The following is a 54885-nucleotide window of genomic DNA, read 5'->3' as shown; positions in this document are numbered from 1 at the left end:
GGCAGACGCGGGTCCCTCTGTAATCTGTCCACCATCACTTACATGAGCACCAAAACCAAACAGAATAGGAATACATCAAAGTAAAGTCCAAAAACGAACCATAATTGTGTACATATATTGCCAGAATTAACAAAATTATCTATTATTGGCAGATTCAGTCACTTATTGATATTCCCTATAGTTATATTGCATTCCTTGACAAAGAAACTGTATATATTGACACCAAGTTTGACCTTTTAGGTGGCTTAGAAGCTGAGATAGCTGCACTTACATGGCGGCCATCTTTGAACGCCAAGATGGCCGCCTTCTGACATCTTGATGACGTGGCTCCCCTTCCAAAATGAAACGTATGGTTATGGAGAACATGTGGAAAAAATGTGGCGCTTTTGTCAGCCGTGTCCACATTTCTCTAAAATATGGCCCTAAGCTACCGTACTAATTGGGAAGGAAGGTAAATTGGAGAGCTTGTAGACAAACCTCAGGTTTGATTGATTGATTTAAATATGTATTACAGTTAACAGTTTGCAGAATTACAGTACATTTCAAGCACAAACTCAATACAAAGACTGTTAACTGTGAGTGGACGACCCAATTAAGCATCACACTTGTTTACAAGAGGGTCCACCATGTTCAATTCATCAGAACATTTAGAGACATACAAATAGACACTTCTATATAGTCAAAGAACAGAACAGGAGGTCAAACAGTTCAAGGGTTCCCAAACTTTTCAGGCCCCAAAATAATCATATTTGAACTGGGGACCCCGCACCCTGACAAGCACGACTTGTAGTCGTAGAGTTGAGGCATTACATTTAGTTCGACTCAGTTCCACGGATAAATACTAATACTAAATACTAGCTGAACTACGTATACAAGCTCACAACTGCCACTACAAGGTGTTGTGACTTGTAGATATTTTCACAATGACTGCCTAATACTTTTTGACATTTGGTGGTCCCTCGACCCCCAGTTTGGTCCTCCCCAGGACCCCAAACGTAATGTATTTGGCCTGCAAGGATTTTGTGCCATCAACCCACGATAGAGCTTGATGGGTGCCACTTTCCATTGAACTCGATGGATGAGGCCACCCTAGTATTCGGTCAACCACTTTGAATGTTGTGCAACAAAATGTGTGTTTCAAGACTTTTTCAACACGTTTGATACTTTTATTGATTGAAATTGAAATATTTATAACAGTTTGCAGAATTACAGTACATTTCAAGCACAACATGTCTCCCCCCTGCTCCGCTCCCTCCACTGGCTCCCGGTCGCTGCCCGCACAGAATACAAAACTCTGATGCTGGCATTCAAAGCAACCAAAGGTATGGCTCCCCCATATCTTGCAAGTTTGATTGAACTCTACAAACCCTCCCGCGCACTCAGATCAGCCAACGCAGGGAAGCTGGAAGTACCCTCACTAAAAATGCCGGGACAACGCTCCACACGTCCCAAACTCTTCTCCCTTCTGGCTCCAAAACTGTGGAATGCACTTCCCATTGCAGTCAGAACTGCAGCATCACTCCCAATCTTCCACCGTAGTCTGAAAACCCACCTTTTCAGACTCCATCATGGCCCATAGCACTTACCCTACCCCCTTAGATAGCATTTCTGTAGACTTAGATAGCATCTGATACAGACTTATAGCATGTTATGTAGACAGCACTATAATTGCATTGTATATAGTCATAGCACGCCATAGTACATAATGTATAGCATAGTAGTATATATATATATAGTTTATATGTATAGTCTCATAATATAGATATTCCACTGTTACTTTCTTAGCTTACGCATGTTTTATGATAAATGCTTTTTTGTGATGTATTCCCATGCTTTTTGTTCTTGCTAAATGCCTAAATTGTAAATTGTAAATTGTAAATTGTACAACTCAATACAAAGACTGTTAACTGTGAGTGGACGACCTAATAAAGCATTACACTTGTTTACAAGAGGGTCCACATTGTTCAATTCATCAAATAATTTAGCGACGTACAAATATACACTTCTATATAGCCAAGGAACAGAACAGGAATTCATCATAAAGGAGGTAAAAATGGAAAAGAAGCATATAGGCCTACAGTGTGACCTATAGGGCTCAAGTGTTTGAAATAATTCAGCTGGGGACCCCCTGCAAACCTAAGGACCCTGCCCTGGGGAATACAAAGTAAGCTTTTAACCTTTTAGCATCCTTTTGTATAAATACCACGTGCTGGACCATTTTGGCCAACTGTTAATACAGTGGCCTGTTAATCAAACAGACCCCGGGCCCCACTTTGAGAATCACTGAGTTAGAGGAGGGGCCCACTTGCCTACTTCCTGTTGTTTATTATTACATCATGCAATTAATGAACACAATATACTCACTGTAGACTGTAGTATCAGTAGGCCTAGTCGTTTTGTTTTCTTTCATTGCTTTCATCACCACACTCCAATCCAGTAGGCGGGGGTAATGCCCCTGCTGCCTCTACACACCAAAGAAGAAGAAGAATAACTTCCTGTTGTTGTTTCAATAAAGTTTATTTTATGCGCTTTGCTTTGCAGACAAAACATGGGAGCTGTGACAGACGGTGAGACATTATGGTGGATTTATTATAGTTTATTCGTTAACTGTCTGTAGAGGAAAGTGGCGAGTGTAATGTCAATCACATTGTTGACGATGAATGAACGAAGCAGAGAAACGTTATTACGAACGTTTAGCTGCTAAAATGACCATGCTAGGTGGCTAACGTTAGCCTCGCAGGGGTAGGAGTGGGTACCTAACATTGTAGGCAACTCAATGTTAAATTGGCTATTTTATTTTAAAAAATCTAAATAATAATAGAAATGGCTATTCATTGGCTACTAACCCTGTGGATAGCCAGTCGTTATGGGCATAAACAAGAAGTTGAAGGGTACAGATCTGATCATGATTTTACTTAGCCCTTTTCGGGACCCTACAAGTAGCATTGGGTTCTGCTTGGAGGGCTAGATTTTACTGCACATCATGTTCAATTTTAGGTTGATATCATTTAACAGTGAGTGTCATTTAGTATAATTGCATAAATCATGTAGATATTTCAATTTGTGCTCTCATAATGGTCTATAGGGCCTAGACTGTAGGCTAGGGACACATAATTTAAGTTATTTCAGAAGTACCCATGAATTATGTTTAAGTGCCCTCACTGCCCTGTGTCCATCCGTACCTGCTGGCATTTGATTTGTTTTGTTCACCTTCTGTCGGAAGTGTACTGCCCTATAAAGCCAAAGTGCAGTAATTTGTTTTACTGATAATAAATGGGTTTAAATGTCCTCAGCCAAATGCGATATCAGCATAAACAAGTGATATCTAACTATACATGCACCACGTCTCTGTGTACGGTTGTGATCCACGTAACTCGAGAACCGTTTGTCCCACCGACTTCAAATTTGACACACGCGTTCCACACCACCACCGGGAGTGCAGTGCCTGAAACACCTTGTCTCTTGTCAGGCTCTGCCAGTGGACCTAATGTAGAATTCCCAGCCTCCACTTGAAATGTACTGTAATTCTGCAAACTGTTAATAAATCAATCAATCAAGGCCTCAGCCAATCGATTGCTTACATTCCACTTTTCAGTCAGTTTGCTTGCACTAACATTATTCATTGTTCTCCTCCTCCTTGTGTAGATGAAGTGATCAGAAAGCGTCTCCTTATTGACGGCGATGGAGCCGGAGATGACCGCCGTATCAACGTCCTCCTGAAGAGCTTCACCAAATGGTGCAACTCACCCGCTGGGACACCGGAAGAAGGGTAAACTTCAATTCAATTCAATTGTATTAAAGTGTGTCAAATCACAAGTTGTCTCAAGCAGTCCATGGTTGTGCTCTGTAAAGGAACTCTGGAAACCCTTAGTTTGAATACTTTGGTTTTCTCACGGACATACAAAGCGAGCAATATTATTAGATGACAGAACCACCAGTATTGGAAAAAGTACCTGCGTTCTTTATACTTTGATACTTTATACTTTTACACTCGTCAAAGTATCACTACTGCAATGTAGAAATACTCTGTTCTGTTACAAGTAGATGTCCGGAATTCAAAATTCACTTGGGTAAAAGTACAAAACTATTGGTATGATCTCTAAATGTACTTGAAGTACCAAAAGTAGGTATTATGCAGAATGCCCTGTTTTCACATGTTTTCAAATGTATAAATATTTTGGAAATAGCAGATCTACAAGCTCACAATGAGCTTATTGATCAGCTATTTCAAATGGCCAAAATATATATTGGGCTTAAGCTTAATCAAAATCTACAAGTAACTACTAACAAAATTTGTCAAATAATTAGTACAGTACTTGAGTAAATGTACTTAATTACTTTCCACCACTGAGAACCACTTAGAGCTAGCCCCATTTAGACCTGAAACCGATTCTGCATTTGTCTTCTAAATCATGACGGCTTTTTGTAAAACCTATGTTTCTATGTCGGTGGTGGTTCTCAAACTATTTAATGTCAAGGACCCCAGAAATCATATAAAATTGGCCACCGACCCCCATCTGAAAATGTGTAGTTCCAGGGACCCCCCACCTCCGGAAGCAAAGATTTGAGTTAAAAAACGTTCGCTCTGAAGGAATACAAGCTCGAGCTTGTAGATCTGTTATTTTCAATAGCTAAAGTATAACATAATGCTTAAAACACAGGGTTTCCCGTCCTGAATGGATGAATGTGCTATAGTGTCTAATGTTCTACAATACAATACATAGTGTGTTTCGTTGCTGTCGGACAGAAACCTTTTTGTTTGTTTTCTGTAAAAGCTTGTAGATCGGCTATTTGTGTACTTCTGTGGTGTTTCTACTGAATGTACCTTTTAGAATTGAAAGGAAACCCCTTAAGATGTATATCATGTCATTTCCTAGGGGTTCCTTGTCACAAATATACAAAGAGTACAGAACAACACAATACAATACATCCATGCATGTGCAGATGCAAAATGCACAACAGCTCTTCTGTAACTATCGGCTCCAACTCCACATAATCGCCCACAAAATGAGAAACTTCATGCATACACTTACATTACAAGCACATGCAGCAAGTAACATGCAATGACATTGGTTTCCAACCAGCAAAGCTATCCAGCGTGGTTGAACTGCTTTCAGAAAGTCTTGAAACTGAAAGCTGTACGGCTCCTTTAATATGTCGCCACCCCGAAATGATTTCTTGTTTGGCAAGAATGTGGCGCACACATGATGGGAGGCTGTATTGGTGGAATTAACTTTACCACCAGCTTTGTGAAAACAGACCGTGCAGTTACAGAAAATATATAATATACTACCCGATCTCTTTCTCAAAACATGTCTTGTCTCATTAGGGGTGGTTTAAAAAGTAGCCTAGTAGGCTACAGTACTTCCAGTTTATGATACACACTGGGCCATTTGATATGCAACATGCAGTCAGGGCCATTCCTATCTTAATTTGTGCTATGGCATTCACTCCATTCAGAAGCTTTTATCAGAGGGTGTACTGTAAATAGTTATGTTTGACTCTAAACTCGGACATAAGGGGGTGCTGTTCTACACATTTGGTCAAGAATATTATATACAGTCAGTGCAGACTGGGGAAAGCTGTAAATCTGGGTGGGCCTGCGTCCAGTCCACCGAGGCCCACCTATAAATGTATATGAACACTGATTTGTTTCATGCGTTTGTGTGTGTGCAGGTTCACAACATACCAGAGGATGCTTGGTACGTTAGCCCAATGTGAATTCTCCATGGGGAAGACGTTGATGGTTTATGACATGAACCTTCGCGAAATGGAGAATTACGAGAAAATCTACACAAATATAGGTGGGTCAACAGCTTGGTTGTAGAGAGTTTGACTTGTTACACTACACACACACACACACACACACACACAGTACACACTAATTTAGAACTCAATTTAAATGTGTACATGAATGAATTGTAATTATCCCCGAGGCCACCTGTGTCAATGTCTGAATGTGAAGAAGTTGATGTTTGCTTCAACTGTAACGTTCTTACCGCCTTCTGTTTAAACGCTTTAGAGGAAAACATCACATCTGCACACGACAAGATATCAGAATGCAAGAAGGAGATTCAGAGGGCAAAGAGAATACGAAAGAATCGACAAGGTGAGACAAGCATGGCAGCTTTACAACAACCTCTATTGATGTTGTGGGGATGTCTACACAAAAGTGTAATAATATCCAGCAGTAGTGCCTATATAATAGGTGGTAAAGGCAAATAATACAACAATAGAATAAGTTAACAAAATTACATGCATTACTTACAGTAACACAGCCTTGAAAACCAGGAAAAGACAACATTTATGCCATGTCATAATCAATAATTATTTTTAATTGATATGTTTAATATGTTTATTTATTTGGGCACATCAATTTACAGTATACACACACATGACATGTGCTTGTATCATTACATTGTAGCGTCCCTGTGTTTTTCTTTTCTCCTTTTTTTAAGACAGACAAATTGTAAACCACCTACATTCAATTCAGTTTTATTAAAGTGTCAAATCACAACAAGTTGTCTCAAGACACTTTACAACCAACATTCAATACATCAACGATAAAGCAAGTACTAAACAGGCTAACAAAAGCAGACAAGCAATAGACATAGACAAAAAAAGTAAATAAAACTAACAAAATAAGAAAAGAAAATGGATCATTGGTTATTTTTGCATTAGTTCATCAGAGCAGTTGATCAGCTATAGCAAGACGCATCAAGCATTAGAGACAATTAACCAGCTATATACCGAGACACATCCAGCATTCCCTTGCATTGGTTCAGAGCAATAAACAGCTTTACATAGACCCGTCAAGCCTTCCCTTGCATTGGTTAAAAACAATTTAGCAGCTATTCAGAGACATATTAGCTAAGGGCAACCGATGGTAGGTGGTCGAGTAGAAGTTACCATATTTTGGTAAAATTGTCTTCACTGGCTTTAGACCTAGCACTCATACTCTCCATGGGTAGAATTTTATATATGTCCCGGTACCACTGTGTAACTGTTGGTGGTTTGTCCAATTGAAATGACACATTTTCTGGCGAGAACTGGCAATTATTGAAGAAGCATATATTGAAGGGCCATATTCCGCTCTGGAAGGCTGAGCAAAAAGAGACCTTGTTTTCTTTACAATTATACATTTAAAATTTGTTTTTTTTATCTCAAGGTCCCAAAAGCAGCGAATATAAGTACCAGTTTTGTCTTTGCATTTAGAGCATAATGGAGATCTTGAAGGGTCAAACTTGTTCACCATGTATGGTGTCCTGTGTTGTCTATGCTGGGTCTCCCTAAGTCTATTACAGCAGAATATACTACTGCCATTTGGTAGTGAGTTCTAAAGTCCCCTTCCCAGGATGATATTACTTTATCTATGCTATGCTTGTTCCAAGTATCCATAAACTGATAGAAGTGGGAAATAAAGCCTCTAGGCTTTGTAAATTGGGTGAGACATCTATCTAGTGGGCTTTTAACTGGTTCGTCTGGGGGGAGCTTAATGCTGGTTTGAATAAAGTGACATACTTGTAAATAGGCTAAGAAGTGGTTATTGGGTATGTCAAAACGAGATTGAACCTGTGCGAATGACATGAGCCCTTCTTCAATGAAGAGGTCACCTATAGTCTTAATTCCCTTTGTAAACCAATGGCTAAAAATACTATTATTCATATCTGGTAGAAAAGACTTATTGCTGATTATAGGAGTCAGGGGGGAGGAGAATTCCTTCCTCCCTATGGAGGTGGAAATTTCTCTCCAGGCCCTTACTGTATTATAAATAAAATATTTTTTTAATACTTGATACTGGCTTCCCACTGTCCGTTAACAGACTCAAGTTTGCAGGTGAACAACACCACTCATCTATATCATCCCATGCTCCGCTAATATGATCAATTACCCATTCAAGAAAGGTCTGTGCATGGCAGGCCAAGTTGAAGTTTATTATGTTGGGAAGCACCAGTCCGCCCCAGTCCGTCTTTAATTTTAGTCTGGGCTTTTTGCCATGCCAAATACATTTGGAGAGATCCCTTTCCAGGTTTCCATGTCACGATCTTAATAATCCCAGACGTTAATTGATTGAATACTTTATTAGACAGAAATGCAAACAGTACGGGCACAGTCATACAAGTCCTGAGGTCCTATGTATTCAATGCACCAACGTAGCATAAGAAATAACACCAAAATACAATATCATCAACAAAAAATAAAACACTACAGTGTACACATAGTAGAAGAAAGGGAGGGGTGATGCCATCAGTGAATGCCATCAACGTTCTATGGAAGAAGTGAGTGAAGTGCCTCCTGGAAGATGGATTTTCAAGCCTGTTTTAAAGGAAGCCAAGCAGTGATCCTCACTTAGTTTTTAAGGGATGGCGTCTAGTCTCACATCACAATATTGATATTGCCCAGCCCTACATTCACTCGAGCAAAGTTCTGAATGAAATAGTTTACAGTGCTTTACGGTTCACAACTCTGTAACAGTGGTGGCACCACACACACTAATAACATTTGGTGATTAAAGTGTAATGATGAATACCTCTCTTTTGCAGAATATGACGCTCTGGCCAAGGTTATTCAGCAGCACCCAGATCGGCATGAAACACTAAAGTGAGTTTCTAGTCGCCCGATGGGATGGATTTTGGCCTTTTTTTTTTTAAATAAACAAAAAATGACACCTTTGTTCTCCCCACAGACAGCTGGAGGCACTTGACAAAGAACTTCAGCAGCTTTCCAACATCAAAGAGAATGTGGATGCGAAGGTAACATGTTTCCCTTCAAGTCCACCTAGTTACATTGGTGTTAAGCTAGTGAGGAGTTTTCATATTTTCTCTCTCTTTTCTCCATTCAGTTGGAGTTGAGGAAGAAGCAGTTCCATGTGCTCCTCAGTACCATCCAGGAACTACAACAGACACTGGAGAGTGAGTAAACCGCTATCATGTTATGTCACTGCGAGTGTGAGCTACTCCGTTCTGGTGAGCTGCTGACATATGAAACTAGGGGTTTTTCATGATTCTGAATCCATTCCAAGCATTAGTTTTGCACAAAAAACACTCCTTGGGCTAAATTAGGCCATATCCACTTGACCAAATGTGCTGACCTCATCACGTTTGTGATGACGGCTATGGCCGTTTTCCTCCCAAGGAGTGTTTTCATGTCACATGCTACTGAAAGAATGATGAAATTTTGACTTTTTTCCTTTATATACGATGTTATGGGTATGGTCACATATTATGCTAATAACTCAATTTCCCACAGGAGTTGAATTTCAAACTTTTAGTACATGTTATTAGACACCTTTAGAAACACATTGGTGAAGAAATTTCTTGGTAACGATTTAGTTCCCAGATTGGTCAAATACCTGATAAAATGCCCTTACTAGTAGGACACCTACTTGTTGAAGAGTAGCAGTGCCTTTTGATTGATTGAAATTTGTATTCAGTTTGTAGAATGGGTACATTTCAATGAAAGTAAAGGTCAATAGAAAATCTTGTTTACATCAGGGTCCTCCATTTTCAAGACATACTGTACAAATATACACATCGTATCTTCAAATACGCAGTTAGAGAAAAAGGGAATACGTGAACAGTATATTTAACTTACAGGGGCCAGTTTTGAATTGCAGCCGCCTGTAAGTGCTCTTTAAGAGCGGTTTTGAAGGAGGCTAGGGATTCACATTTCTTATGGCTGTTGGTAGGGCGTTCCACATTTTAGTTGCAAAGGAGCAAAATTAATTGAACCTCTTGTTTGAGCCTCACTTGGGAAGTGGAGTTCTGCTGTCTTGGGTTAAAGTAATAGGAACATGAAACTTAGCTTTCTTGGTTAAAGAAATGGGAAAGTGAAACTTAGCTATCTTAGTTAAAGGAGTAAGAAAGTGAAACTTAGCTTCATTCTGGCGGGAACCCCTTTTGGTGTTTTAAGCATTGTTATACTTTAGCTATTGAAAAATAGCAGATCCCGAGCTCGTAGATCTGCTTTTTTTTTAATCATGAAAATGTAGTGAAAATCTTTGAATATATATATATTCTTTCAGAGTGAACGTTTTTAACTCAAATATTTGCTTCTGGGGGGGTCCCTGGAACAACATATTTTCAGATGGGGTCGGTGGCCAATTACATATATTTGTGGGGGTCCTTGACATGAAAATGTCGAGAACCACTGACATAGAAACAGGTTTTTCAGAAAACTGTCAGGATTTAGAAGACATTTGTAGAATCGTCCTCTGGTCTAAATGGGTTAAAGAAATAGGGAAGTGGAGTTCTGCTTTCTTGGGTTAAAATAATACTTGTTTAACAAACCAGAAATGTTTGATTGATGGTTCACAAAATGCGCTGATGGAAGGATAGAATTACCTGTTATATGCCTTGCTATTAATTGTTTTGTGTTCTATTTTCTAGATGATGAGAAATCAGACAGTGATGAAAACAACCAGGATGCCCCCATGGAGAATGGTGAATGAATGTGGGGGAGACTCTGTGAACAAATGAGGACTTTTAAATGATTGTTTTTTTGCCCGTTTGTTTTTATATGACGTCTAGTTTTTTCCTGAATAAAGTGATTGCATACTAATGTGCTTGTGTGTTGTGATATAAGTGGTGATATATGCCATGATTCTCATAGTACAATTACATTTTTTGTGACAATCTGTTTTCACACTGTCAGAGAAGACATGATCCTTTACAATGTGTAAATGTAAAACTAGTGGCTGTTTTGTGGCACAAATCACAGATTGGGACTAGACCTAAGAAACACTTTCAGTCTAGAGGTTATATTTTCCATGGACGGTCTCTCAACCCCACTGCTGTAAACCACTTAAACCCTATAGACTAGAGCGTCGCAGTCCTGCCCCCTTTCATGACGACGCCAGGCCCGGGAAATAATTCAAAATCATTTTTCCCATAGACATTTCAAAACGTATTTATTTAAAGACCTTATAAGCGTCGTACAAACCCAACTCGAGTTGAGACAAATCATGACAACAAACACAATATTTTGGACCAAACAAATAATTACAAAGAAGAAAAACAACAAAAGTATTGTAACCTGCCGTTTTCTTCTTTCTAATTATTTTTTCGGCCGTTGGCATGTCGCTTTGCAACACGACGTGTTGTGAGCTTGTCGATCTATCACAAATTAGATCCTGATCATATGGGTTTTCAAAAGGTTACATGAAACAGAAATGCTTTACTCAAGACAAGGCCAACCTTTTCAAACGGTTGTTTTTGTCAATTGACAAAAAACCCTCCGTTGCCAAATTACATTGAAAATGACAGGGACCATTTGTGTCCTCATGCTGTTTGGCCATCTGTGATGGCCCTTCAAGGTTAAGTTGATGTGTTAGGAGGCTTCTGAGGCTATGCCCTGACCTCTTGAACCACATGAAATATAGTATCCCTATCAAACATTTAGTAAAAAAAAAATTAGAGGCACCTTTAACAATGGCAGATCTACAAACATAAAAGGTTGTGACAGGTCATGAGCTTATAGATCAGCTATTTTTGCTATTTGATATACAACACACATTAAATGGTTAATGGAGGTGAGTTTTGTAGAAATCTGGATTGTTACTGTTTTTCAGTTCTCAGATCTACAAATTACGTACATGTGTCTTCTTGTGTTGCGCACCGGAAATGGCAGATTTCAATCTCACAGCGAAGGTAAATACAAATAGAAGGGTATGTTGTTGTGCTCACAAACTGATTGTCAAATGGTGTCACATTGATTCTATACTACTAATTTATTATTGATGCTATGCACGCCTGCAGTCTCCAGGGATAATGCTGTGCAGTCTTGGCTGTTAGTTAAGTCATCATCATTCTCAATTTCTCATGTTGTCTTCTGTAACAGCTGGTCTGGACGTGGGCTGACCTCAGGGAACGTTCATAAACAATGATAGGGCAGTCTCCATTGGGTAACAGCCTAGGTACTTTACACTATATTATGACGTTAAGGGGGGAAATTGTATTGCAGTAGCCATGAATGCACCACCAGGTGGCAGTTCCATCACAGCAGCAGCACCAACATCCAGCTGCTTGTAGGCAAAGTAATTTTTATTGGTTTCAAGTGGCTGATTTTAATTGTGAACAATTAATAATATTCTGTATATAAAATACACACAATCGGCTGTATAAAGACGAGAGAAGCTTGTAGGCCCAAGATATTGTTTAATGGGTAGTAAATTATAGTCTACTTTAACTTAAGCACACTAAAGGTGACTCCAGACCGAACAAACTTGTCCAAACTTGCACGCCACGGCGCCACCATCACTGTATTAAATGGGGGCACGATGTATTATCTTTTTGTCTGATAGGCTACAATCTGTTAATTTGTCTGATATTGTTATGGAAGAAGCAGGAGCAGGGCTGCCATATTTCAGAAAATGTCAAGAGTGAGACTCTAGTGTCTTAATGTGTTCGACGCCGTCCGAAGGGCGGCGGCGAAAAAAATTGGCTTTTTTTTATGTCGATTTGGCCCGTTTTAACGTTGATATTTAACCTTAACACTGATGTCTTCACCTCCATGCCAGCTGCTCTCCCTGCACTGACAGCCTCCTCATGCTTAAAGTAGAAATGAAAAATATATCTATCTATCTATCTATGCTCCTCAGACCCAGCCAGCCAGCCAGCAAGCCACACACATAGTGCTCAGACCCAGCCAGCCAGCAAGCCACACACATAGTACTCAATTTACAATTTTACAATTTAGGCATTTAGCAGACGCTCTTAATCCAGAGCGACTTACATTTAAGCAAGAACAAAAGCATGGGAATACATCACATAAAAGCATTTATCATGAAACATGCGTAAGCTAAGAAGGTAACAGTGGAATATCTATAGGCCTATGATGAAACTATACATACACTATACATAATAAACTATACATATTCACTACTATGCTATACATATGTAGGCCTACTATGGCGTGCTATGACTATATACAATACAATTATAGTGCTGTCTACAAAACATGCTATAAGTCTGTGTCAAATGCTATCTAAGCCAACAGAAATGCTATCTAAGGGGTTAGGGTAAGTGCTATGGGCCATGATGGAGTCTGAAAAGGTGGGTTTTCAGGCTACAGCGGAGGATTGGGAGTGATGCTGCAGTTCTGACTGCAATGGGAAGTGCATTCCACAGTTTTGGAGCCAGAAGGGAGAAGAGTTTGGGACGTGTGGAGCGTTGTCCCGGCGTTTTTAGTGAGGGTACTTCCAGTTTCCCTGTGTTGGCTGATCTGAGTGCGCGGGAGGGTTTGTAGGGTTCAATCCCTCAGACCCAGCCAGCCAGCCAGCCAGCCACACACATAGTGCTCAGACCCAGCCAGCCACACACATAGCTCCGTAAGGGTTGCACCACTCAAAAAATCTTCAAAACACTGAAGAGGCTACTGGAGATTGGAGAACCTGATTTGGACATGATCTGATGCAGGTCACTATGACAGAAAGAGAAGATGGGTCTGGCCACATTCATTCACCCCATAATCTCAGTGGAAATTGGGGAATATGTCAGAAAACTGGAATGTGGGAAAATTCCTTATTTTTACATTTTCTTAGTTCAAACACATATGTGGGCTCTCTCTCTCTATGAACAGAAACAAGTCGCGATGCGGCCCCTCCCCCTTCACTTCACTTCACACACACACAACTTTGTCCCTATAATGTGCACGGGCTATGGCAGTTGGCACCGTTCCACTTCCTCATATCACGCAAGAGACGCCACACACCAGTATAGAAGAGAGATAGTCACAGGTCACTTACTCACTTGTTGTAACTTGTGGGGGCTATATTGTCTTCCATGAAAAATATTTCGAAGCTATGTTCAACTCCGCATGGCTCATTTCCATGCGTCACACAGTCAGGGACCCTGCTGACGTTTTTGGTCCACTGTTTACCCTCCTGCATGCAGATCGGCTATTTTACCGTTTGTGCGGAGCGTGCGTTATTACGCGGCGGAGCCGCAGAGAAAATTGTTATTGTGGGCTCGCCTCAGCGAGCACACAATTGTTACTGCCAGTTTATATTTATTTATTCCAATTTCCGCCCTTTTTTTTGGCACCTAAACTACTTCCACATACTTTATGCTAGAAATTTAGTTCAAACTTCAAACTGTTCAGCTCTTTGCAGTGGTGTGCTTGTTTTGTTTTTTTTACAAAGTTTTATACTTTTTATACTTTTTAACTTTTTAACCTTTTTTTTTACATTCTTTATAGTGAGAGTCGATGGAAGAAAGGTCCCATTTTTCACAGTTAACTTTTTTGAGCTCTTATTACTCCGTCATACTTTCACTTTGAAACTTTATTCAAACTTTATAATGTTCATCTATCTTTGAACTTTAATTGGTGAAAAAGTTGTTTTGAAAAAGTTTATACTTTTTAAAATATTTAACTTTATTTATTGTTTTTTCCTCCCATTGACAATGTATGGGATTTATCTCTAAATCAACCTCACTTTTGCAGCCTCATTACTCTGGCATACTTTGTCGTAGAAACGTGATTTAAACTTTAGAAAGCTCACACGACTCTGGACTTTTTCGTGGTTCAAACCGTATTCGAATACGTTAAACGTTTTTTCCGAAATCGCAGTTCAATCGCAGGCCGTTTCGCCTAATTAGTGCCAATTTAGAGTGCGGGGCTTCTTTCACTAGAGTGCGTAGAACAGAAAATCTTTCCTTGAAAATTTACCAAACAAATTGCCGTCCCGGCCAAAATATTCACTTTACACGCATGTTCTTTGGTCATTTTGTAGCCACACATGTCCTCTTTCACACAATGTGACCACCAAAGCACAGAGACATACAGAATGTGAACTACAGCCTTTTAAGTGACACAAATACAGTCAAGCTGCTCATTGACATCCATTGTAAAATCCTTACGAGGAAATTATCGCGATGACAATTCTTAACTCGCTCTTATAACCACATTTTCGATCGTACCAACACCACAATCGCACATGGTGTACCTCAATATCTCAGGCCACTCACAGCGAAAAAATTATTTGCATTCGACTTTTACTTTTTGCGATAGAGCAATTTGTTCGGGCATAGTTTCCCATCATTCAGGACCATTGTAAAATAGAAGATCTTCAAGTTCATAGCGCGCCACTCCCAGTCATAGTGCTGCACTTCCACAGCTGAGACATATAAGGGCTTAATTACAGGGCTGAAATTAAAGCTACAAGATCTCAATGAGTTGCTCTGCGATACCTTGTGGGCTTGTAGGTCTGCTATTTGTGCAATTGGATGGCCTTTACACAGTTCTCGCAAGACGCACGCACGCACGCACACACACACCCTGTCTTCCTATTGGCTGGCCTTTACACAGCTCTCGCAAGCGCACTCACGCACGCACGCACGCACGCACACACACACCCTGTCTTCCTATTGGCTGGCCTTTACACAGCTCTCGCAAGCGCACGCACGCACGCACGCACTCACGCACACACACACACACACACGTTTATAAAAAATTACAAAAATTACAAAAATTACAACAAATTTAAAAATTAAAAAAATTAAAAAAATTAAAAAAATTAAAAAAATTAAAAAAATTAAAAAAATTAAAAAAATTAAAAAAAATTAAAAAATTAAAACATTTAAAATTTAAAAACTTTAACTTTTTTTTTAAACTTAAAAAGAAAAAAACTTTTAATAAAGAACTTAATATTATTATTATTTTACATTTAAAGAAAAATCTTAGACCATTATCAATAATCATTGTGTTTATGCTTTTTCTGTTAAGCTCATGAATGCTTTTATATGTATACTCCATTGGATTGACTCTTTTTTTTCTTTTTTACCTTTTCTTAATTCATCAAGAATACATTGTAAAGCATTATCCATACATTACAAATCATTAGTAGACAGTAATACTTTACTTACTTTATTCTGCCACTTTTTGGGCATCGTACTACTTCCACATACTTTATTCCGCTTTATGCAGTTATTTATGCTTATTCTTTTTACCAATTTTTATACATTCTTTAAAAAAAAATTCCTTCAGCTTTAATACATTTTTTACTGTACATTATATACATTGCGTCTTTTGGCGAGCCCACGCAGTTTCTGCAGGGAACTGCTTTCTAGTTTATCATTATAATGCGTGTGAAATGGCATGTGTGGCGTGGTGCGTGGTAAAGGGTTAAATTGCGTGACTGTCACACTCAAAGGGTGAGACATGGCAGCTCTGTATATTGTATTAACATACTGTACCATACAGATTAGACACTGTATTCATAAAAAGGTTACATATAGTGCTTAACCATTTTCCCAGTTATTTTATTCAAATATAGTAAAGTGTGTATCTACAAGCTTGTAGATCGGCTATTTCTGTGACTATTATTGTATGACAAAGTAGGATGTTAATATGAGAAAAGAAACCCCTCTTGAAATATGGAGATGCAATCTTTCTGTACGACTGCAACGATAAGACCTATATGCAAAGACTATGCAAAGTTCCGTAAAATACTGTTGGCCAGCTGTAGCCTACTGTACACTCGGTTTATGATGTTACAATGTTACAATTCAAGCAACAGTTATTTTGCTATAGAAATATACCTTGTGTTTTGGTATTTTATATGGTTCCTTTCATTATGTAAGAACGCTCCAGACATACCTTCAATAAGATTTATTACACATTAGTTGAAAGTATTACTACTGCTATCTGGTGAATAAATTCTTTGATTATTGAATCTTGTAACAGTTTCTTTTCCATAATCCATCATCATAACTGCTGAACACATTTGTGACCAGATTTGACTGATGGACTGCCATTGGATTTTTTTAATTTTTCGTTATTTCATGTCAAGCATGGAATCATAGCTTCAAATTGACACATTGGTTGTTCACTTTGACCCACCTGTTTTGGAGTTATGGCTTATAGAGTGACAGAAAACAGCGAGTTGAGAATTGTATCCGTTGTTCAAAAGTCAGTAGTGGAAACTGTCATGGAACTCCCCTCTTCAAATCCCAAGAACCACCATACATAAAGCATTTCACACGTTTTTCTTCCAAGGGTTATATTGAAATCCTTCAGGGTAGGAAAACAGAAACTTAACATGAACAGCCCAAACGTAATGAAAATGTTTATTTTTTATTTTTTTTGGTTTGTTAACAAATTATAATTAATGTGTTTATAACATCAGGTACATCAGAAAGCACAACACAAAACAAGCGGAGAGGAAACCCAATCACAGAATCATCATTATGCGTTCATACAGATCTACTGTATATAAAGGGTTTATGCATTTAGATTTATATATACTACTACACTACATTACAGACTATCACATAGTCTTAACAATGACCCTAGATTAGCATATTTAACCAACTGCTCACTCAAAGTTTTCCTTGATTTGATAGCAATACAAATATATTTAAGCTTTGTTGTATAGCACAGCACTTAGATTTATTTTTAAAGAGCTTCATGGTTAACAAAAGCACAAAAACAATCACATGGAAATGAAGCACTGAACTGAAACCAAATAACAGTGGTTCTCAAAGTAGGGTCTGGGTCCTTTAGTTAATCCTTATCTTAAGTATTTGTTATATCATAAAAGTTTTAACTTACAAGCTCACGGCCAAATCTCCAAAGAGCCACAGACAAATAAATATCAATTTGGGTGTCCTTGGCATGAAAATCTTTGATAAGCACTGAAATATATATATACAGCTGCATTTGTGCTACCTGACGATATATGGACAAGAAACTAAACCAGTTCAGGTCATGACTCCAAACATTTGGACCAATTAAACCATACTTTGCTGTATGTTCAATAGCAAAAATAGCCAATTTACAAGTTCACGATGCACCAAAGATGTGAACAAATGTTCAAATGTCTTAAAAAGAAAAAAACTTTTAATAAAGAACTTAATATTATTATTATTTTACATTTAAAGAAAAATCTTAGACCATTATCAATAATCATTGTGTTTATGCTTTTTCTGTTAAGCTCATGAATGCTTTTATATGTATACTCCATTGGATTGACTCTTTTTTTTCTTTTTTACCTTTTCTTAATTCATCAAGAATACATTGTAAAGCATTATCCATACATTACAAATCATTAGTAGACAGTAATACTTTACTTACTTTATTCTGCCACTTTTTGGGCATCGTACTACTTCCACATACTTTATTCCGCTTTATGCAGTTATTTATGCTTATTCTTTTTACCAATTTTTATACATTCTTTTTTAAAATTTTCCTTCAGCTTTAATACATTTTCTACTGTACATTATATACATTGCGTCTTTTGGCGAGCCCACGCAGTTTCTGCAGGGAACTGCTTTCTAGTTTATCATTATAATGCGTGTGAAATGGCATGTGTGGCGTGGTGCGTGGTAAAGGGTTAAATTGCGTGACTGTCACACTCAAAGGGTGAGACATGGCAGCTCTGTATATTGTATTAACATACTGTACCATACAGATTAGACACTGTATTCATAAAAAGGTTACATATAGTGCTTAACCATTTTCCCAGTTATTTTATTCAAATATAGTAAAGTGTGTATCTACAAGCTTGTAGATCGGCTATTTCTGTGACTATTATTGTATGACAAAGTAGGATGTTAATATGAGAAAAGAAACCCCTCTTGAAATATGGAGATGCAATCTTTCTGTACGACTGCAACGATAAGACCTATATGCAAAGACTATGCAAAGTTCCGTAAAATACTGTTGGCCAGCTGTAGCCTACTGTACACTCGGTTTATGATGTTACAATGTTACAATTCAAGCAACAGTTATTTTGCTATAGAAATATACCTTGTGTTTTGGTATTTTATATGGTTCCTTTCATTATGTAAGAACGCTCCAGACATACCTTCAATAAGATTTATTACACATTAGTTGAAAGTATTACTACTGCTATCTGGTGAATAAATTCTTTGATTATTGAATCTTGTAACAGTTTCTTTTCCATAATCCATCATCATAACTGCTGAACACATTTGTGACCAGATTTGACTGATGGACTGCCATTGGATTTTTTTAATTTTTCGTTATTTCATGTCAAGCATGGAATCATAGCTTCAAATTGACACATTGGTTGTTCACTTTGACCCACCTGTTTTGGAGTTATGGCTTATAGAGTGACAGAAAACAGCGAGTTGAGAATTGTATCCGTTGTTCAAAAGTCAGTAGTGGAAACTGTCATGGAACTCCCCTCTTCAAATCCCAAGAACCACCATACATAAAGCATTTCACACGTTTTTCTTCCAAGGGTTATATTGAAATCCTTCAGGGTAGGAAAACAGAAACTTAACATGAACAGCCCAAACGTAATGAAAATGTTTTTATTTATTTTTTTTGGTTTGTTAACAAATTATAATTAATGTGTTTATAACATCAGGTACATCAGAAAGCACAACACAAAACAAGCGGAGAGGAAACCCAATCACAGAATCATCATTATGCGTTCATACAGATCTACTGTATATAAAGGGTTTATGCATTTAGATTTATATATACTACTACACTACATTACAGACTATCACATAGTCTTAACAATGACCCTAGATTATCATATTTAACCAACTGCTCACTCAAAGTTTTCCTTGATTTGATAGCAATACAAATATATTTAAGCTTTGTTGTATAGCACAGCACTTAGATTTATTTTTAAAGAGCTTCATGGTTAACAAAAGCACAAAAACAATCACATGGAAATGAAGCACTGAACTGAAACCAAATAACAGTGGTTCTCAAAGTAGGGTCTGGGTCCTTTAGTTAATCCTTATCTTAAGTATTTGTTATAGCATAAAAGTTTTAACTTACAAGCTCACGGCCAAATCTCCAAAGAGCCACAGACAAATAAATATCAATTTGGGTGTCCTTGGCATGAAAATCTTTGATAAGCACTGAAATATATATACAGCTGCATTTGTGCTACCTGACGATATATGGACAAGAAACTAAACCAGTTCAGGTCATGACTCCAAGCATTTGGACCAATTAAACCATACTTTGCTGTATGTTCAATAGCAAAAATAGCCAATTTACAAGTTCACGATGCACCAAAGATGTGAACAAATGTTCAAATGTCAACCTAAGAATTTGATTTCTTGCCTATTTATTTTTTTCTTTTTTTGCAGAAGCTTGACATATAGTTACTTTTTCCAAAGAGATATTAGAACTCCACCAAGCGAGTGCGAGCCTGCATCAGGCGCTTCATGCGATTCTGCAGTGTGGTTCTTCGGTCATTGACGGCAGAGTCCTCGCGCAACAGGAACTCCGTCTTGTCCTTGTCCTGCAACATCTGCAGCATGTCCCTCTGCAGCTGAGTGGCAGCCTCCTCCAGGACGTAGAAGCGAATCACCAGAGGAATCTGGTCTGCCAGACGCTGGCTGGCAATCTAGAGAAGAAGAAAAAATAAAGGTTACTTTGTTCCAGTGTTAATTTCGTTGACTAAAACTATGACCAATTTATTTTTTGTCGACTACCTTTTTTTCACTGGCGAAAACTAAAGAAAAACTACCGTAAGCTATGATGACTAAGACTAAATATATTGATAATTTCCTCAACAAATGAAAACTAGACTAAAATGTTAGGGGGGGACTAGTGGAGAAGAGATTCAGTAGAACTAAAAGACAAGTCAGCCAGACGAGGTTGAGAATCACTATATATATGGAACTAACCCCTGATTTTAGATAGTTGCTGATTGATTGATTGAAATATTTATTAACAGTTTGGAGAATTACAGTACATTTCTGGAGCCTTGTTTTAAGGGCCTTTGAGGTGCTGTGGTACCAAGAGGTGCATGCATAGTCGAAGAAACCTTGTACGAGGCGAGGGCTCCTGTTAGGGTCTTCAATGTGTTTTTGTTGACCAGTGAGGAGATCCTGTACAGGAATCTTGTTCTTTGGTTGATTTTTTTGATTACATTGGTGGCCATTTTATCTGCCAACAGTGTAATGCTTCTGTAGCAGATATACTGTACCCATGCATAACTAACATTGCAGTATTCGGATCCATTTAGAAGACATTTTTAGAATCGACCTCAGGTATTGTATAAATGGGTTAATAATATATTATTTTTTCTGGGCTAAAGATGCAAGACTTACTTTATAATAGGATTTCAGGTGAAACATCAGCTCTAACATGGTGGCCTCCGGCTCGAGCCCCGTTTGGATTATAATCTGAGACTGAGTGGAGTTGTTCAGTTTTCTCTTCTTTAAGGCACTGCTGTATGTCCTGTCCTGGGTGTAAATGATCATCTCCATCTTGAACTGGGTCCTCAGCATGGATTCTGCAACGGGCTCTTTCTGCTGCTTGATGCCTTCAATCTTTGTCTGGATAGCAAAGCAAATGACAATTTAATAATAGTAAAGTAATAATAAATTGCATTTTATAATCACAATAGTGCATAAGTATTTGTGACGGATACCTTTGCAACTTTTAAGAGGTTAGGAAATCCAACAAAGCTCAACTGAGCAAGCTGACTCAACACGTTTTTCACAAAATCTAGGAAGCAAATAGAAAACATAACGGTGATAAAGAAACTGAATATACAAGATATTCAATTATTTATTACATTTAGATTACACCAAACACATAGCGTTACCTGCGATGTCCCTGAGCTTCTGAACAGCAGGCTCCTCCAGAAGTTTGATTTGCGTCTGCACCATGGTCTCAAAGGTCTTGTAGTTGATGAACCCAGGCAATTCTTTTCCACGGTACTGCTTCTCATAAGCAGCCACTTCACTTTCAATCTTTCTGTTAACTTCAATATTAATAGATATGTGGATAAGAGATTCGGAGCATAAACTATAATAAGGTTTAGGTTATGACTGGGACATGGATTTCATGGATTTCAAGAGAATCACTAGATCTTATAATGAGAATGTATTAGTTGGGGTATTTTTTGTCACTGCATATTGTAGCTACAGTAGATGGATCAATGTACTTACAATTTATTCCAGATTGGTCTATGTATTTACTCCATTTCCCAAACTCTTCTCTGAGACTAGCAAAGACATTGGGATTGTCTCCACATTTTACTTCCTCCCCTTTAGTCAGGCTAATGGCATTTTGAGTAAATGCCATCACTCTCTAAAACATAGGAGAAGGGGCAAGTAAATAGGATAAAAGTTAGTCATTTATTTTATACATTTATATTGTATTATGTAATATCACTCAGGTCCCTTGTTACCAGGTAGTCTTGCCCATAAGTTGTTTTAATTTGTATTACATCGAACCACACAGTTACTGGGTTCAGTGTTACCCCAAAGACACGGTCATGAGAGTAACAATAAGGTTACTCACATCGAAGAGGAATTGCATTCTCTCTCCTGGATCAGAGGGGGGCCCACTTCCACATCTCTCTATCTCACGTTGCGTTTCTGAGAGTTTCATTTCAATCTCTTTCGCCAATGCAGGCAAGGATCTCTGAAAATGGGATAGTATGAAATGGTCCATAAACAATTTCCGTGATCAGGTACTTAATGTAAATTTTGAAATTAACGACAATGAACAATTTGCACCTCGATATGGTTCACCAGCTCAAGGGTTAATTTCTCAGCCAGTTTTGGAATGGTGGCTTGACCATCATCATACAGTGTTCTGTTTGGTGAGAATGGGGAACAAGAAAAACACTTAACATGATAGCCATTTGGATCTCTTATTCAGAGAGACTTATGAATATGACTTATACATCAGAGAGTGGCAAGCATACACACTGATCAGATTTACAACCGTCAGACCCCCCCCCCCCCCAGACCCAGTTCCTGTGGGTGTGACCCAGACCCACAGGAACGCACCCACGGCCGGCCCGTTTCCGGCAAGCTGCCCCGCGTCCAAAACGTTTGAGAAATGACAGTTACCGTGTCCCTCTACTGTACTGTACTGTACTGTACTGTACTGTACAGTACAGGAATAATTAACACAGCTTTGAGTTTCTCAAATTAATAACATAAAATGATTAGCATTGCTTAGTGTATTCCTAATTTCCTTGACAGTACTCTTGACCATCTATGTACACAGCAAGTCTTGGGTCCAGACCTAAAGTGTGCATGTTCTTTGAAGAAGACCTTCTCTCTCCTGGTGACTTCCATCAGTGGCACCTGGTCAACGATCTCCTGCTGGCCCCTGCACCTTACGATCATGTAGCCCTTCTTGAGGGGGATGACTTTGTTATGCACAATGTCCACCGCCGTCTGCTCTGTGCCTCTGTCAAGCAGGTCCGGCTTGGTGAGGATACCTGCGTGTGTGCATGTATGTAGACACGACAAGAGAGAAATGTACTGTGTTAACCTAGTAACAGCAGAGTACATCAAGTTGACATTTTAAATAACGTCATTTTACCTAAAGTCCTCTCTCCGTCGCCGTCCACCTCCTGTGCCATCTTCAATGCCTCAGTAGTTGCAATGTCAACATTACACGGAACCACCACCAAACAAATTGTTTGTTGTTTAGCGATGACTTTCTGTATCAATCTCTTGATCTGAAACACATCATGACATTTTCATACACATTTAATTTTACATTTTTGTTTTAGCTTCACTAGTGTAGGGGCTCTATTAAAAAAGGCGAGGTTGTTAATTCAGTCGGTCAATGTTGGCTGGATTGTTCAATGAAGTTTCTGCGCATCTTCACTCTCATGACTTCATGGAGAATGAAGATATCTCACCATCTAATGAAATTAAACTTGCTGAGCACTTTAACAACGTTAATATTGTAACCGCAAGACAGCGACGCTTTAGTAATGAGCCGTGAAGCCGTTTTGATCAAAAACCTCATCTGGGAAATGAATCTGAGATAAAAGAGTTTTAAGATTTCAGTTAGCATGGCAGTGGACGAGGGGGAGCAGCACAGACTCTAGAGATTGCTTGTTCAACACAAAAGCGGCTTTACCTGGTCCCCAATATCTACTGGCTGTCCCTGTACAGCCACCCTGGCAATGCCAGGCAGGTCTATGAGAGTGAGGTCTGGAACATCAGGAGAGGCGATCTCCAGACTGATGAGATCTTCACTTATCCCCACTCCAACTCCTGCCATTTCATCCTGAGCTGGAATTGGAACAAAATAAACAAAAACCTGAGCATGCAGATGGGCTTTGTCGTGTTTGGTGCATCTTGCATTCACGGAATTAAAAACAATGTCTACGATATTCGTTATTATCACCTCGCTTAATAAGCTGCTCCACTTGTGAAGGATCATCGATGATTTCACTAATGGACATCACGCCTAGTAGAAAACAAAAGGTGTTCAAACAATGAAACTCATCATTGGGATTTATTTAACTATTACAAGTTACTGCTTTTGTTTTGTAATAAAATATTAGATATCATAGCTGAGTAATGAGCCTAATGTATCCCCATGGAAGAGAAGTGTTGCCAGTTTGCCACCTGTTCTCCCTTCTAAATGAAGATAATTCACTTTACTTTATTGGTTTATTTGGACGGGACAGAGTGTATTAATGAACATTACATAAAAATGTAGCGTAAATACACTGGATTTAGCAGAGATGCTAATTGTCATCCGTAGTCCCCAGACATTGAACACTAAACTAAACTGACTAAACTTTCAAACACAGTAAAAAGAGAATAAAGAGTTGAGAGAAAATATAATTCAGCATTCATTATTTTTGTTGCAATATCCTCTTTCAGTTGATTATGGAATAAAATCAAACCTACCGCCTTGAACATTGTAGCTTATGCTCCCTTGCCACTGGTCTCCTTTCATTGTTTTTCTCATCTTTAACTCAAGAGGGCATCTTGTCACTATGCCTGTAAAGGAAAAGGACTACAGTAAATGGCCTTTGGGCATGGAATATCTTGCTACAATGTTAGCCTATTGACATACCCACCGCTTCACTAAAATATGTCTTATTTTTTTTAGTGTGCAACCACTCCAAGGAACAGTTTTGTCCCTATATCATAACCTATGTGACTGTGACTATGTCCGTTTAGACTTAGAGTACCAATAGGGAGTGCTGTTGCACCACTCGCTTCAGATTGGTCTGATTTTTTTTATGTCATGGACCCCAATCCAAAAAGAGTTTGTGCCAGGTACAGGTTTACATTTGTGTAAACGTGCCTGACTGTACATTGTGCTGTTTGCATTTTTTCTTATTGTCTAATAAAATATTCAATCAATCAAACCGTATACTTCTGTTTTCCCCGCTCACAGACCGCCATTGTAAGAAAAGGCTAATGTTAGTGTGAGAAATGTTTATATTTCCAATCACGACGTTGCCTAGCAACCGGCTCAGGGCTAAAAGTTGTTTAATGGTGCCATTTCAGGTTCATATAAAGCGATATCAATTGTACACGTCAACAGCAGACAATGTGTTAGAAGCGGTGCACTTAGACAAAGTCTAAGTGTCTTGTAGGTCTTACCACTTCCTCTTGGTAAAGCCACTCCGGAAAGCGCCTCCAACACAGAACTCTTGCCGGAGCTTTGGTCTCCAATCACGGCGATAGCTGGAAGCGACAGGTCCTTGTCCACACCCAGGGAGCGTAGAGAATCAATGAGGTCAATGCAGGGACGCACTGTGTCCTCAAAATGTTGCTGCAGCAAGGAGGGTTTCTACAGGGACCAGGAGGTTACATTTAACACCTTTTAAAGACAATTTTAACAACACCTAGAAATTCCTCCTTCAGTGCCACCTGGTGGTCACCAGTTTAGGCTCTGAGTGCCAATTATCCCATTATAAAAAAAGTGTATTTTTTTAATTTTTTTAATGTCTTGTCGGCCTTGGCACTCATTGCAAAGACGTCTAGAAGACGGGATTACGGTTTTGGCACTTAAACAAAACTTTCTATGAAAATAAACATGATACGGTATACTGCATTGGGAGATTTGTGGAAATTGTGGATGGTTTTATCCCCATTGTGTATTCACCTTTCTCACATGATTTACTGTTGAACTTGCATTTAGCCATAACACCTCTCCCTCCTATCGGCAGAGTGGGACACCGGCGAATATATTTTTAAATACTTTTCCAAAAATCGTATCGTATCATATCCAGAAAGTAAAGGTCGGGAGACCTGCTCTATGTATGTTGCTGCTCTATGTATGACTGCCATGGGCGGAGCTTGAGGGGGTTCAGGGGGTGCACTGCACCCCCTGGCAAAAAAAAAAAAAATTATTTTTTTAAACTTAACTTCTGGCTTCTGACTGTAGTTTGTAATCATCTCTCTTATCATGATATGATGACTCGCTGTATGGCTGTAGTGCATGTGTGTAAGCTGCTGTACTACCTAAATAACTCATTTTTAGGGGTTAGGGCATTGTAAAAACGCTTTGCGTGCGCGCAGGTGTCGTTGGCCAAGCAGTCGCACCCCCAGGCGTCAAGTTCATGATGACTGCTCTATGTATTTTTTAACGGCAAGAAAATCTAACTGACGGACGGGTTGAAACAAGCATTTAAATAGCTTATTAAGTCAACCAGTTCCAGAAGTCTTAATTGGTTTCCGTAAATTCCGGTATGCTTCAGACTACAGCCTGCTCTATGCTGTCACTTGGTGGGCACAAAGGAAAAAATTAAAAGAAGTAGGCTATGTAACATCTAATAGTTCTGCAATTGATACAAAACCCATCCAGTCATTTTGGGGCATAAACAAGAAGTTGAAGGATAAAATGAAGTCTGATAATGATGTGCCGTGCATGTTCACGTCATTTATACTTTACATTAGGCTACTTACTATTTATTTCATTTATGAACATTTTGAACAAAACAGACAATTTTGGTGCCCAGATGTCCATAAGTGCCCAGTCAGTGCTGCCCGCCCACCTATCCTGTATCTGGGTCATCAAAACAAAGGCTATCATTCAAATGCACACCATGTTTTAGAGGAATATTACAAATGACACGCACGCACACACACAGTAGGCCTACCGTGGAGGAGAGTTCACCGAGGTAGGCTACCTAGGCTACTGTAGTGTAGGGACTCCGTACACCTAAACCTAACCCTCTCCCGACCCCCAGCGCACTCCTAGACCAATACTCCTTCGGAGCAATGGTCCGTCGGATCATAGTATGCCTCCCATCTTACATCATTTCAGTTATCAAACATATAACAAGGCGTCTTCATCGGCGTATAAATATATCTGTCTACTTAGCTCTGTTCCATAGCTCTAATGCCGTCGCATTTGGCAGCTAGAGCAGTAAAAAGGCTATATGGACCAGAGTTACTGTCCACTTACGTTATCATGATTGGTCTGCTTGGTTTTGGAGGTGCTGGAGGGAGTGGAGGAAGTGCTCTTCTTCATCGTGGCTTTCTTCTTCTTCGGTCCGACTTCGACTTGACCAGAATGTCTGTGATTACTGTGAACGAAGACAAATTATAGTCAATTATTAGTACAACCTTAGCCCTGGAACATGACTGCCATGATGAGTCATGTTTACAGGGCTAGTACAACCTGAACATCAAAGTTATATAGCCTAAGTTATATAAGTTAAAACAGGCATACCCGGCCTGGCCTGAAGATCAGACTATACTATACCGGCTTAATGTGAGTTAGGAGCAGGAAGCAGGAACACAAAGTTGAAAGCATAAATCCGTCATGGTTCAGGTGCTTTGTTTGGTTTTTCTCCCCTGGCGGCTGTGAGGGAGGGAGGGTTGGTTCAGGAGAAATCAAAACTTTAGCATAAGTTTCACTTTCAATTTAACAGACCGTTTTGCACGATGTAGGCTAGCCTCGATACCCAGGCTTTCATGTAGGCCTACTTCTTAATAGCCTATAGGCTACTTTAAATTAAAATAAAATACACCAATTTAGAATCAGATATTTGATAAACATCCCACTATTGCTGATCGATGTGCTTGTTTAAAATAACACATTTTTAACATAATAAATATGACCCAAGTAGAGGCACAATTTACATGGGTGTGTAGCTCTGGTCCATAGCCTTAATGGGTGTGGTGTGTGGCTCTACATACAATAACAGTATTAGTCAACTTAACTATATGGGTCAATTGTAATAAACAAACAAACCTAAATTAACATTATAAAACAGAAACTCATATTTCACCACTAGTGTTGTGACACCTTACTCAAATGTATCGTTCGTGGGGATCGGTCAGTTGGTCACTGCTCGAAGCTTATACAGCCAGCCATCAGCCATGCAGTGTGCTTGCTTGACTTGAAGCCAAGGAAAAGTAAAAGTAGGCTACAGGTTACTACTAGTATTGAAAAACAGTAGAGAAAACTTGAGTAACTTTATATAGATAACACTCCGACTCTCCGAGTAGGCCTATAAGGTCCAGCAACGGCAGCAAAGGGCGATGGACCAGAGTGTCTATTGGTAACAGCGCTCTCCGTGGTGCTGAACATACAACATAGTCTACAGTGCATAGGGGTCTACACTACAGGAGAACATGGGCGAGTCCAAGAAGCACTTTTGTCCGGTGGTGATGCGACTCGAGGTTAGCCTGGTTAATAAACCAGCTTTGTTGTTTAAATGCTTAAGCATTTTGTTTTGTTTTAATGTTTAGGCATGTTTAATGCTTAACGTAAGCATGTTTTAATGTTATATGTTTAATAATTTCATTAAGCATCCGTATGTTTTTCTTTTTTATTGATGTAACCTTTTATATAGGCCTACAGTTTTTATTGTGCGAATAAATAAAACTAAAAAAACGAAAACATCCTCAAGCAGCCCATATTGAACCGTACCTATTAATGTCTGACCAGATCAAATGTCCTGAAGATGAAAGACCATGCACAGGTCTTCCTGGAAATAAAAACCTCTGGATTTCCGAGGCTACTAGTAGTTGAAAGTAAACATGGGCCAATTCTGGTTAGATCACCGGAACACAAGGGAAGGACTGCATTAAGTTTTGATTCACGAGAAATGGATCATGTAAGTTTCACTTTCGATTAACTGCATTGGTTTTTTTGTAAGTCCTGTAGCCGCTATAGGCCTGTTTGTTTGTTTGTTTTCGTTTTGTTTTACCCACTAGTGAATTTGACATGCTGACCCTCAGACCCGCGCCCATGTGGGTAACCCATAGGGTAACCTCGCGGCCAGTGGTTCCCAAAGTGGGGTCCGGGGACCCCCAGTGATCATTGAGGGAGTTCCAGGGGATCCCCAGCTAAATGATAGTTAGGAACCAAATGGACCCTTATGGGTCTGTAACTCTGAGAGTGTACCCTTTGGTTCCAAATTTGTACACTCTCAGAGTTACATTAATTAATTAATTTTACAATATAAATTGGGGTCCCAGAGATAGAAATGCCATTAAATGGGGGTCTAGCTGTAGAGTAATATGTCAAACTGGGGGTCCTTGAAATTAAACGGGTTGAGGATCACTGCTAGAGCCGTAAAAATCTTCTCCTATGGGGGTCCCTGGCATATATTTTCAAATGGGGGTCCGCGGGCTAATTGGTGTCAATTTGGGGGTCCTTGATATGAAGTTTCTGGCAAATAGCGACCAAATATGACTAAGAAACAAAGGTGACTGTGAGAAGGAGGACCTCTATAGCTGTATGCTGCCACCTAGTGGTCGCAGCTTCGTATGACCTTACTGCACTATGTAACTTTCCTTTTCTACCCCGGACAACATGAACTTTGACACGATCTAAATGTCTCAATAGAAGAGCAGGGAGACAAAATGCAACCACCCCAATTGTATGTTTTATTGACATACTCCGAGTCTATATGCTACTATACAGATTGAACAAAATTACATTTTATTCATTAAAGTGGTTTTCAGATCATTCAGAGACCCAAGTGTATTTTGGCTGAGACTGTCTATCCCAGTCACTGACAAGATGAGTATGGAGAAAGGTGATGGAACACATTGTTGCCTAATGGATTCTCACTCAGAGAAACATGTGTGATGTTCGAGGGCCAAGAGGGTTTCTTCTTCAATGTGAATCTGTTGGCAATGAGGTCCAGAGACTCTAAACGGTTAACACCATGTCCGTGGATGCCACGGACAAGAGCATGAAGATCATTCGTAGAATGAGTTGTCTCGTCGGATTGATGCACTCTCAATAGTTCCAAACAACTTGCTGTAGGACAAGTCGACAACATGGAGATTTGGCAAACTGAGTTGCTTTCCAAGAAAGAAAAACAATGTCAACCCTTGATTATTGACCCTTAATCAGATAAATAGGCTACTCATAAGGAAGGTGAATAACTGGCCACACATGCCGGGTGAAACCACTTTGTGTTTCTAAGGTTAGAAGATGTGTTCAAATCCGGCACAAATGGATCTCCCAGCAGTGAAAACAACAGCACGAGAGCAGAGCAGCCTCCGATTGATTGATTGATTGATTGATTGATTGATTGATTGATTGATTGGAGTATTTAACAGTTTGCAGAATTACAGTAGGCCTACATTTCAAGCACAACTCAATACAAAGTCTGTTAACTGTGAGTGGACGTGGTTTGTTGCACTCCCTCTGGTGTTGTGGGTGTGGGTGTGGACTTCGTTAATATTAAGGAAGTATTTAGACAGGTATCTTCATGGTGTATTGAATCTTGTGGATCAAACCCATTGCAAGATGCTGTACTCTGTCGTCGACCCTAAGCCATTCCAGCCTGTCAATGAACCGCAATTTCACTGTATGGGTGCCTTGCTTGTTTCTCTTTCTATCACCACACCTCCGCATGGATGGAGACCATGTCCACAGACAATAAAGTACACTTGACAGCATTAGCTGTGTTTGAGTCACTGACTCTGGGTCTGTTTGGGTCGCTGATACTGTGACCAATAAATAAGCTTAAAGTCATTATTGGATTTGTGCAGACATTGTGAGTGTGACTTCACTACCTCTTCACAAGCCTGAAAGGAGTTAGACTACCCAGAATGGACACTGGATCCGGAAACGGTACTTTTTTCAGCATTGACCACAGTAGAAGGTCTGCTGCTGTGAATTTTACACCTCTCCCGCTTAGCGGAGAGTGGGGTGTGGTAGAGGACATCTCCCCGAACGCGTGGGTATGTCCAGATAGTTGCCTCGCGGAGCCGTCTTTGTCCAGTGTCCATTCTGGGTCCGGAAATGGTACTTTTTTCAGCATTGACCCCAGTAGAAGGTCTGCTGCTGTGAATTTTACACCTCTCCCGCTTAGCGGAGAGTGGGGTGTGGTAGAGGACATCTCCCCGAACGCGTGGGTATGTCCAGATAGTTGCCTCGCGGAGGCCTCTTTGTCCAGTGTCCATTCTGGGTCCGGAAACGGTACTTTTTTCAGCATTGACCACAGTAGAAGGTCTGCTGCTGTGAATTTTACACCTCTCCCGCTTAGCGGAGAGTGGGGTGTGGTAGAGGACATCTCCCCGAACGCGTGGGTATGTCCAGATAGTTGCCTCGCGGAGGCCTCTTTGTCCAGTGTCCATTCTGGGTCCGGAAACGGTACTTTTTTCAGCATTGACCACAGTAGAAGGTCTGCTGCTGTGAATTTTACACCTCTCCCGCTTAGCGGAGAGTGGGGTGTGGTAGAGGACATCTCCCCGAACATGTGGGTATGTCCAGATAGTTGCCTCGCGGAGCCGTCTTTTGTCCAGTGTCCATTCTGGGTCCGGAAACGGTACTTTTTTCAGCATTGACCACAGTAGAAGGTCTGCTGCTGTGAATTTTACACCTCTCCCGCTTAGCGGAGAGTGGGGTGTGGTAGAGGACATCTCCCCGAACGCGTGGGTATGTCCAGATAGTTGCCTCGCGGAGCCGTCTTTGTCCAGTGTCCATTCTGGGTCCGGAAATGGTACTTTTTTCAGCATTGACCCCAGTAGAAGGTCTGCTGCTGTGAATTTTACACCTCTCCCGCTTAGCGGAGAGTGGGGTGTGGTAGAGGACATCTCCCCGAACGCGTGGGTATGTCCAGATAGTTGCCTCGCGGAGGCCTCTTTGTCCAGTGTCCATTCTGGGTCCGGAAACGGTACTTTTTTCAGCATTGACCACAGTAGAAGGTCTGCTGCTGTGAATTTTACACCTCTCCCGCTTAGCGGAGAGTGGGGTGTGGTAGAGGACATCTCCCCGAACGCGTGGGTATGTCCAGATAGTTGCCTCGCGGAGCCGTCTTTTGTCCAGTGTCCATTCTGGGTCCGGAAACGGTACTTTTTTCAGCATTGACCACAGTAGAAGGTCTGCTGCTGTGAATTTTACACCTCTCCCGCTTAGCGGAGAGTGGGGTGTGGTAGAGGACATCTCCCCGAACGCGTGGGTATGTCCAGATAGTTGCCTCGCGGAGCCGTCTTTGTCCAGTGTCCATTCTGGGTCCGGAAATGGTACTTTTTTCAGCATTGACCCCAGTAGAAGGTCTGCTGCTGTGAATTTTACACCTCTCCCGCTTAGCGGAGAGTGGGGTGTGGTAGAGGACATCTCCCCGAACGCGTGGGTATGTCCAGATAGTTGCCTCGCGGAGGCCTCTTTGTCCAGTGTCCATTCTGGGTCCGGAAACGGTACTTTTTTCAGCATTGACCACAGTAGAAGGTCTGCTGCTGTGAATTTTACACCTCTCCCGCTTAGCGGAGAGTGGGGTGTGGTAGAGGACATCTCCCCGAACGCGTGGGTATGTCCAGATAGTTGCCTCGCGGAGGCCTCTTTTGTCCAGTGTCCACTTTATAAAGTCCATGCACTCCAGTGAATAGCATTTATCCATTTAGATAACTTTTATTATTATTTAATTACTTATTAGTAATTTAATTACTTATTTTTACACAGAAACATAATGTGTGTCTTTACAATAACTGTAATGTAATAATAATACTAATTGTTATAATAGGTGTATTATTGCTTGATGAAATAGGAACCTTTATTGCTTAGATAGGAACCTAGGAACCTTGCTTATACAGGTGCGTGACGCACGGTACGCACGGTACCTGTTGTTGGTTGCACTAGACTGAGCTGACAGGTTGTTTATTACTACTCTTAGCACGGGACTTTATAATAAACTATTGCCCGGCTGGGCTAAACTACAATCCTTTTTGGGTGATTCTTAACGAAAAGAACACACTTTTACACTAATAATGTAACGTAATAGTTATTTAATTAACGAATTAAAAATATTATTTTATTCTGAAGGCAACCGGATGTCTTAAATCTGCTAGCTCTCAGAGCGGAAGTCTTAAATTTGCTCATAAGACGGAGCCCCTCAACCTCATACAATCCAAAATGTTCCCTTTCTGTCATCTTTTTTCTCTTCCCCTCCGCGTTGGTAACTCGATCGTTCTGTTTTGGTTGTAGAAAGCTAAAGCGTGTCACTCTAAATGGTCCGGTACGACGACGCAGCGCAGTCGCAGATTAGTTCCGCCCTTTTGCTCCGGTAAAAAAAAATACATTATATAATCGATGTTTGACATTTGTGCATCGATGAATTATCGCCCATGATGGCATCGCGATTAATTGACTAATCGATTTTTTTCCCCACCACTAATCATGACCTCAGGTCAATCAAGAGTAACCTTAATTCTGCCTTTGATGTCATGGCCTCAGGTCAGGTCAATCAAGAGTGCATTAGCTGCACCTTTAGTGTTAATCAAGGGATTGTAAACCACTCCTCCTCTGTTTAGAGAGGGAAAAGGGATTGCTCTTCTCTCCTTCATTCTACACTCACACTGACTGTGTTTGGACCAGGGGGGCAGTCAGCCAGATATTTCGTGAAGCCTCATTTGAAATCGGTAGTTCATATAATGGCCTGTTGTGGCGCTGGACTGGACCCAAAAAGCCCCATAGCTCCATAGAGGCCCATGTATTTTGGCCCAACTTCACCTAGACTGTATTACCTTAATAAACATGGTCATGAATACTTTCTTCTTCCAGTCACTAGTTTAAAGTCTCATTTCTAATGTCATAATATTCTTTTTGGAAAATTATGGTCCCATTAATTAAAAAAATGACCATAAAGTCGCGTATGTTCTGAGGGGCGTGGCTACCGTTACAGTCTATGATCGGGATTCCCCTCCCACTCAAGAGTCTTCTCCTCCCACTCGAGTCAAAATAAAAACCAACAGAGAAGAAGGGGGGAAGTCCCGCCTCGTTGTCTGGGCAGCCAATGACCAGCTGGTACAAAACGGAGCCAGCCAATGGCCAGCTGGTACCAAAAGATGGCGACTTACATCAGGAATTAGCATATCATTACAGGCTTCATTTTACGTTCATGTTAGACCCGGGGAACGCTTTGTCCATATTTTTTACAGTCTATGGTTTGGACCTCACAGAGGCTTTGTTTGTGAGTACTTTGGAATGTTGGTGTTTTGTGTATGTTTAACTTTCTAAAGACACATTTCATGCAAGTTTATTTCATCATGCTTAAGAGACAATTAATGCAAGTTTATTTGATTGTGCCTTTGTTAGAGTAAAAGTTTGCAGTTTATTGTTGCCAGATAAATTAATCTGTGTATTTGCATTGCTGTATTAGTACATTTCATGCATTTCATGTTTGTCAGATAAGTTTTTGATATGCTTCTTTTTTCTGTATTTACAGTTTCACACTTTTATTCTTTATTAAACGGACATTTATGAAGAAGACGAGTGTTTGTGCTATCTGGTGATGCGTACACATACACGTGCTCAGGTTCCAGAATACAGACACATAGTAAATGTAGCCAAAATCTTATATTTCATACATAATAAATGACACAACCTACTGTGTAATGAAAGGTAGAAAAGAAAAGCAGCGCACCTTGGCCCACAAAGGCTGAAAATCTATCAAAATGTTACCACGCCTCCCTAAATTGAATAATGCAAAAATGGACAAGACTAAAAACAAATGCAATAAAGGTCAGAATTAATACATTAAAACTGTTTTGGCTGTAACATTTGAACCACGTGAGCTACACATGCAAACTGTGTGTCTATGTCATGTTTTTTGACCATTACAAACGCGTTGGAATGCTTATCATTATGATTGGGCGTGTCTGGAACCCTATGACTATGTGAAAACGACATTTTTGACAAACGTCTATTTTATATTTTTAAGCATTATCAACACATTGAAATGGTCTGCTGTATATGATTGCATCGATCTAGAACACTCTAATATACACATTCCTATTGATACATATAGGAGTATTAAATAATGAATGCACAAAATCTCTGTGCGTGCACACACACACACACACACACACACGTCCATCTAGTTAGTATCTTGAGAATCGTCCAAACGACCAACTTCAAACTCAGCATGCACGTTGACCCCAGGGACATTGTTATGTCCAGTGTCGAGTTGATTGCATAAGTAGTTGTCCAGAACCCTATGTATATACGCCCATACCAAAACACATATAGAACACAGCAAATCAGTCAGAACAGAGATGTTTACACACATGTAACACACAGCAAATCAGTCAGAACAGAGATGTTAAAACACATGTAACACACAGCAAATCAGTCAGAACAGAGATGTTTACACACATGTAACACACAGCAAATCAGTCAGAACAGAGATGTTTACACACATGTAACACACAGCAAATCAGTCAGAACAGAGATGTTAAAAGTTTTAACATCTCTGTTCTGACTGATTTGCTGTGTGTTACATGTGTTTTAACTTAAAACACATGTAACACAGAGCAAATCAGTCAGAACAGAGATGTTAAAACACATGTAACACACAGCAAATCAGTCAGAACAGAGATGTTAAAACACATGTAACACACAGCAAATCAGTCAGAACAGAGACGTTGGTAACTTCAGTCTGGAGTGAAGCGCCACCAGGACGATCATATGATCATCCTGAAGACAGCAGAGGAGAAACGGCAGCTGCAGCATGCTGACTGAGGGAGAGAGAGACATAGAGACACAGAGAGAGAGAGAGAGAGAGAGAGAGAGAGGGGCCTGCTGGCTGAGGGAGACACAGAGAGACAGCTGAGACTGACACACGCAGAGAGAGAGAGAGAGAGAGAGAGAGAGAGAGAGAGCAGACTGTGTGTGTGAGCTGGAGAGAGAGAGAGAGAGAGTTGCAGACTGTGTGTGTGAGCTGGAGAGAGAGAGAGAGAGAGTTGCAGACTGTGTGTGTGAGCTGGAGAGAGAGAGAGAGAGAGAGAGAGAGAGAGCAGACTGTGTGTGTGAGCTGGAGAGAGAGAGAGTTGCAGACTGTGTGTGTGAGCTGGAGAGAGAGAGAGAGAGAGAGAGAGCTAGAGAGAGAGAGAGAGAGAGAGAGAGAGAGTTGCAGACTGTGTGTGTGAGCTGGATAGAGAGAGAGAGAGAGAGAGAGAGAGAGAGAGAGAGTTGCAGTGTGTGTGTGAGCAGGACTCAGTCTGAAGCGGTCTGGTACTGAGAGTGTCTCTGTCTTTCTGACCTGACTCCAACATGGCTGACGACGACCCGGACAACCCGTTCAAACCCAGGTAAACACCAAGCTTTCTACTGTTGTAGTGTGTGTGTGTGTGACTGTGTGTGTGTGTGTGTGTGTGTGTGTGTGTGTGTGTGTGTGTGTGTGTGTGTGTGTGCGTGTGTGCGTGCGTGCGTGCGTGCGTGCGTGCGTGCGTGCGTGTGTGGCAGAGATCATGCCAGGTTAGTGTCTTGCTCGACCAAACCTCAGGAGGATCTAACCAGGAACCCTGTGTTCTCTCTCTACAACCTGTTAGAATGTAGGAATGTTCAACCTCCCAAGAAACCATTACTTCCGTTACCTACAGATACGTAGTTTCATTATGGGAAATCTCCCCACTTACCTAACGACCTAATATAATTACTCAAAATTGATCCCCCTCTTAACCCATTGATGCCTGAGGCCGAATCTGGGAACGACTTCTAGGGCCTGACCTAAGGTTTCGGAAAACCTTCAAATTCTGATGATTTGTTTTTAAATAGTTATGTTGCTACATGTATAGCAATAGCTGATGAGACACAAATAGCATATACGTTGCACCAGGCGTCAATGGGTTAAGGGACTAATCTCAAAATTGTATAGTACAATACAGGACATTTGTGCTCCTATACCTGGAACAACAACAGGTTAGCATGGGAATTAGATCTTGGAGTGGAAATTCCAGAGGAAATTTGGAATTCAAGTATCTCCATAATTAACTCTGCATCATGTTGTGTACGACATAGACTGCACTACTCCCCTGGAAAATTAGCTAAGATGTACCCGGCGACCCGTTTCAACTGCCCAAGATGTCACTATCCTTCAGCATCTCTCGGCCACATGTTCTGGTCCATTACTGATAGACCTCTTTGAATGTTTCTCATCAATGGGGGATTTGACACATTTTACAGAGGCCAGTTTCGAATTGCAGCCATCCGTAGGTGGCCTTTGAGAGCGGTTTTGAAGGAGTCAAGGGGTTCACATGTCTTAATGACTGTTGGTAGGGCGTTCCACATTTTGGTGGCATAGGAGCGAAAAAAAATTAGTCCCTTGTTTGTGCCGAATCTGGGTTGTACATGGTTTGTTGCACTCCCTCTGGTGTTGTGGGTGTGGACTTCGTTGAATGGGGGGAGGGGTACAGGGGAGAAGGGGGAAAAATGAACTGTTGTGACTGAATCGCCTGTCTGCCTGTATTGACCTGTAAAAAGGAATAAAAACAAAGGAATTCAGAATGTAGGAATGTTCCCAAAGTGGGATCCAGGGACCCCCAGGGGTCCTGGAAGGGGGTCCCCAGCAAAATGATAGTTAGGAACCAAATGGACCCTTACAGGTCTGTGACTCTGAGAGTGTATAACACATGGAACCAAATGGACCCTTACGGGTCTGTGACTCTGAGAGTGTAACACATGGAACCAAATGTTCCATTTCTACACTCTCAGAGTTAAATTAACATTGATTTCACAGCATAAATTGGGGGTCCCAGAGAGAGAAATGGCATTAAACGGGGGTCCGTAGACTAATGTGTAGGTCAATCACTGCTAGAGTGGTAAAGGTCTTCTCTCACGGGGGTCCCTGGCATAATGTTTTCAAATGGGGGTCCGCGGGCTGATTAGTGTCAATTTATTATAGCCTATACGGTATGTATAATGCTCTAATCCATACAGGAATTCATTTCTCTTTATAACCACATGGCATGGGTGTGGTTACAGTGTGTGTGTGTGTGTGTGTGTGTGTGTGTGTGTGTGTGTGTGTGTGTGTGTGTGTGTGTGTGTGTGTGTGTGTGAGCGCGTGTGAGCGCGTGCGTGTGTGTGGAAACGTGAGCATGCCAGGTCACTTTATTTTTAGCAAGAGGTTTGACTGCAGCTGTTGTCAGTGACATGCACACACACCACCCGATCCCACACACACACACACACACACACACACACACACACACACACACACACACACACACACACACACACACACACACACACACACCCACACGTGTGAGAGAGAGCGTCAAGTATCTCCGCGAAAACAGCTGATCTGCAGCTCATCAGCAGTTTGCAAAGCCATGAGTTTTCTCAAGCCCCAAAACATGGTGTTCATGTGTTTGTGACTCATCTGTACGACTGTCTCTCTGAGCAGGCAGGTATGGAGATAAGGCTAAAGCCAATGTCTCTGTGAGCTGGCAGGTATGAAGGTATGAGGCTAAAGCCAATGTCTATGTGCTGGCAGGTATGAAGGTATAAGGCTAAAGCCAATGTCTCTGTGAGCTGGCAAGTATGAAGGTATGAGGCTAAAGCCAATGTCTCTGTGAGCTGGCAGGTATGAAGGTATGAGGCTAAAGCCAATGTCTCTGTGAGCTGGCAGGTATGAAGATAAGGCTAAAGCCAATGTCTCTGTGAGCTGGCAGGTATGAAGATAAGGCTAAAGCCAATGTCTCTGTGAGCAGGCAGGTATGAAGATAAGGCTAAAGCCAATGTCTCTGAGCTGGCAGGTATGAAGGTATGAGGCTAAAGCCAATGTCTCTGAGCTGGCAGGTATGAAGGTATGAGGCTAAAGCCAATGTCTCTGTGAGCTGGCAGGTATGAAGGTATGAGGCTAAAGCCAATGTCTCTGAGCTGGCAGGTATGAAGGTAATAAGGCTAAAGCCAATGTCTCTGTGAGCAGGCAGGTATGGAGATAAGGCTAAAGCCAATGTCTCTGTGAGCTGGCAGGTATGAAGGTATGAGGCTAAAGCCAAATCCCAACTCCCAAAATCTCGGCCACTCGCTCACTGACACTCGCTCACTGCAAGCGTGGCAGATTATGGTGAAATGTGTGACCTGTGGAAATATGCTACCGTCTTGTGGACTTCACACAACAACTTACATGGAGGTCTTTAACCCATTTTGGGCGGGAACCCATTTTGGTGTTAGCACTATGTTATGCTTTAGCTATTGAAAAATATAGCAGATCGCACGCTACGAGCTTGTAGGTCTGCTATTTTTGAAAAATCGAAGAGCGACTGACATAGAAGACATTTTTAGAATCTGATCTCAGGTCAGAATGGAAAACTGTCAGGATGTAGAAGACATTTTTTTTTATCTGATCTCAGGTCAGAATGGTGGCCTGAATACCGCTATAGGTTGAACTCTGCTAATGAACAAACTGCAACGATTAACAGTCTGACATTATTAGGTGATTGTCATTGTCTACACGATGGTCACGTATTTCAGCATGTCACCGATTTCACCGTAACACCACCACGCTGGAGCGAGCGATTGGCCCAGATTTTGTGTATTGGAATGTTTAGTTAAAGGACCACTTCACCACTTTTCAACGTATCTTCATATAATAGGTCCTCACCAATAATCATGATAAAATGGCACGATTTCTTTCTACTCAGTCTGTGTCTCATAGGAGGGCTGTGGGCAGTTTAGAAACCGTCTTCCAGTGACATCATCATTAGGCAGATTATTTTTTTAAACAAGATTTCTTTACAAAAATGTTTAGATTTTCATTATCGTGAGATTAACGATGGCTTCCATTTTCGCATTGCAACTTTTCAGGACTAGAAAGCCTGCAGTTTCTATTAGCTTGTATTCCCCATCGATGATGTCACTGGAAGACGGTTTCTGAACTGCCCACAGCCCTCCTATGAGACACGGACAGAGTAGAAATGACGGTTTCTGAACCGCGAGAAAGATTAGACTACTGTAATGCATCGACCAGTCCTTGGGCCAAAACGCCCCGCACGCCTCCTCACAGGCACAACAAGACCACGGCTGCGTTCGAATTGCTAGGGTTGTTCCCTACTCCCTACTCCCCACTGCACTGCATACGCCTGTCAAATTTGATTTTTTTAATTTTTTTAACTCTCTCTCTGTGTGTGTGTCTCTCTCTCTCTCTCTCTCTCTCTCTCTCTCTCTCTGTGTCTCTATGTCTCTCTCTCAGTCTGGCTGTGTTGCTGAATAAGTTGGATCCTAAGGATGGAGCTCAGATCATGGACTACCTGAAGACTCACTTCCTGATGATGAGGGAGAAAGCATGTGAGACCGCACGCACGCACACACACGCACGCACACACGCACATGCACACGCACACACACACACCTCAGCTCTGAACTCGGTAGAATCTGCACCTGGCTCGCTGATAACAAACTATCCTTACACCTGGGAAAAACTGAATCCATTCTCTTCGGATCTAATAGTAATCTCAGCAAGGCAGATGGCTTCTTGGTTAGAGTTGGTGACAATGTTATCACACGTAAAGATGAAATTACCTACCTAGGTTCCATCCTGGAGGCAAATCTTTTCGGTGATAAAATGGCCACCAACGTAATCAAAAAAGTCAATCAAAGAACAAGATTCCTTTACAGGATCTCCTCACTGGTCAACAAAAACACCTTGAAGACCTTAACAGGAGCCCTCGTACAAGGTTTCTTTGACTATGCATCCACCTCTTGGTACCACAGCACCTCAAAGGCCCTTAAAACAAGGCTCCAGACCTCCCAAAACAAACTAGTCAGGCTCCTACTTGGCCTCACCCCCCGAACCCACCTCACCCCTGCCCACTTTGACAGGCTGGGATGGCTTATAGGGTCGATGACAGAGTACAGCATCTTGCAATGGGTCTGGTCCTCAAGATTCGATACACCACCAAGATACTGCATGTACCTGTCTAAATACTTCCTTAATGTAAACGAAGTCCACACCCACAACACCAGAGGGAGTATACAACAAACCATGTACAACCCAGATTCGGCACAAACAAGGGACTAAATTATTTTCGCTCCTATGCCACCAAAATGTGGAACGCCCTAACAACAGTCTTGTCAAAACTCGACTATTGTAACTCCCTCCTTACTGGCCTACCAGCATGTGCACTTAAGCCTCTCCAGCTGATCCAAAATGCCGCAGCTCGCTTGGTCTTCAACCAGCCAAATAGTCCAGTACCTGCCTGTAGACCCTATCGCAATTTGGTGTTGGGGGAATTTCTCACTTGAACTGAGTCAATGGGTCCCTAGACATGAAAGATCAATGAGGTGCTTGTCCGCCATAGTGCCACGAATGGCGCAATGGCCACATCAAAAATGGCCGCCATCGGCTATATTGAAAATCCAACCTTTTTGTTTTTTAGTGTTTAAGCACATGTAATACATTCATTTTGACTAATTGTGGTGTGTGGAATTCATTTCTGATATTGTTTTGATGATTTGGGGTGATTTTGACCTTGAAAGGTCATAGTCAAGGTCATTTTGCTATTCCACAGACCTTGGCCATAACTTGTCCATTTTTAGGAGTAAGAACAGGAACAATTAGTCTATTTCAACTAAATCTGACTCTTAAAATTAATTTCTGATATTGTTTTGACCATTAGGGATCATCCTGTCATTGAATTATTGATGTTAATGTCATTTTTCAATAATTCGATTATGATTCTTTAGTCGCTTTTACTATATATTTTCATGATGTGTTTTCTTTACATAAACAAAATACATGGGCATGAGAAAAACAACAACAGCACCATATGTGCTGTGTGAATAAGCCCATTGTACAAAAGACTCTGTCCATGGCCCAAATGAGCCAATTCATTGCTATGGCAACCCCATAGTGGAGGTAAGTCAATATATCATAAGAATCGTTCACTTGATGGTACAAGCACCAAATTTGGTACACAAGTGCTTCAGAACCTACTCTCTCAGAAAAGTACGTTGTCCACTTGAAAAAACTAAATGGCCACCATTTTTCAAGATGGCCGCCAAATGAAAAGGGCCTTTTGTGGCAGTTCTGGACAACCGTGGGTCCGACCAACTCGAGACCGGGCACTGCACTCCCTGTGTGTGTGTGGAACGTGTGTGTCGAATTCGGTGAAGTCAGTGGGGCAAACGGTTCTCGGGTTACATGGTATTACAGATGTACAGACACACACAGACTTGAATATATGTCAATGGGCAATGCCCATTGGGGTTTTTTTTAGATGATGGGTAAGAAGAGAGAGATGTGATGTCAGGTGGTGTGGGCTAAGAAGTGGTCAGGGCTAAGATAAAGTATATGAGATGTACAGTAAGTGCAAAGAGAGATGGTGAGGGAGGGAGAAAATTATTTGTACCAATTGACCAAACAGTAGACAGTAGTGTAACAGGTTAAGGTGAGTATAGAGATGGAAATGTTCTAGCAAGTGAAGCCAGTGTATTGAGAATATGGGACATATGTGTCAGGAGTTATTTGCCGTACGGTTGGAAACGGTGGCACTGATGAAAAGGAGGCACAGCTGGAGGTGGCAGAATTAAGGATGCTATGCTTCTCATTAGGAGTGAAAAGGAAGGACTTGATCAGAAATGACTAAATTAGAGGATCAGCCCAGGTTAGAAGGTTTGGGGATAAAGCAAGAGAGGTGAGGTTGAGATGGTTTAGACATGTGAAAAGGAGGGATGAGGGTACATTGGGAGAAGGATGCTGAAGATGTAGCTGCCAGGTAAGAGGATGGCCAAAGACGAGGTTTAAGGATGCTGTGAGAGATGACATGAAGGTGGCAGGTCACAGAGGAAGATGTAGAAAACAAAACCAAAAGGGGTCCTCCCCTTTTCCCTGTGCGTGCACACACACACACGGTACTGTACAGTACACTACAGTATGTTACAGTACAGTATGGTAAAGTACAGTAACGTGCGGTACGGCATGGTACAGTATGATACCATAAGGTATGGTACAGTACAGTATGATGCCGTACAGTACAGTAAGGTACAGTATGATACCATACCGTACCGTACCTTACTGTATGGTATCATACTGTACAATACTGTACTGTACTGTACCGTACTGCATGGTACCATACTGTACCATACTGTACCTTACTGTATGGTATCATACTGTACAATACTGTACTGTACTGTACTGTACTGTACCGTACTGCATGGTACCATACTGTACCATACTGTACCTTACTGTATGGTATCATACTGTACCTTACTGTACTGTACGGCATCATACTGTACTGTACCATACCTTATGGTATCATACTGTACCATGCCGTACCGCACGTTACTGTACTTTACCATACTGTACTGTAACATACTGTAGTGTACTGTAGAGTACCGTGTGTGTGTGTGTGTGTGTGTGTGTGTGTGCACGCACAGGGAAAAGGGGAGGACCCCTTTTGGTTTTGTTTTCTACATCTTCCTCTGTGACCTGCCACCTTCATGTCATCTCTCACAGCATCCTTAAACCTCGTCTTTGGCCATCCTCTTACCTGGCAGCTACATCTTCAGCATCCTTCTCCCAATGTACCCTCATCCCTCCTTTTCACATGTCTAAACCATCTCAACCTCACCTCTCTTGCTTTATCCCCAAACCTTCTAACCTGGGCTGATCCTCTAATTTAGTCATTTCTGATCAAGTCCTTCCTTTTCACTCCTAATGAGAAGCATAGCATCCTTAATTCTGCCACCTCCAGCTGTGCCTCCTTTTCATCAGTGCCACCGTTTCCAACCGTACGGCAAATAACTCCTGACACATATGTCCCATATTCTCAATACACTGGCTTCACTTGCTAGAACATTTCCATCTCTATACTCACCTTAACCTGTTACACTACTGTCTACTGTTTGGTCAATTGGTACAAATAATTTTCTCCCTCCCTCACCATCTCTCTTTGCACTTACTGTACATCTCATATACTTTATCTTAGCCCTGACCACTTCTTAGCCCACACCACCTGACATCACATCTCTCTCTTCTTACCCATCATCTAAAAAAAAACCCAATGGGCATTGCCCATTGACATACGGTATATTCAAGTCTGTGTGTGTCTGTACATCTGTAATCCATGTAACCCGAGAACCGTTTGCCCCACTGACTTCACCGAATTCGACACACACGTTCCACACACACACAGGGAGTGCAGTGCCCGGTCTCGAGTTGGTCGGACCCACGGTTGTCCAGAACTGCCACAAAAGGCCCTTTTCATTTGGCGGCCATCTTGAAAAATGGTGGCCATTTAGTTTTTTCAAGTGGACAACGTACTTTTCTGAGAGAGTAGGTTCTGAAGCACTTGTGTACCAAATTTGGTGCTTGTACCATCAAGTGAACGATTCTTATGATATATTGACTTGCCTCCACTATGGGGTTGCCATAGCAATGAATTGGCTCATTTGGGCCATGGACAGAGTCTTTTGTACAATGGGCTTATTCACACAGCACATATGGTGCTGTTGTTGTTTTTCTCATGCCCATGTATTTTGTTTATGTAAAGAAAACAAATCATGAAAATATATAGTAAAAGCGACTAAAGAATCATAATCGAATTATTGAAAAATGACATTAACATCAATAATTCAATGACAGGATGATCCCTAATGGTCAAAACAATATCAGAAATTAATTTTAAGAGTCAGATTTAGTTGAAATAGACTAATTGTTCCTGTTCTTACTCCTAAAAATGGACAAGTTATGGCCAAGGTCTGTGGAATAGCAAAATGACCTTGACTATGACCTTTCAAGGTCAAAATCACCCCAAATCATCAAAACAATATCAGAAATGAATTCCACACACCACAATTAGTCAAAATGAATGTATTACATGTGCTTAAACACTAAAAAACAAAAAGGTTGGATTTTCATCATAGCCGATGGCGGCCATTTTTGATGTGGCCATTGCGCCATTCGTGGCACTATGGCGGACAAGCACCTCATTGATCTTTCATGTCTAGGGACCCATTGACTCAGTTCAAGTGAGAAATTCCCCCAACACCAAATTGCGATAGGGTCTACAGGCAGGTACTGGACTAAAAATTCTCACATGTCTCCCCCCTGCTCCGCTCCCTCCACTGGCTCCCGGTCGCTGCCCGCACAGAATACAAAACTCTGATGCTGGCATTCAAAGCAACCAAAGGTATGGCTCCCCCATATCTTGCAAGTATGATTGAACCCTACAAACCCTCCCGCGCACTCAGATCAGCCAACGCAGGGAAGCTGGAAGTACCCTCACTAAAAACGCCGGGACAACGCTCCACACGTCCCAAAATCTTCTCTCCTCCGGGCTCCAAAACTGTGGAATGCACTTCCCATTGCAGTCAGAACTGCAGCATCACTCCCAATCTTCCGCCATAGTCTGAAAACCCACCTTTTCAGACTCCATCATGGCCCATAGCACTTACCCTACCCCCTTAGATAGCATTTCTGTAGACTTAGATAGCATCTGATACAGACTTATAGCATGTTATGTAGACAGCACTATAATTGCATTGTATATAGTCATAGCACGCCATAGTACATATGTATAGCATAGTAGTATATATATATATATATATATTGTTTATATGTATAGTCTCATAATATATATTCCACTGTTACTTTCTTAGCTTACGCATGTTTTATGATAAATGCTTTTTTGTGATGTATTCCCATGCTTTTTGTTCTTGCTTAATGTACATCGCTCTGGATTAAGAGCGTCTGCTAAATGCCTAAATTGTAATTGTAAGACATGCAAATCCCTTGACTCCTTCAAAACCGCTCTCAAAGGGCACCTACGGATGGCTGCAATTCGAAACTGGCCTCTGTAGAATCTGAATCCCCCCCACCACCCCCCCCTTTTTCCCCTCACTGTATATGTATCCTTTCCCTTTTTGCTTCCTATATGATGAATTCCTGTTCTGTTCTTTAACTACATAGAAGTGTCTATTTGTATGTCTCTAAATGTTTTGATGAATTGAACAATGTGGACCCTGTTGTAAACAAGTGTAATGCTTAATTGGGTCGTCCACTCACAGTTAACAGTCTTTGTATTGAGTTTGTGCTTAAAATGTACTGTCAATTCTACAAACTGTTAATAAATATTTCAATCAATCAATCAAACACACACACACACACACACACACACACACACACACACACACACACACACACACACACACACACACACACACACACACACACACACACACACACACACACACACACAGAGATGAACTGCTGAATAATCAGTCACAGTACAGTGTGGGGACCCTGGCACCCCCTGCTGGTGACTATACAGTACAGCGGTGGAAAAAGTAGCCTGTACTAAATTACTTTTGAGTGGTGCAAATAAAGTAACCACTCCAAGGAACAGCAATGTCCGTGTTCACCTATGTGACTGTGTGTGGCTATGAGTACCAGTAGGGGCAAAAGTGGCGCTGTTGTGCCAGAAACAGAGAGAGAGAGAGATAGTGTTGCACTGTTGCCTAGTGCTAATTACAGAGAGAGAGAGAGAGAGAGAGAGAGAGAGAGAGAGAGAGAGAGAGAGAGAGAGAGAGAGGCAGGGGGAGAGGGCGAGTTGCACCACTCAGTTCACACAGGTGTGATTTTTTACTTAAGTAAAAGTATCGATAGCCTACTGCAATGTAGAAGTACTCTGTATAGCCGTTCTCACAACATTGACGACACCGTTCGGTTCTTTATAATCGGGCATTTATTGGGCATAACTTCTTCTCACTCCCTCAGCTGTTCCATGCCGACGTGAGAACTGTACACTGTACACAAAAATAACAAACAGATAAACAATCAGTAAAGTTCATCACAATACATAATAGGCCTATTGATCAAACAAAGAAATACAAATACATAGGAATGCGCGATGCGCAGGTGAACGTGTCCGTCAAAACACCATGCACAATACAACACAACAAAGATATAACTCCCCGCTTGTTGTGCAAATGAAGAGGTTCTTGATTCTTTTAGAATGTCTCTTTGACCATTTCTCCTTGATTCTGAACGGGAACCCATTTTGGTGTTAGCATCATGTTATGCTTTAGCTATTGAAAAATAGCAGATCTACAAGCTCATAGCGTGCCACCGAGTGGCGCGCTATGAGCTTGTAGGTCTGCTATTTTTGAAAAATCGAAGAACGACTGACATTTTTTAGAATCTGATCTCAGGTCAGAATGGGTTCATCAGACCAGTGTGTGTCCAGTGGAAACCTCGTATGAATCTGATCTCAGGTCAGAACGGGTTCATCAGACCAGTGTGTGTCCAGTGGAAACCTCGTATGAATCTGATCTCAGGTCAGAATGGATTAATGTTCTTTATAACTGTAGCAGTGCAGAGTGCAGACACACACTACACTGCTGCAAGTGTACCGTTTCCTACAGTCTGCAGACCAGTGTCTGAGTGAATGAGACACAGTCTGTACCACCGCACCTGTGTGCAATGCCAGGCAATCAATGCATCAATCAGTCAATCAGTCATAGTCCAGTGTTGCTACTGACAAGACTAGGGAACTTTCTGCCTCAGAAAGTTATCATCACATCATGTTTAAATGTTTTAACACACATTGTTAAAAACATGTCTGGCTTTCTTTGGCCCCTTGGTCGTGGAATGATCTACAGTCCAGACTAAAATTGGCTTTGAAAAGTTCCCTTGAGAAGTTTCAAAAGGATCATCTTTGATGTACAGTACCTGCACATATGTTTGGATATGTAGCCTACTAGCCTATGTTCATGCCTGTATATTTATTATATCGGCTCAGATCGTGTAGATTGTGTACATGGTGTATTTTGCCCTGCTACTAAAAAGTAGGACAGTTGACTTGTTGTATTTATGCATAGGTACTTTAAGGTGCATTATGGATGTTGTATTTGCTGGTTCAAAATGTAACATTGACGATGTGGTATTGTAAGTGTAATTTTTATGTCTGCCTCTTGGCCAGTTCCCACCAGACGCAGACTCAATGTGATTTTACTGGTTAAATAAAGGTTAAATAAAAAAAAATGTAACCTCATATGAAATTAATTATTATCATTAATCATTATTACATTATTTATTATACATCATGAAATTATTATGAAGTATATGCTTTATGAACCTATGTGACCATGCATTTTTTGTATTTTAGCTACTTAGCATTTTTATAGAAATGCATTTTAATAACAGCATTTACATACTCTGTTACAAAGTACAAATGCATCATTAAAGATGTAATTAAACCCTTATTATGGCCATCCTAATTAACAGTGGATTGTGCCTTTGATACCTGCACTATTCATATGTTTAATTCATCATTTTAATGCCATATTCCATATATATATATACAATTATACCAATTAATGGTTGGTTCTGTGTGTGTGTGTGTGTGTGTGTGTGTGTGTGTGTGTGTGTGTGTGTGTCTGTGTGTGTGTGTGTGTGTGTGTGTGTGTGTGTGTGTGTGCGTGCGTGCGTGCGTGCGTGCGTGCGTGCGTGCGTGTGTGTGTGTGCAGTGCTACAGGCCTCAGTCAGAGAGGAGAAGAAGCTGTTGGTAGAAAACGCAAAACTGAAGAAAGACATCGAAGAGTTAAAACTCCAACTGCTGGAAAAACAGAAACGCAAAGCAGGTACGCACGCACACACACGCACACACACACACACACCCACACACACCCACCCACCCACCCACACACACACACACACACACACACACACACACACACACACACACACACACACACACACACACACACACACACACACACACACACACACACACACACACACACACACATTCTGAGTTATTTTATTCTAAACTAAGAAGCCATGATTCTCTGTTCTCCATCCAAACACCCACTGTGGTTATCGCCCCTCTCCTCTCCTCTCCTCTCCTCTCCTCTCTGTCTCTCTCTCTCTCTCTCTCTCTCTCTCTCTCTCTCCCAGCCAAGGCTCTCGCTCTCGCCGCTTCGGCCACGCCCTCCGAGAGCCCCGCCTCCTCCGGCCTGTCCGTCAGCTCTGGCCCCTCCCCCCGGGTGCCTGCCACCCAATCATCTGCCGGCCCCTCCCCCGGCCAGCCTGTCACTCAACATGACAGACAGCAGGGGCGTAGGAGGAGAGGAGACAGGAGAGGTAAGGAGAGAGAGAAAGAGAGAGAGAGAGAGAGAGAGAGAGAGAGAGAGAGAGAGAGAGAGAGACTGTGTGTTAAAAGCCAAATATACTCTTCATTGTGTTCTGTTTTGATTGATTTATTGAAATATTTATTAACAGTTTGTAGAATTTACAGTACATTTCAAGCACAAACTCAATACAAAGACTGTTAACTGTGAGTGGACGAGCCATTTAAGCATTACACTTGTTTACAACAGGGTCCACATTGTTCAATTCATCAAAACATTTAGAGACGTACAAATAGACACTTCTATATAAAGAACAGAACAGGAATTCATCAGAAAGGAGGTAAAAACATATACAGTGAGGGGGAAAGGGGGGGGGGGGGGCGGTGGGGGGGATTCAGATTTTACAGAGGCCAGTTTGAATTGCAGCCGTCCGTATAGGTGCCCTTTGAGAGCGGTTTTGAAGGAGTCTAGGGATTTCATGACATCCACTTCCCACAGAGTGATTATCCTACTAATGAATAATGATTGACAGCTGCGTGCGTCCGCTTTGGGAGCGTGCCTGATAGAGTGAGACGGACTCCACGGTGCTTGTCTGTCCAGCGCATGGAAATTATATACGTTCTCATCAGACTTTCATATTTTGCTAAATTGTGTAGGCGATATAAGCTCTGGTTATATCGCCTACAATTTAGCAAAATATGAACGTCTATATCTCCGTATATCTGGTTAATTGCGGGAGGATGCGGGTTTTATCTTGACCGCCCGCGGGCATTTTAACCCATTACCCTGATATTAAAAAGAAAACTTCTAAATCCTAGTTTTCTGAAAAACCTCATGTTTCTGTATCAGTGGTGATCAATATTTCATGTCAAGGACCCCAAGAATTATCTGTAATACGCCTCCCCCCCCCCTCAGCTGGGGGGGGGGGGGCAAAGATTTAAGTAAAAAACGTTCGCTCTGAAAGAATATACAGTATATTCAAAGATTTGCGCCACATTTTCACGATAAAAAAAAAAGCAGACCTACAAGCTCTCTCTCTCTCTCTCTCTCTCTCTCGTAGCTCGTCCGGTGTCTGACCCGTGCCTCCCGTTGGGGGCGGGCCGTGGTGTGGACGCGTCCCGATTGGACATCAGAGTGGGGCGTGTCCTCAGCGTGAGGCGACACCGCGCGGCCGACGCCCTGATGGTGCAGGAAGTGGACGTAGCGGAGGCCACGCCCCGCACCGTGGTCACACCGCTGGACGACCAATTAGAGGTGGAGAAGGTAACGACCAATTAGAGGTGGAGAAGGTAACGACCAATTAGAGGTGGAGAAGGTAACGTCCGCGCGCGCTCACATTTGCTCCTCCGCGTGCCCCGAGAGGCGGGGTTGGCGAAAGGGCCTTTCTGTGTGGAGTTTGCATGTTCTCCCCGTGTCCCCTAGGGTAGGTACCCTAACATGTTCTCCCCGTGTCCCCTAGGGTAGGTACCCTCACATGTTCTCCCTGTGTCCCCTAGGGTAGATACCCTCACATGTTCTCCCTGTGTCCCCTAGGGTTGGTACCCTCACATGTTCTCCCTGTGTCCCCTAGGGTAGGTACCCTCACATGTTCTCCCTGTGTCCCCTAGGGTAGGTACCCTCACATGTTCTCCCTGTGTCCCCTAGGGTAGATACCCTCACATGTTCTCCCTGTGTCCCCTAGGGTTGGTACCCTCACATGTTCTCCCTGTGTCCCCTAGGGTTGGTACCCTCACATGTTCTCCCCGTGTCCCCTAGGGTAGGTACCCTCACATGTTCTCCCTGTGTCCCCTAGGGTAGGTACCCTCACATGTTCTCCCTGTGTCCCCTAGGGTAGGTACCCTCACATGTTCTCCCTGTGTCCCCTAGGGTAGGTACCCTCACATGTTCTCCCTGTGTCCCCTAGGGTAGGTACCCTCACATGTTCCCCCTTTGTCCCCTAGGGTAGGTACCCTCACATGTTCTCCCTGTGTCCCCTAGGGTAGGTACCCTCACATGTTCTCCCTGTGTCCCCTAGGGTAGGTACCCTCACATGTTCTCCCTGTGTCCCCTAGGGTAGGTACCCTCACATGTTCTCCCCGTGTCCCCTAGGGTTGGTACCCTCACATGTTCTCCCCGTGTCCCCTAGCGTAGGTACCCTCACATGGTCTCCCTGTGTCCCCTAGGGTAGGTACCCTCACATGTTCTCCCCGTGTCCCCTATATTGTAGGTACCCTCAGGTGGTGCATACAATAAATCATGGCATACTGTACAGATTGTCCCTTTTCTTGTGACAGGAATAGATATATATTGCAGTCAAAACTATTCCCCCAGAAGGAGTGGTAATTTCTCCCTTTCTGTCATGGGAAGAATTCCTCTCTAACATGTGTGTATAGTGTTAAGAAGTGTAACTCTGTCTCTATAGCTCCGTCATCACAGTGACAGCACAGCCTCTCCTGTCTGTCTGTCTGTCTGTCTGTCTGTCTGTCTGTCTGTCTGTCTGTCTGTCTGTCTGTCTGTCTGTCTGTCTGTCTGTCTGTGCCCTTCTCTATTGCCAGACTATGATCACTCAGTCTCTCTCTCTCTCTCTCTCTCTCTCTCTCTCTCTCTCTCTCTCTCTCTCTCTCTGTAATGTAAACTGAATGTCTCTCTCTCTCTCTCTCTCCAGGGCGTTCTAGTGTTGTTGCTATGCAACATCAAGCCTTGTCAGCTGAAGGGCGTGGTCTCACAGGCCCGCCTCCTCTGTTGCTCCGCCCCCGACAGCGATGACATGGAGCTGCTGGCCCCGCCCCCAGGCGCCGCCCCGGGAGACAGAGTCACCTTCCACAACTACCCCGGTATAACCACGGTTACTGCCGTAACCCTAACCCTAACCCTGAGACAGAGTCACCTTCCACAACTACCCCGGTATAACCACGGTTACTGCCGTAACCCTAACCCTAACCCTGAGACAGAGTCACCTTCCACAACTACCCCGGTATAACCACGGTTACTGCCGTAACCCTAACCCTAACCCTGAGACAGAGTCACCTTCCACAACTACCCCGGTATAACCACGGTTACTGCCGTAACCCCAACCCTAACTACCCCGGTATAACCACGGTTACTGCCGTAACCCTAACCCTAACTATCCTGGTAACCACGGTTACTGCCGTAACCCTAACCCTTCACTCTGGTAACCACGGTTACTGCCGTAACCCTAACTCTTCACCCCGGCAACCATGGTTACTGCCGTAACCCCGGTAACCATGGTTACTGCCGTAACCCTAACTACATGACATGACATTAAAGCTGTATAAGCAGTAATATGTCCACATTTTAATGACCTCCTGAATCTTTGAATGCAGATTGCGCCCCCTAGAGGTCTCACAGAGACTTTGTTTTAGTCCTCTTGTCTTGTTTCATTTGGGCTGATCTGCATACATTTCACTGTTTTAATGTATGTGACGAATGAAGATTTAGATTTAGCTGATTTTATACTGCTCATATTTCAATTGACCATCTGTGTGTGTGTGTGTGTGTGTGTGTGTGTGTGTGTGTGTGTGTGTGTGTGTGTGTGTGTGTGTGTGTGTGTGTGTGTGTGTGTGTGTGTGTGTGTGTGTGTGTGCGCGCGTGCGTGTGTGCGTGCGTGCGTGCATGTGTGTGTGTGTGTGTGTGTGTGTGGTCAGGTGATCCAGATAAGGTTCTTCTCTCCAAGGACAGGGTTTGGGAAACCGTCCAATCAGACCTGAAGACCGACGGAAAGGGCGTGGCTAATTACAAGGGGGTGGGGTTTGAGGTGAGGGGGAAGGGCTTGTGTCGAGCCCCCACCCTCACCAACGCACCAATCAGATAGAAGGACAGAGCCCCCACCCTCACCAACGCACCAATCAGATAGAAGGACAGAGCCCCCACCCTCACCAACGCACCAATCAGATAGAAGGGGAGGGACTTGAAGTGTTCCAATCCAGTGGTTCCCAAAGGGGGGTCCGGGGACTCTAAAGCTCTCTAAAGCTCTCTCTAGACAAAACATGACAAAGAGACTAAATAAAAATCCCTTCATTTCAACTTGTTCGATGTTTTTTTTTAACCCATTCTGACCTCAGATCAGATTCTAAAAATGTCTTCTAAATCCTGACAGTTTTCTGAAAAAGCTAGATTTTTCTAAAATAGCAGACCTACAAGCTCGTAGCGCGCCAGTGCGCCACTCGGTGGCGCGCTATGAGCTTGTAGATCTGCTATTTTTCAATAGCTAAAGCATAACATGATGCTAACACCAAAAGGGGTTTTAATAGATTCATAATAAACACCTGAAATACTGTGTAGGCCTCACTAGCTGAGGATGCCAGCTATCCCACCAGCTAAACATCTCCCAACAAACTCCACATAGAAGGCATTGTCTTTATGAAGTTTTACTGGTCAATTTGTGAAACTGTAACAACAACAAAAACATTTCCAAATTACTGTTACAATACAGAAAGCATGTGTCAAACAAAGAGTACAAATCACTAATCGTTTAAGCTGATTGTAAAATGCATCTGTACAAATGCAAATAACAAGAAAAAACATAAAATAACCTGCCATCATAAACGTATTACTCACAACATTGCTTTTAGCCCAAGAGGAGCCACAGACAGCAGTACACTGGAGTTGAAGAGATCTGACTGACTGCAGGCAGCGCAGCTGAAATATATACGTCTAATTGCAAGCATGGCAACGAGAAAATAAGTAACCCTGAGGTAACACCACAGGGTGGTGCTGTTTCACACAATAACAACTAAACATGACCACTACACTGTGGGGGCATACATTCATACAATTGTTTCAATTCAATTCAATTCAAAGGATCTTTATTGGCATGAGAAAACATACGTTTACATTGCCAAAGCAGAAGTGGAACAAGACAATCAAAAAAAAAAAAAAAATCTATTTACAAATAAATATTGGACAGAAATAGGAATTAAATTCCTATTCCCCCTCACTGTATGTTTCTTTTCCCTTTTTTACCTCCTTTATGATGAATTCCTGGTCTGTTCTTTGACTATATAGAAGTGTCTATTTGTACGTCTCTAAATGTTTTGATGAATTGAACATGGTGGACCCTGTTGTAAACAAGTGTAATACTTTATCGGGTCGTCCACTCACAGTTAACAGTCTTTGTATTGAGTTCGACATGGCCCTCTCGGCCAAGCTACACCAGGCAGTTTTGCGCGCGTGCGTATGCGTTTACTGCGCGGCGTTTACTGCGCGGCGTTTACTGCGCGCGTACAGTGCGTTTGGATAGGACCAATATATGTCAATAATACCAGCTACACCAGACGCACAGATACCGCGGGCCATCCTACGCGTGCTCTAAAAATAGGATCGGTTCTACATTTTTTACGTGCGTATTCCCCCATGCGCGCGTATCTATATATCCTCCTGGAAGGTCCCGCACAAATCTGCCGCGCGTCTGACAGATCGATGTAGCCAGGGCATTTGGCTTACGCACGCACGGTCCGCGAGAAAAGCCTCCCTGCAGGTAAATGAGGGGGTTCCAGGGGGTTCCCAGGTAAATGAGGGGGTTCCAGGGGGTTCCCAGGTAAATGAGGGGGTTCCAGGGGGTCCCCAGGTAAATGATGGACACTTATAGATCTTAAACTCTTGATAGTGCACCAGACAGTATGTTGTTTTTCATGACGAGAAAAACAAATGCTCTTGTATAAACTATACAGTGTATAGATACTATATAGGTCATAGTGTATATATACTATAGTTCATAGTATATATGTGACACTGTCACATAAAAGGTGTGAAACAATGTATTTCCTGGCCTGGTACATTATAGTAACTCTAACCCTGGTTTGAGTATTGAAGAAAATGAATCACATACTGGGGAACAACAGGGGAATATGTTGGTTAAACTCTAGGGTTGAATATTTAACACTGGAATGTAGTGTATACGGA

The 54885-nt window shown here is 41.8% G+C and overlaps 3 protein-coding genes across 6 annotated transcripts; 2 read left to right on the top strand and 1 right to left on the bottom strand.

The window, feature by feature from the left end:
- Positions 1-2482: 2482 nt before the first annotated feature.
- Positions 2483-10564, top strand: thoc7 (THO complex 7). Its single transcript, XM_083770599.1, has 8 exons — positions 2483-2567; positions 3646-3769; positions 5677-5804; positions 6023-6109; positions 8544-8601; positions 8687-8753; positions 8843-8912; positions 10389-10564. Exons 1-8 carry the CDS (start codon positions 2549-2551, stop codon positions 10448-10450), a joined length of 615 nt encoding a protein of 204 aa, XP_083626725.1. The 5' UTR covers positions 2483-2548; the 3' UTR covers positions 10451-10564.
- Positions 10565-19371: 8807 nt separating this feature from the next.
- On the bottom strand, positions 19372-27531 carry LOC310862801 (interferon-induced GTP-binding protein Mx3-like). 2 transcript variants are annotated; one of them, XM_083770881.1, is made up of 15 exons: positions 27430-27531; positions 27130-27250; positions 25320-25509; positions 24615-24707; positions 24103-24165; positions 23833-23987; positions 23284-23422; positions 22981-23179; positions 22464-22542; positions 22246-22368; positions 21891-22032; positions 21545-21703; positions 21368-21444; positions 21045-21272; positions 19372-20335 (listed from the first exon to the last, which is right to left on the bottom strand). In XM_083770881.1, the coding sequence occupies exons 2-15, from the start codon at positions 27193-27195 to the stop codon at positions 20111-20113; spliced, it is 1938 nt and encodes a 645-aa protein (XP_083627007.1). In that variant the 5' UTR covers positions 27196-27250; positions 27430-27531; the 3' UTR covers positions 19372-20110. The 2 variants fall into 2 exon arrangements, with proteins under 2 accessions (XP_083627007.1, XP_083627008.1); XM_083770882.1 differs by lacking the exon at positions 27430-27531 and having other exon boundaries at positions 27130-27309.
- An 8265-nt stretch (positions 27532-35796) lies between these two features.
- On the top strand, positions 35797-53007 carry LOC310863522 (aminoacyl tRNA synthase complex-interacting multifunctional protein 1-like). 3 transcript variants are annotated; one of them, XM_083771926.1, is made up of 8 exons: positions 35797-36036; positions 36103-36221; positions 40106-40200; positions 48382-48495; positions 48812-48997; positions 50045-50247; positions 51629-51797; positions 52629-53007. In XM_083771926.1, exons 2-8 carry the CDS (start codon positions 36184-36186, stop codon positions 52793-52795), a joined length of 972 nt encoding a protein of 323 aa, XP_083628052.1. In that variant the 5' UTR covers positions 35797-36036; positions 36103-36183; the 3' UTR covers positions 52796-53007. The 3 variants fall into 3 exon arrangements, 2 of the variants coding, with proteins under 2 accessions (XP_083628052.1, XP_083628051.1); XR_014569676.1 differs by having other exon boundaries at positions 35799-36221; positions 52629-52898; positions 52954-53007; XM_083771925.1 differs by having other exon boundaries at positions 35799-36221.
- Positions 53008-54885: the final 1878 nt, after the last annotated feature.

The sequence above is a fragment of the Protomyctophum parallelum genome (assembly GCF_964188405.1).
Source record: "Protomyctophum parallelum genome assembly, chromosome: 8".
Taxonomy (NCBI): domain Eukaryota; kingdom Metazoa; phylum Chordata; class Actinopteri; order Myctophiformes; family Myctophidae; genus Protomyctophum; species Protomyctophum parallelum.
Note: the sequence above shows the minus strand (reverse complement) of the source record. Positions and strands in the feature narration are given on the sequence as shown.

Bases quoted from the DNA above. Each gene is read 5' to 3' on its own strand.
- thoc7 (XM_083770599.1), top strand. The intron at 5,805-6,022 runs GTGGGTCAACAG...TAAACGCTTTAG, and splicing joins GAAAATCTACACAAATATAG to AGGAAAACATCACATCTGCA. The intron at 6,110-8,543 runs GTGAGACAAGCA...TCTCTTTTGCAG, and splicing joins AATACGAAAGAATCGACAAG to AATATGACGCTCTGGCCAAG.
- LOC310862801 (XM_083770881.1), bottom strand. From the start codon at position 27,195: ATGAAGAAGAGCACTTCCTCCACTCCCTCCAGCACCTCCAAAACCAAG. The intron at 21,704-21,890 runs GTAAGTACATTG...TTAATATTGAAG, and splicing joins AGACCAATCTGGAATAAATT to TTAACAGAAAGATTGAAAGT. The intron at 21,273-21,367 runs GTATCCGTCACA...TTTGCTATCCAG, and splicing joins ACCTCTTAAAAGTTGCAAAG to ACAAAGATTGAAGGCATCAA.
- LOC310863522 (XM_083771926.1), top strand. From the start codon at position 36,184: ATGGCTGACGACGACCCGGACAACCCGTTCAAACCCAG. The intron at 48,496-48,811 runs GTACGCACGCAC...TCTCTCTCCCAG, and splicing joins AAAACAGAAACGCAAAGCAG to CCAAGGCTCTCGCTCTCGCC. The intron at 51,798-52,628 runs GTATAACCACGG...GTGTGTGGTCAG, and splicing joins CACCTTCCACAACTACCCCG to GTGATCCAGATAAGGTTCTT.